General features: G+C 40.4%; 1 protein-coding gene across 1 annotated transcript; it reads left to right on the top strand.

Annotated features, from left to right (window-relative positions):
- Positions 1–4,491: 4,491 nt before the first annotated feature.
- CPZ (carboxypeptidase Z) lies at positions 4,492–42,386 on the top strand. The gene is made up of 11 exons (XM_027723672.2): positions 4,492–4,588; positions 17,136–17,159; positions 19,412–19,786; positions 20,560–20,772; positions 22,899–23,095; positions 24,037–24,198; positions 30,365–30,523; positions 34,983–35,118; positions 36,171–36,310; positions 40,046–40,145; positions 41,835–42,386. The coding sequence occupies exons 1-11, from the start codon at positions 4,501–4,503 to the stop codon at positions 42,188–42,190; spliced, it is 1,950 nt and encodes a 649-aa protein (XP_027579473.2). The 5' UTR covers positions 4,492–4,500; the 3' UTR covers positions 42,191–42,386.
- Positions 42,387–72,089: the final 29,703 nt, after the last annotated feature.

The raw sequence follows: 72,089 nt of genomic DNA on the forward strand, positions 1-72,089 counted from the left end.
TGTGCTGCCAAACACCATCCTGCCAGCTTTACTACCTAGTAGAGGAGGGAATAAAAAGCCATGAAGTAGCATTTTCATCTGGTATCTTTCTGTTTGTCCTTCGGAATAGTTATCTAGACAGCACTGCTTCTATTTATTGTTCAACCTCCTATCAGCTCCTATCAGAGTCAAAATAAAAAAAGAACCAGGTAACGAAACCCAGTCTGAGTCTAGTATACCCCTCTGCTAAATTTCTCTGACAATAGTAAGAATCATGAGAATGCAACCAAGTTAAATGTACTGTATTTAATCCCACTTTGAGTACCTGCCAGGGACATGAAGCAGTTTTGGTATTTAGTCCTGAAGAGGATTTCTGTATTGCTTCTGTGCTGCAGACTGTAGGCTAACAGAAAGGTCAGATCAGGAAAGACATAGTCAGCAACAAGAGCTAGTGAAATCCTTTAAATTTATTGTAGTAATTCAAGTGCAAATGATGAAACCCAGGTTACCACTGCTTAACACTCTGTGATTTCTTTGTTCATTTTTAGGATTCTTTTAGAACTGGAATGAAAATATAATATTTAAACCTAAGCCAGAACTTGTTGTCAACTCCCTGGAAAGACTAGAAGATTTACTAAAACCCAGAAATAAAAATAGAGAGGTTGAGAAATCCCTCTATTCCCAACCATCCCTTCCCTAGCTGCTTTTAATACTTCTAGGTTTGGTCATGCAACTGTGCAATACCTGCTAGTAGTCCCATTTGATATAGTTAGTGTTAATACACACCAAAAATATGAGAAGGGCAAGTGATATGCACAAAGTGCTAATAATGGGCTGAAAAATAGTCAAACAAGGTAGAAATGCTGGATGGCTGGAAATAGTGTATGAGTGAGAAGAGCAGTAGCTGAACTACTGTTCCCCTAAGAAAGGTGTAAGTCTGCAGGAGAACCCAGAGATGGCAACCGTGCCCAACCTTCACAGAAAGACACGCTGTAAAGCCTGGGATCAAATCCCTTGGGAAGGAGGAAAAGAGCAGGCAATCAAAGCTAAGAGTAAGTGAAATAACCCTTCCAGACCTTCTGTTCTCCATGCTTTGTGGCATGCAAGCATGGAAAAAAATCATAGGTGGTGGTGACGCACTGATAAATTTACCTTTGCTGCTAATTATCTTAATATCATTCTTAGCCCCCCATCTGTCCTACTTATATAGTAAATTTTTTTATTCTGGTACCAAATAGACATCCTGATTGAATGTAAAAGGTCTGTGGAGGCTAAGAAACAAAGAAACTTGGAGCTTTCCAGCTACTGAGGGTTTTATTTAGTTGGTACAGTGGAGTTTGTTAAGGATGTGATGTTTGTGGGTGTCAGATCCATGCAATCAGGACCTGTGGGTGCAGCTGTGACTACTCCCAATTGCAGGTTCAGACGGCAGTAAGGATGAGTCCCACAGTGGCACAAACACACGTGTCAACACATGCACGATTCCAGAAGAGCTGGTTTACCACCAGCACTTACACAAGCCTAAGTACAGAGAGCTCATTTCTATTGCTCCTCTCTGGCTGTTCAGGATTGAGGTTCACTGGTGACAACACACATGCTCCCACTCTCTGTGTTCACATGTATGCTCACATTCCCAGATTCCTCAAATATCAGCACAAGCTCTCAGGTCATATCTTCAGCCTAGGCCCTTTACCCAGCCAGTGATTCACATGTTGAGTTTTTCCAGAGAAGTCTTCTATTTGCCTGCTAATCCAGACTGGAGTTTGCTAGCAAACTACACATGTACACACATGGACACAGGATTATATTCACTGGAGAAACCTTAACACGTCCATGTCTCTCCAGTGGCTGACACTTTGACTTTGCAGTTCACATTTGGTCTCTCTGGTTGCTGGCACATTGACCTTTCAGCATGCACACCTAGGTCAGAGAGGGAGATTACACAGTAGGAAAAAAAAAAGGATTTAGTATGAAAATAGTCCTGTGACCAGGCACAGGACTATGTCAGAAAAGCATACAGCCTGCCAGCCTACCTACCTGCTGCCACTCCCTTTATTCCCCTCCTCTCTGATTTTCCTACAGTTGAGACTCCCTGATCTATTGTGGTCCTTTCCTTTGCTCTTTTCCCTGACCAGGCCATCATAAGTTTTCCATGGTCCCTGAAGTCACTTCTTATTTTCTATAATACTAAAGATAATCACATTTTATGTTTCTTATCAGTGACAAAGTTCAGCCTGACCTTATTCAAGGCTGTGACCAAAGTGTTCCTTTAACAGCCCATCATCAGGCAGTGACCAACACATTCTGGTCCCTGTTAATGTCTCCTTCATCACCTGCTTCTTAGTTCCTGAGTGCCTGTGGGTTTAATTTATCACTTTCCTCATTACTTGTTTATTCTGTTGTACTGAATAGTCCTTACACTGTCTCCATTTGATTCTGTCGAATATGATACAATGACCCGAAGGCTGATTGAGCTGGGGTGTGTGTGGGAATCGATGCATAGACAAACTACAAATAATATTAGATGGATACAATAATCTTGAGAACAAGAAATGATATAAAGTGTGCCACAATCTTTTAATTCAGGGAAATAACAAATTAACATTTCCAAATGACACCAAATCAGTATTCCCAGTGCGATGTGACTTTGTCTCATTAATAATTGAGACTAAATATGGAGCACAGTATGAATGTGGAGTATCACAGTAGGGCTAATAGTGCTGATAAAAGCAGGTGTCAGTGGTTTGCAAAATGTTTTGGGCAATCTTGGTAAAGGGGACATATATTTGCTGTGTTTTAAGATATGTGGTCCCAAAGTACGTGGCTGCAGAAAACTACAATACAGATATCATTTCCAAGGGCTGAGGGTCAGCATCTGTTTATAGGTATTATCTCCATAGCCTTTTTTTACTGTAAAGAGTGTATCCATATCACTTTGGTTAGATCTGGGCAGCCTGGTTTTTTTCCCTGTAACACTGAGTGCACAGCCTGGGCATGCAGCAAGCCTTGAGCTCGGATGCACTGTCAGCTGTAAATAGTATTTTGTCCTTGTAAGTTTGTTCTTTGAACCCTCATAGGCTTTACTACTGTTTACTCCCAGGACAGACTCTGCAGTCTCCAGATCTAGAAGGAAATCCTGGAGACAAACTCCCCCCTTCCTCGCAGAGCCTGGAAGCAGAGGACATACTTTACTGCTGAGCTTCCCAATGCACCTCTTCCAAATGAGATGAAACATAAATTGATTTTTGAGGTGTATACAGCTTTCTCCTGCCCTGTCAACCTCTTTAGTGGTTTCCCTATGGGGGGCTTATTTGATTACATTGTCATATAGCACCATACCTCGTTACTGATCTTCGATACTGATCAGCAGGAACCAGAGTGCTCTGTCTGCAAGGACAGATTCTCTATTCTCATGTGTAAGCAGGTATCTGTCCTCAAAGGAACATGCACTACCTGAAAAGATAGGAAGTTTTGGTCTGTTTTGGTCTAGATTTTTGAAGAAAAATTCCTTTTTTTTTTTTTTTTCTGTGATACAGGATATTTTTTGATGTATAGGTAAGAAATGAGGATTTCACATCCTACCGAAGGGAAGCTTCTCCACCTGTTGCGTAGAAATAAAAACATACAATGCATATTTCTCAAAAAAAAAAAAACAAAAAAAACAAACCAACAGAACCCCCCCAAACAAGCAAGATAATAAAAAAATCAATTTACAAACAATTTACTATAGATTTACCATCCAGTTAAAGCTTATAATGTTTTTCTGGAATCTCATCTACATTTTTGTGAAGTTATTCTTTTTTAAGAATAGAGAGAAAATACTGGCATCCCTCCAAGGTTGCTTCTGTAAACTGAATCTTATCTTAAGTAAAATGCTCAGGAGGAGCACATAGAGAGAGATCCTGGTAGCTATTCTGTGGATTCTCAATCTTGCTGTGCTGGAGGGGATGCAGTTTAGGGTCCCTTTGTTGTCATGTTATGTTTTAAACTTGCAGTTGTATGATGAAATACCATTCTTTGGGAGGAAAGTTGCTTTCAATTGTTTGCTTTTCTCTCTCTCTTTTCTCCCTGCTCTCTTCAGGCAGTTGCTCTTGGCTTCAGTGAGACACGCTTTCATGAAACTCCTCTTGTCCCTTAGGAAAACTGCTGCACGAAGACCAAAGACATCAAACCCGCAGCTGAGGAGCAGCCGGGCACAACCCTGCAGGGACCCCCCTTTGCTCAAACTGTTTATGAAATTGTAAACCAAGCTGCAAGAGGGAGACGGTCTGGAGGCAGAGGGGAGGGGGAGCTCACTCCTCCTCCCTCTCTGTCTCAAAGCCTTTTGCTTTCCAAGCTCAAACGCTAGCTGAAATCTGACGCCTGGACTGCACACACTGTGAGACGTGGGCATGCCCTTGCAGTGCACTGATTTCCTCTGCAGCTTGGAGAGCCAGAGGCGCGCTGAGGCTCCAAGCGAGGAACCACTCCATCGGGCAGTGAGTGCCACATCACTGTGCTGCTTGCCTAAGGGGCTCCAGCATGGTTCTGAGGCTCCTGCTCCTCCTCGGCGCACTGCTTAGGGCCACCAAGCCAGCTCCCCACTGTGAAACTGGCCAGGAGACCCTAGGTAAGATTTATCACCCCAAAAGTCCCTCTTCTTCTCTTCTTCCTTCTCCTGGAGATGAGCAGAGTAAAGGGTTCCAGCTTCAAGGAGGGGGAGACAGGAGTTGTCACTCTAGAGACAAGGGGGATGAGCTTTTTGGAAACCTGCACACTGCTAGTGATGAAACTGGGGTTGTGTTTGGGAAGTGTGGATGGGAAGGCAGGAGGTGTGTGACTCTGCAACAGAAAAACAAGGCTGTGATGCAAGGGAACATAATGATTCCCCATTACTGTCTTTAGGGCTGTCTGTAGATGTGTCTTTCTGTCACTTTATGGACTTCCCAACTGTTAGGACCCCCCTCACTCTCATGGGGAATGCAGAAGATTTGCCTCATCTCTGGCCTTGCCTTCTAGGAATGTGGTAATCAGATTGTGAGAAGGTGAACTTTTGACCTTCTGTATGCTTTTCGGCTTAAGAAAAAAAGCTTTTCCTTACATTTAGCTTTAGGTCACTTATTTCAAGTCCAAAATATGAGATTTATTAGGATCTGACAGCTTTAAGGGTGTGTTTTAACTTGCTATAAGCAATATGGAATTTGTACGAGTTGATTGGCTGGAAAAGTAAATTTACCCTTTAGAATAAAGGTTAAATAGGAATATGCTGCTAAATTGATTGAAAGCTTTTGATTCAGTAACTATCGACTAATAAAAAATATTAACAATGTCTTTTAAAAATCTGTGGTTTTTATCAAGTGTATTTAATTAAAATGTCATTTATGTGTACATGATGGAGGTATGAATTTCAGTGTAGTGACAAGGTCTATTCCAGGAAAACTATTTTCAGAGGGTCTAAACTTAAAATGAGTCAGAAAAATATTTATTTTATGGGATTACAGAAAGATATAAATTAACCTGAAAGTGATCTTAATGTTGCCCAAAGAAATTCAGCTATATTTCAGTGTTTAAATATAAGCCAAAGACTGTCACTGGCATTGAACTGCTACACAATGCAGTCCATGTGCCATGTACTGCATATAATTTGAGAGTGCTGTTCCCATGAACATCAAGGTCTACCGCAGCCTAAAGGGATTTTATTTTTGGACAAAGCTGCACAAAGAGAAGTGTTGTAGACTATTTACAGCCAGTTACAGGAAGAGGCAGTGTGGTTTGCAGCATGCCCTTTCTCTGTGAGGTATGATTCTACTCCAGTTCCAACTGATCAGTTTTGCCATGGGATATTAATCCTAGCAGCCACAAATCTATGGATCATTGAGGGGTAACTGCTGTGGTAGAGTGTTTTGTGTGTGTTGGCAACTGCGCTGTCTTTAGGGGAGAGCTTGCAGAAGGGCAAGCAGTGGAAAAATACCTTGGATCTGGTGGGACTGGAGAGATGAATATGGTGCTAGAGGGATGGGTAAAGGTAGGGAAAGGGAGCTGTCAACATCACCACATTGTGTGCCACATGAGGATGGGGTACACTTCACACTGGAGGACTGTTGAATCAGACAATAAAGTAGCAGCTTGGACATTCAGAGACCTGCCAGATTTCTCAAGGGTCTTTCTTTTCTAAAAGGGGGGTAAGGTCATGTCGGGCCACATGAAAAGAAAGGGCACTGCAGCAATGTTCACAAACAGACCTGGCAGGGGTCTCCTCTCCATGGTCAGGGCAGTAGGTTATGTCTTCAGCTGTAGCAGTGGGATTTTCTCCCCTGTTTTAGGATTCCTTGCGTGGGTCCTGATGCATCTCAGTGGTCAGACCTGCAGTGCCCTGCAAGAGGAGACCAACCTGGAGCTGCTCTTGTAGGAGAGGAGAGCAGGAACCAGTTCCACTGTCTGACTCCCAGCGAGGCTGGAGCTGCTTTCTTCAGGCTGTCTGGTCTTCTCAGTGATATTTGTTCTGCAGTGACTCATTTTGCCTTATTTTTAATAAGAAGCCAAAGTGAAACATGATTTACAATACCAAAATCCTTTCAAAATGCTTTTTGCTTTTCTGTTTAGAAAAATAAGGAAATGATTACTTATAATCCAGCTCTACAATATGATACAGGCATCATACACCGTGTGTGGAGCTTTTTGAGCAGCAGTTGGGAACTGTGGCACCAAGAGAGGCAAATCCCTTCTCCTTAGCTGTGTGCTGTATCCCTTGGGAGTCAGTAAGCCACTGTCTACTCCAGTGACAGGATGCTACATTGTCCCCTTGCGAGGCAGCATTTCCAGACCCTGATGAGTTTAACTGGCCTCTTAACCTACAGTTTGGGTGAGAAAAGCACAGCTTAGCATGTTTCCCCCAAGAGGTGACCAACCTTTAGCAGAGGGAGCTGGTAGCACAGGTTCCTCTTTTATCCAAGTCATGTGTGTCTCTGCTGCTGACTGATGTATTCCTGTGGTAATTAAACGAAGTACTTTATCATAACTGACAACGAAACCAAAATCCACAGAAAAGCAGGCTGAAGTCACTTGCCTTCAAATTGGTGACTTTCCTTGCAGCTGGGGCCAACTGTGCGGTTGCAATGCCACCAGGGTCAGGCTAAGGCTGAATAGAACCATAGAATAATAGAATCATAGAATGGTTTGGGTTGGAAAGGACCTTAAAGGTCATCTAGTTCCAACTCCCTTGCAGGGGCAGGGTCACCTTCCACTAGACCAGGTTGTTCCAAGACGCATCCAGCTTGGCCTTGAATGTTTCCAGGGATGGGGCACAACAGCGATAAAACCTTTAATAATACCAATAAAGCCTTTCCTTTCCTGGTCAGTTGTATTCAGGCAGAGTTTATTGCGGAGTTCTGGGGCAGGGGCACACCGGTGCTCCAGTGGGAGCCCCCAGGGCTTACAGGGTGCGCGGGGAGGCAACGTCCGAGGTTCGCCCTGGCCTGGGACCTCCCCAGGCGCCGGGTGTCAGAGGGCCCCTGGTGGCCCCGGGTGGCCTCTGGCCCCGGGCAGCGCCTTCACCACCGTCCGGGGCCGCGCCGCCGTCTGTGGTGCCACCGTGTGGGCTCCTCGGCTCGTACAGGCTCCGGGCAGGCACCGGAGCTGGGCTGGGGTTAAACGCAGCAGGGATGCCCGAGCCTTTTGCCAGGCTCCCGATCCTTGCCCGAGCATTTCAAGGGTGTTTCGGGCACATGGCACAGCCTGGCAGAGGATAGAATCATGGAATAGTTACGGCTGGAAAAGACCGCTGAGATCGTCGAGTTCAATCATTAGCCCAGCACGACTGTGTTCAGCGCTAAACCATGTCCCTAAGTACCACATCTGCAGGTGTTTTAAATACCTCCAGGGATGATGATCAATCCCTTCCCTGGGCAGCCTGTTCCAATGCTTGAAAACCTTTTCTGTGAAGAAATTTTTCCTGAAATCCAACCTAAACCTCCCCTGGCACAACTTGAGGTCGTTTCCTCTTGTTCTTTTACTTGTTATCTGGGAGGAGAGCTACCTTACCTTGTTACAACCTCCTTTCAGGTAGTTGTAGAGAGTGATAAGCTCCCCCCCTCGAGCCTCCTGTTCTCCAGGCGGGAGTCCAGAGGGCTGGAGCTGTTTGACCTGAAGCTGTGGAGGTAGGAGAGCAGCCTGAGTGCTGCTCCCAGAATTGCCCGCGTTGGCCCACCCACCACTTTTGGGTCTCCTCCTCTCAAAAGTTTCTTGGCGTTTCCCATTATTTTGGCTTGTTCCAGTCCTGAGTCAGACATTGCCCCATCCTGGGGGTCTCTGACCTTAACTGCTAGAGATGGGAGGGAGTGGGGAGGTAAAAGGAAGAGAGATGAGGAGTAACAAACCGCCAGGGTGGGAGGCAGGGGACTGGTATGGTATTTTTTCTGGAGCCCGGAACAGATTCTGTGACACTGGCTCCTCTCTAAGCCATGGCATTGAGTAAGGCTGATTGTCTTCTGGGAAGTCAGACTGGCAGAAAAAGTGGCTTCCAATATAAATGTTATACCTTTCCACTCTTCTCTGCAGTTCCCAACTCCACAGTGTGCCATGGTTTTTGCTAAGTGAAAAGGGAAAAGCTATTTCCTTTCATGATCTTCACACTGGCCCCAGCTTCATGGGACCTGAGCATACTTGTTCACTTGCTGTGGATGTTTCTAACACCAGTTTCCTGGTAAAACTTGTATCTGTGCACACACACAGACAGAGCCTCTCCAGGTGCTGCTGCTCCTGTGTGTGTGATTGCACTGAATTACCTGCAGTGGGCTGGGGTCTGCTCTCTGCCCCAGGCCAGTGGTGCCAGCTGGGTCCCTCATCCTGCTGTGGCTGGCACAGGCAGGTGCTCACATGGAGCATGACCACAGGACTGTGCTGCCACATGTGGGAAAGCCCAAGCCCTAGGAATCTTGCCTGCTGGACCCAAGATGGATGTGTCCAAGTCTTGCCAAAACACAAAAATGCAGAACTAGCATTGACATCATGCTCACTCACAAGATGAGAAATTCCAGCTCTTGTAAAGCCGGTTGTCATCACTGAATCATGTGAGCTGCTCTGGATTCCCGCCATTGGCTCTAGTATTTCTGCACAATTATTATTTTAACAACACTGACCTTCAGCTACATTTAACATGGGAAATGGGATCAGAAACAGCCACTTATGTGGGGAAAGTAAGTTTATATTGAAAATATAATACACAGGTATATCCTTTTACTGCTGAAATGGTTTACGCATAATTTTAGTCTGAAGGCAAAGTTTTTTCAGGATACTTGTTGAGAGATCTATAAATCGTAGGGGTGTGAACACATGGAAGTCAAAACTTGAACAAAACCCCGCTGCCCTAAAGAACACCTAGGCTTTTAGCAAGACTCTAATACTAATTTTTGATCCCCTGTAATATTTATGGGCATTGCCTTTCCCTTCACACAGTCACAGGGTTTGAGGATTTTGGCTGGCTGATAGATACCATGGTCCCCTTTGGGCTGCTGACATCATGTGAGAGCCATTCCCTTCTGAAGCCTAGAGCAAATGTTGGATAAATGTCACAGGTATCATTGCTTGAGATAGGGCTGAGCATGGAGGTACCATGCAGAAGTCACCTATCATGTTGTGAGCATAGTGTTTGAGGCTGGTGGGCCATGTCTTGGTCTCTTTGCTGGGCTTTTATGACTGCTGAATCTTGTTTGGACAGAATCACTCTCCCATTTTGATGCAGCTGTCACAGATTAATGGATTTTAGGGACTTAGGGTCACTTTGCCCACTGTAGAAATAAAAATGAAATTTCGATCCCTTAATTTATCCTGCTGTACCTCAATTGATTTGTAACTCCCTATAAAACACCTGAGTTTTACAGGGTTATAACAGGACACCTTTATCTAGGAGACAATATGAGATTAAGATGTTGATTTAAGTCAAGGTTGTTGAATTAACCGTCAATCTTTTGTAACATAAAACCACCACATTTGGTTAAAACTCACAGGAGAATCAAATGTGATGTTAATTACAATAATTTTCATCCATCTAAACTAAAGAATAGACAGAGTTGTTCTAGGGGGCTGCATAGACTGTTTAAAGAGGATGGAATGATATTTTGGCAAATGTTTTGGAAAGGTTGTAGTAGAACAGATAAACTCCTCAGTTTTTTCAGACATAATCCTTTGTGTCTGAAAAGAGTGTGTGATCACAAAGTACAGCTGTGGAGGCATCCCAGCTCCCAACTCCACATTACCAGATTAATAAGTGTTTTCATCCTTTTCCAGGCACCCTGGCAAAAAATGTGATCCTTTAGATGATAGTTGTTGAGATTTCCTGACTTATTGCACCTTCTCACCACAGCTGTTGTTTAAACAGCATTATCCCCCGCATCTGAGCTGATTTCTCCCTCCTTCACTGACCAGATACTGAGGGATGATCTCCATATGTCTCCAGATCATCCTGGTACACAGGAAATGCTTGTTCAGCAGCAGCCTAGCCACACATGCAGCTCAGTAAACCTTCAGCCAATTTGGCAACACATTTTGTTGTCATTGTCTCTGTTGCATTTTGTTTTCCCAATGGGTAATTTTTCCCTCACAACTTGGAAAAGATCTCAACTGAGGCCAGGAAAGGACATTTAGTATATTTTGTTTTGAGAATTATGTTTCTGTTCAGGATTTTCAGCTCCTGAAGGACTCCCTGGAGCAGCACTTACCAGCCAGATACACAGCTGAGGTGACACAGGGAGGGGGTCTGGTCACCAGAGGCACCAAGGCAGGTGGTGGGGACAGACAGGCAGACAGAAATATTATTCATCCATTCTTTTAGGTTCCTATCACTGAAGACATGTCTGAGTTGCATCTGAGCAACTAGAAACAAGGGGGAATTGCTGGCCCCCACTGAGGCTGTCTTTGTGCCCTTGCCATATGACAAGTCTTGTTATGCATTTGCACAGATTTGGACCTGTCACCTGCAGGTTGTGAGCTCCCATTATCCATGGAAAAACTTCAGCACCTTCTCACTGGCCCCAGAGCAATTCTGTGGGAGAAACAACCCAGGAAAAGCTGATTGCAGTGTCATTGCTGTGGGAATTCAGTAATTCAATAAAAATGGGTGTTTAACTGAATGCCAGGCAGCAGGTGGGTTAGAAAGAAGTGTGATTAGTAACAAATACTGGCCTGAGCCTCCCTGCTGTGATCTCGCTCTGCAAAGTAAAAGCAGATGAGGCATTAATCTCTTTCAGGTGCTTTCAGGCTTCTTCATGTGAGGGAGCAGGGCTAAAGCAGGGCTGTATGTTGTTCCTGCTTGCTGCTTCTGCCTGTTGCAAACACATCCCTCCTCCAGGCAGTTGCTGCAATTGCCAGAGTGGAAGATTAATGACAGGAATTCAGTCCTCTACTCACAAAAACTTTGATGTATCCAGAAAATTGAGTTAACCACGTGGCTGCTTTTTGCAAGCGCTCCTCTCTTCTCCGGTTTTCCTGGAATTCCTTTTCTGTGGCTGTGGATCTTCTCCAGTTCTGCCCTTGCATGTATGCCTTAGAGGTGTAGCCGCTTTCTCTTTTGGGCTTTCTGTTTGACCGTTTTCCCCCTGTCCAAGCTACTCATCTCTCTCACTCCTCTGCCACTAGTCCTCTCACATATTCACTCCTCCTTCACCCTCCTCCTCATGATTCTGGTCCATTTTACAATTATATAATGGATCTTGTCCTGTTCTTGTCCTCATGCTGTAACTGGGAGCTGGCTCCCGAAGCAGGCTGTGCTTTGCCATTTGAAGGTGCTGTTCCAGTGTTTTGCAAAATCGTAGAAACAGCATTTGCATCTTACCACTGATATTAAGTTTTGTCTCTTTAGTGTTACAAGGCAGATTATCATTGAAAGACTGACTCAATGAGCCATGTAGAACAACAATATAATATAATAATAAATACTAATATAACAAGGAACTGAAATGCTTTGTGTGGAAGAGTGGGGGTTTTTACTATAAACAGACTAAAATGAATACATATGTCTTCCAGTTTAAGAAAAGTATTGTAAGAAGCCTAGAAAGCTGGTAATGGGTGTGCTGGACTGCACAGATCAATGATGAGATAATTTATGTTGTAAAGACCTGCACACCCCCTACCAGTCTGCCTCACTGAATGATTTAGATATTTTAGATTTAAGAATGGCCTTTGGGTTTATTCCATATCATCAATTGCACGAGTCTCCTGTTACCTTTGCTCTTGAAATGGCAAGTGGCCAGGCCATGGTACTGGAAGTAGCTGTTGATCTCTGTTGTCTGGGTTAGGGTTAATCACAGCAGCTTGCTTCCTTCAGTGCTGAATCATCAAGGGAAAAAATGTAAGCTTGGCAGTAAAATATGTATGTGCTGCATTGTAGATTTTCAAGCTTGCCTTTGCAAATTGAAACCATAAGCGTATATTATAGAGAGGGCTCAGAAAGCTTGAAATGGCTTTTCTCCTCTTCAATAAGTTATTTTATCCATAATCTTAAATAGAAACTGTGCTACTGAAAGGACTTTTGTAGCTCTGATGGAATAGCTAGAGTACAAAAATAAACATAAAAAATTGAAAAGGCTGTTCTGGGTCAGGAAGAAAAAGGTCTCTCTGTACCAACCTATCCATGGATGTGACTTTGAGAGTGGGCAACACTGTCTTCCTTTGAGACCAGGGGAGCCTCTGCCCAAAAAATAGAAGAGGTTTAGACTCTTTCAAGCACAGAAGAAGCAGCAACTGAAGCCTGCCAAGTGAACCAGGAACTCTTTGTATATCATCACCTGTCATTTCTCTTATGAAAATGAGGAGTGGCTGAATTCTTCTGGCATTGCCAGAGCTTAGAGAAAATGAGCTATAATGGGTGGGGATGGGGATTTGCTGGTGACTTCTGTGTGCAGACCTAGGACTCTGGATGCAGGGCTGCAGGAACAGAGAGTACAGCTGCAACTTGGGAGCTGGCCTTGGAGAGTTTCCTGCCACTGGCTCTCCAGACAGGCAGGCAGGCAGGCTCTGGCCCAGCTACGTGTATTCACACTTATTTATATAAGCACACATACTAGAGAATTATCTTTGGCCCTTGCAGAGCTTCACACTCCAAAACATATGTAAGCATTGGCATTAGAAAACATTGGGAAAGTCCAAACACCACATCAGCACACATACATGTTTAAGACTGGTTATAAAGCAAGGTTTGGTATAAACCAGACCTTTTCTCTCTTGGTTTTATGTACATTGGCTCCTGATAACCTGAAATCTCAAGCTATTTCACTCCTGGGTGTTTACAAGACAGAGCTGTGTCTGATGTATGGGTCATATGATAGCTTCCATGATGGGGAGAGGTAGTACAGTATGGGCAGAGCTGGCCTCTGACAGCAGAAAAAATTGCATAGATAGAGAGAAAACAGCATAATATGCTGCAAAACTGTGAGGCTTAGATCTAATTTTAGACTTAGATCTAGGTGTAGGACCCAGGAGCAAGGAGTCAGTTTTGCTAGTGAATGAGTAAATATTGATAATCGATTTTGTAAGGGGCATCCTGGGTCACAAGTAGTGGAAAAGCTTTATCCACTAAGCAGGGGATATTGCATATTCACCCCTGCTTATCACATACTGAGATGAATAACTTCAGTTGCCATGGAAAAGATTTATATGGATTTGGGTTCCTCATCTAAAAAATAGATTTATCCTCTTCAGTCAGCATCTTTGTTAATGAGTAATAGCCATGTTGTTTAATAGATTGCCTCTCCCTCTGTAAGAATGGTTAAAACGTGCAAGTGCAGAAGCCAGGTAGCAGACAGTATGAAACCAGAGCTGCTTTTACCTCTTCTGTGTTAACATCTCCTGCTCACAAAAGGATCCAGTCCTCTGATGAACCCAGGGTCAGCTATGACTTAGTGAAATTTCATGTCTCTTCCATCGGCTATCCATTTCTCCCCGATGCCTTCCTTCTGGCCAGCTGGGCAGAAAGAGGCATCTGCTAAATGCAGCAAGTCTGCTGCTGTTCAGAGAGCTGGAGCAGGGACAAGCAGCAGCACCTTGTCCAGACCCCGACTGCTGCATTTCCTCTTCGGTTTCCTCTGCTTGTTCCAGCGTGTTCCCAGAACACCTTTTTGCTCCAGCTGAATAAGCAGAATCCTGAGACACCATTGAGAATGGGCTTGTGCCACACTGATGGCTATAACACTCCTGTACAGCAAAAGAAGTCAGGGAGATTGCATGCACCTCAGTTTTGATATTTGATCATTGCATATCAGAGATAGAAACAAAAGGGACATTTGTAGCCTGGTCCCAGAGCCAGCAGAGGGCAAAATGCCTCTTACCTTTGAGGAAATGTGAGCAGATGTAGAAAGACCATTCATACTCCCCAAATGCCCCATGAAGAGCTGTGCTCAACACACAGGACCCTCTAGACTAAAATAATAGCTATAGTATATTCATTTTCTACTCAGGAGAGAAAAAAAAAAGGTGTCAAATATTTCTCATCCACCTTCAAAGTAATGAAGGGGATTCATTGCTAATGATGCAGATGACAAACAGAGATAGCGACACTGTGCTTGTTGGGACGTGGCTGAACTCAAGCCAGTCCCATCCACACCATGTTTTCCCCTCTGTATGGAACATTTGACTGGCTCCAGACTTGTGTCCAAGGCCTCTGAAACGTGGGTGTGATGGCATTAGGATATAAGACTATCCAGATTCAGGAGGTAGTGGTATCCAATTTTATCAGCAAGATTAATTGCTGGAGCTCTTACTAACAAGAGATCACTCTTTCCCAGATAGTGTTATACAAAATGCTATTCCTTGATTATACCCAGATGTAACACTGCATGCAGTATCTGGCTGAGATGAAGCTTTATTAGAAATGTCTTGACCTTAATAACTAACTCACAGAGGGGATTGTGCCTAGCTAGGGGAAACACTGAAATCCTATAACGGAAGGCACTGTTGATGAACCAGGTATTATTTAATGCAATTAGCATAATGTACTGAGCCAGGAAAGCAGTACGTATGGATATAATTTTTTCCAGCTTGCTGCTTACCAGAACTTGTTGGTGTTGGAGGTGCACTGTTTCTGCTAGTTCTGATGCCTCATTTATTTTATGAGGTAATGTGGCTCAATTACAAGTCATAATATAGAACCAGACTAATTTCCAATTCAGTGTCCCCCTCCAAGATAAAACCCCAGGGTTAATTTGGTTCTCATTACAATGACTTTATTTTGGCTAAAGAACGATCAGCTCATTAGCAACACATATGCAGATGATTACAGTTAAACAAATATGCCAGGAGTAGAAGTTTAAGCTCTCTTTAGCAGCAAAAAAAGAAAACATAATGAATTTGGTCTTATGAGGACAAATACCTGATTCAAAGATGAACAAGAAACTAGATGCCTGTCCCCCCAGTGAAAGCTAGGAGAAATAGCAGCAGAGCTAGATTCCCAGTACATCATAAGGAAAGTTAACCTGTTGGTGCTGAAAAATCTTGCAGTTACTGGCTTAGCTCCTATGAGGCACTGGTGAAAAAAACTCCAATACTTTGGTAGCAGTATTTTTCTTTAGTTGCCAGTATTGGAGAAGGACAATATAAAATCATTGGTTACTGGGAGAAGAAGAGGCCTCTCCTGAGTCATCAAACCATGTTCCTTCAGAATCAAGAGAGCTTCATTTATTTGACCTAGTAAACAGAAAGCTGAGGAGATCTGATTGCTCTTTGCAAGCAGGGGGTGAAGGAATGTACCAGGGAACACAGAGAGCTATTTAAGCTGAAGGACAATGCTGGCACAACACCACATGGACATAAACTGGCCACAAATACTTTCAAACAGGAAATTAAAAGGCAATTTCTAGCCATTAGAAGAGTGAGCTTTTGGAGAGGGAAATAATTAGTTTTAAGATGTTATTAAAGGATGATAAAATGCAGTTGCTAGAGATAGGATGAAGTAGGATGGGGAAGAAACAAAGTCCCCTCATATCTACCAAAGGCTGAGTTACTTTACAAGAAAGTCACAGATGACATCATTTAGGATCAACATATTTTTTAGTGGAGATCGATAAGACATCTTGTATGGAAGGACTTGTATGTATGGAAGGACTCCTATGGAGTTTTAGACTAAACAGATTGATCAGGACCTACATTTTGATTAGTGAAATTTCCTAGGCACCGAAGTTACAGTTTTTAGGCATGTCTAGAAATATTGATCAGTTGTCAGGGCTGGGCTCAACACCTTTGTCAAGCACAGGCCTGATTTCTTATGAAACCACATTTCAGATACATTGTCAAGTCCTCCCTTTTTAAAGTGGATCAAGGACTGGCTGGTCAGTGGATTTGCCTGCCATGCCCTGTACCTGATCCCTGCAGTCTTTCCTGTCTTCTTATTAAACTCCATTTCCAACTCTTTGCCTCGGTGAGGGTATCGCTTTTTGTGCATGTGGATGGGGGTGTATGAGGTTCCTCATGCCAGCAACTGGCGTGAGACAATGGGTCGGTGGGGCTTGTGTGCCCAGGGCTCAGCATTTGAAGGGATCATAGTGTGTGTACCTTGTGTGTGTTTGTCAGTGTGTGCCATTGCTAGCAAACACCAAGCTGGACTAGCAGTGGATAGGACAAAATATACGGGAGATGAATATTTGAGGGACTGTAATCCTGGGCTAGATACTGACAAGACCAGAGGGTCTCATTGGATACTTGAGGAATCAGGAGGTCCAAGACAGCTCTTAGGAAGACCAAAGTGTCTGGGGCCTGGCTAACAGTGAGACCCTTGGTCTGGACCAGCTGCCAGAGGGACTAATGTGTGTGTCAGCACATGAGGCAACCAGTAGGTCAGTGTATTCAGGGACCAGCTACTGGGAAACAGCCCAGTTACTCAGGTTCCGGTGTGTCTGTGCTGAGCAACTGGAGGGAGTCACCTGTACTTCTTTTTCATCAATGGTATTTCATCCTGTTTAACCAGAAAGGGGAACAGGATGATGCTTTGTGTTTGCCTGTACTGCATTTTCTCTTTGTGTATACATGTCATACATGCCTGCTGGGAATATGTGCTTGTCCCTGGTATGTCTGGACCTCAGGACACAGAGCTTCAGCAGCCTCTGTGGGGATACCAGATTGGACAATTTGTAACACCAGGGAGGTACTATGTACACCTGCCCTGTAATGATTTTTCTTTTCCTCTTTATTTGCAGGTCAATGCCAAACAGTACGGAAAGGTATGATGTGTCTTTGCTCGCTCTTTGTGGAGAAGCTCAAAACCTTAAGTATTTCTTCATTATTTCTTTGCAAGTATTCTAATATTGGTGCTCTGGTAGGTCTTGTTACAAGAGAAATGTACTTTTTCACGCAATGTAGGATTTTGCTGCTGTGACAATGGCATTTGTTACCAATCAGAGCCATTATCAAGAGAAGGAGGCTCAAATATAGACCAATTACTATAATAGCCAGTAATTTTATGAAGAAATGTCTTTCTATTACTCCCTTTTCACCTCTGAGTTGGCTGAAGGTGTTACCAGCACTTAGCCTTCTCAAGACCTCCTAACCTGATTTCTTAAAAAGTAATCACATTTATGGGTCTGCTTGTCTGTGAGTTAAGTCCCAGAATAACTTTTGATCCTTTTGGGCAATTTCAATCAAACTTCACAGAGGGCCTGCAGTTTCAGAGATATTAAACTCTACAAATTTTGTGGGCCCAAGCAGAGAAGACAGATATCTTACTGGTACATTCCTTGCTAAAAAAAATAAATCTATATGATCTCACACCTCATCAGTGAATCCATATGATAAGGGAAGAGAGTGATATCACAAGTACACTTTCTTTCAGGAATCTGAGTTTTTCTCATGTTAGACAACAGCAAATTTACACCTCAACAGAGGTTTTTTCTCTCAGGAGTTTAATAAACTCAAATTGTATTTGTAATTTAAATCAAATAAGATTTAATTGGAAATTAAATTGGAGAGACATGGATTTCATGGGTGTACCACTCAGTGGATAAGGAATTGGATGGATGTTCACACTCAGAGGTGCAGTCAATGGCTTGATGTTCAGGTGGAGAGCAGTGATGAGTGATTTTCCTCAGGGGTCGGTACTGGGACTGGTGTTGTTTAATATCTTTGTTGACAACATGGGCAGTGGGATGAAGTGCATCCACAGCAAGTTTGCCAATGACATCAAACTGTGTGGTGAGGTCCACGCACTGGAGAGAAGGGATGCCATCCAGAGGGAACTTGACAGGCTTGAGAGGCAGGTCTGAGCAAACCTCATGAAGTTGAACAAGTGTAAAATCCTGCACCTGGGTCGGGGCAATCCCAAGTCAAATGCAGGCTGAGTGGAGAATGGATTGAGAGCAATCTTGAGAAGGATTTGGGGGTGGTGGTTGACGGGAAGCTCAACATGACCAAGCAATATGCACTTGCAGTTCAGAAAGCCAAAAGTATCCTGGGCTGCATAAAATGCAGGTCAAGAGAGGTGATTCTGATACTGTACTCAGTTCTTGTGAGACCCTACCTAAAGTACTACATTCAGCTCTGGTGCTCTTAACACAAAAAGGACATGAATCTGTTGGAGCAAGTCCAGAGGAGGGGCCACAAGAGGCCTGGAGCACCTCTCCTATGAAAATAGGCTGAGACAGTTGGAGTTGTTCATCCTGGAGAAGAGAAGGCCCCAGGGAGACCTTAAAGCATTCTGCCAGCACCAGGGGGCCTCTAAGAGGTCTAGAGAGGGACTTGGGAGAATGGCTTTAAGCTGAAAGGAGTCAGATTCTACATTAGGAAGAAATTCTCACTATGAAAGTGGTTAGGCACTGGACCAAGCTGCACAGAGAACTTGTGACTGATCCACTCCTGGAATTGTTCAAGGCCAGTCTGGATGGGGCTCTGAGCATCCTGGTCTAGTGGATGTGTCCCTGCCCCTGGCAGGGGAGTTGGGACTACATGACACTTAAGGTTCCTTTCTATTCCAACTACAATTCTATGAGTATATGTCAGCCTTTCATTCGGAAACTAGACTTTATTAATTTTGGTTGTTTTCTAATTTCAGTGGTTTTCAAACTATGTTTCAGATGAACTCCCACATGGGGTCAGTACTCCAGTGTTTTCTGGGCAGGGATTTGTCCTTTTTTTTTTTTCAGGTATTGAATTAACAAAATGCATCTAATTTAGAAACAGTGGTTATCAATCAGATAAGCCCTGATGCCCCATAAATTTACAGATACCATTTGAATTCTGAAGGACATCTAAATGCATTAAAGCATTTGCAATCAATCTCTAGACCACGCATGCTTCTCATCATCTTTCTATATGTTGTTTTAGACATGAAAGTCATTTGAGAGTACTGCAAACTGCTTCCAGCCTATCTGAGAACAAAAGGAATAAGTTCATTGAACGTGGTATTTGTTATGTTGTCTTTGAACTATTCAGAATGTCTGTGAAGTAAGTTATTTTTTCTCTGTTCGTCTCCCTTTTATAGCAAAATGTGTGGATATTGCTTTAAGTTCTTGTACTGATGTTGCCTATACTCAAATGGTGTATCCCAATTTTCTGGATCAGAAGTCTCGAGAAGTGATTGAGTACAGCTCTGAGTACCTGCTCATCAGTGTGCTGCACAACTTGCTCCAGGGAGAATGTAATCCTGACCTGAGGCTCCTGGGCTGCTCAGTGCTGGCCCCACAGTGTGAAAAGGACAAAGTTATAAAGCCCTGCAGGCATGTCTGTGAAAACCTAAAAAAAAATTGCCTCCCTGCCTTTGATGCAATAGACATGGCTTGGCCCTACTTCTTAGACTGCGACCGCTTTTTCGCTGGGGAAGAAGAGGGATGTTTTGACCCACTGGCAAAGCTGCGAGGTGAGGAAGGAAGCTCTGCCAACAGATCTTGTCTACATGGGAAGGGCCTCATCTCACTTTTCTTGACATATCTATGGCACAAAACCTCTTTGCTTGTCATCTCAGCTTGTTGCCTTTAGAGACACCTGTGTGATTCATTTTGTTCCACCTGTTTTAAACACCTAATTAAACTGTGCTCAAGAAATATCTGTTTCTCTCTTCATTTACAAAGAGATCAAGACAGGCAGCTCAGAGCAAGATGTTTGGATGCATTTAGATAAGCCCTGTCCTGTGTGATAGCTGTCTATATATTTGAAATATTTTATTTTAAAACTGAAACTTTAATACACTCATGATTTTTTGACTGCTTGACAAGCTTAACAGCTGATTAAAGTGTTCTCATTAATGATTGTCACAGATTTTTGTTTGGATGAAGAAAATCCAGATAGCTGAAGACAGATGAATCTCATAAAAAAATAAATTTGATCAATCAAATTCAAAAGGAAAAATCTGTACAATTTGTGACTAAAATCTGCCAGCATGACAAAGGCCAAATTAAAACTGGAGGTTTCACAAAATATTTGTCAATGTGCATATGCATTAGTAGGATTTTGAAAACAAAATATGCCACAATAAACAGTGTAAGATGTACTACATACATTTAAGGTTTTGATTGTGTCTGTATTTTCTATAATTCTTCTACTTATAAAGGTATTTTGCAAAAAAGTGCAGGCTTTCATGCAATCCTCTGAGCACTATGGTCTTAAACACTGTGTTACAATTTTTCTTTGCAGGAGAAGTAGATGTTGAGGAAGATTTGCCTTCAAACTTGCCAGCAACTTTTATTCAGTTCAAACACCATTCATATTCCCAAATGGTGAGCACGTTGAAGAAGACTGCTTCTAAGTGCTCCCAGATTGCAACAACTTACAGCATAGGTCGCAGTTTTGAAGGGAAGGATCTTTTTGTGATTGAGTTTTCAACCAAGCCTGGACACCATGAACTGCGTGAGTTACATCAGTGTTGATCAGGTCGCCTGAGGGGAGACCATTCTATCCAAGTGAAAACTAGTTCTTTTAATTGGATAACACTAAAACTGTAAAAAGCTTTTGTTCAAAAACATTTCTTCTCTCTTGTATTTCTGAATTACAGTGATACCCAATGATTCACTGTAGCAACTACAATCCAGTAGCCCAGTAGCAATTTCTAACTGTTATGACCTCTGTGTATGACCCTGGTTAGTATTCCTTGCTCCTAGATGCATGTTACTTGGTTGTAGGGGAGTTAATTGGCTGTTATTTTTTTGTGCCCAGTGTACAAACAAGTTGGGATAGTCTTCTGTTACTGACTTGCCCTTCCTATCATCTACCACTTCCTCAGTCTCCCTTTATTTATCACTGTACCATGAAACCCCCTCACTCTTCCTACGAGCAAGGCCTGTCCCTAGTCTAAACACGGTCCTTCACATCCCAAAATACTTACATCTTCTGAGAAGGCCTCAGATACAGAAGGACATTGATATCAAAAAAGGACAATCCAGCACCAAAAAACACTGCTCCTGAACAGAGATTCAGGTCAGTGCAATACCTGTCAGTGTAACAGGAGGATCATACCAGGAATTTATGACATCATAGCACCTGAACAGATGCTGTTATACTGTATATAGGTGCTAATATATATTAGGATATGAATCCCTGAAGAGGGGAACAGTGATGATCTCTATTTTGTGGATTCATCACTGAGACAGTAAGGGCCAGATTTTTAAATGTTCTAAATTCTTCAAAATTTGGATAATTTTCTTAGGGAGCATTAGGTATTGTTTTCCAACTACCAGCTCCCAGCTCAAAAACCATACCTGACTAAATCTGGTGGATTGCTATGAGCACTGCTGCATACTAAGAGCCTCAGGTTGTTTTTCATCAGAAGAGCTCCAGCATCAACAGAGCCTCAGCAGTGTGGCAGAACTAAACTACATCTGACTTAATACTTTATTGAGATTATCATCTCAGGTCAGGCTACTCTGTCCTCGGTGTGCTGTGCTGCAGGGGATGCAGAGACAGCAAAGACTGGTATCTTTTTTTACTCTTGCTGCCTTGCCTGGTGTAGAGGTGTTTTGAGGTGCCTTTAGACTTGGTCAGTTCCTGGTAGATGTCTTTAACAGAACAAAGATCTGCATTACATTTTTCTGGCCTATCATGCTTCCTCTCTTTTTTAAAGAAAAGAAGTTGCAGGTGTCTTTTTAAGCTTATACTCCATTTGCCAGGAAACACAAAGTCTATGAATCAGGCTTTTAAATGAAAACTGTGGTATGGCATGATAAAAGATGGTACTTAGCCATTACATCCATTACATTACCCAGCATTTTTCTTCTAAATCTCTTGCTTAATGCTGCTCGGGACAGCCTGAAAGGAGGTGGAAATAGCTCCAGAGCTGAAGATTTTGCCAGCCTGAGCAACTGGCATAATAGCTCTGTGCCAGGCTCCCTCCAGTGTCTAGTGCTCAAGGCTGGCCAGGATCAAAGGCAAATATGAAGGGGTAGACAGGAAAGAGTGTCTCCAAAGTGCAACTCTTTTCTACTTTCCATTAGTCTCTAAGGAAGGATGGAAATTGAGAGAATAACTGCAGGGAATTGTGAAATTACGTGTTTCTAATAGTCTCATTCAAGGGCTATTTAGCCTGAAAGCCACTTTTTATGCACGACTCAATTTCTGTTCCAAATAGAGGGGTGATATATTACACATCTGCAGGTCATTTGTAGGATCTGTGACAAAATTGAAGCCATCCAAGGTAAGCGAGAGTGCCAGGGGTATATTTTGTTCCTTCCCAGCCATGGCATTCTTGTTTACAATTAATGATGAGTCCAGCAAAAGCTGAGAGCAATGATTGCCTCTTATGGTTTGGGATACTGATAGATTGGACTTAACTTTATTTTGCACTTTTTAAACTGTTGCTGAACTGATGTGTAATAGAGAGAAGTCCACCTGGAACTGATGTGCTGTTTACAGGATAGTGTGCATGAAATTAGTGTAAATAAAAGTTTCTGGTTCATAAGTAAACTATTTGGGTTACTCTGTTTTTGGAAGCCACCCAGGTATAATCAAATTAAAGCATCTCATTGCTTCATGTTCCACAGTCAAGCCAGAATTTAAGTACATTGGCAATATGCATGGAAATGAAGTTGTGGGGAAGGAACTTCTAATATACCTTGCACAATATCTGTGTTCGGAGTATCTTCTTGGGAACCCTCGCATCCAGACCCTGATTAATAACACCAGAATTCATCTCCTGCCTTCACTCAACCCTGATGGGTATGAACTAGCTGCAGAAGAGGTAAAAGGTTTTGTATAAGGAAGTGTTCAGGTCTTCATGTTTCTAGAATTCCCCATGGGAAAGGACAAACTGGGAGGGGAGTGTCACACAAAGGAGGGAACGTTAAAATTGGCAGCCAGAATCCCAGCTGGGTTTGGTGGTGGGTTGCTTTCCAAAGATGATGAGAACAGAAATAAAAGGAAATCACAGCCATATTTGTCATTTTTGCTGCCTGCATGGGATGATGTGGGAATGACTGTGTTACTTTTTCACACATTTAGCACCCTGCAATCAGTTCTAGAACAAAATGCCTTCTGACTCACTGTAATGACTTAAATTGTTTTATAAGGAAATGTAGCTTAATACCATGGAATAGATGTTCCCCCTGTTTTAGAAGTACAGGTATTATGAACTGTGAATATTTTCTGTACTGTCCCAGTTTCATAATGGATGGCAGTTTTCAGAGATCAACTAATTTCTGAAGGAAACCTGTGAAAAAAATTATGTTATATGTTACCTGACGCTCTTATTTTTTTCATCTCACTGTTTTCATTACCACCATAAGCATGAAACTAGACTTTTCTTTTTCTGCTTGCTCATTTAGTGAAAGTCTGGGGTTATTGCACTCTGCCTGATCCTGTCTTGGGGCATCACCTGTATTTTCTTTTTCTCCTCCTCTAACCCACTCTGCATGCTGCTCTGTGCTGAGCAAGAAGATGCTGTGTTCCTCTTGTGAGTCACATCACTGGTGAGTGAAATGCTTCTTGAATGCTAGTTAGTGCATTAATATTCATGTGGACAAAAAGTGATTAATAAGTGTGATTTTTTTAACGATACAGACATTTTCAGTTTACTTCTTTTAAAACTTCCCTTTGACTAAAATGGCATTTTCAACAATTTCCATAAAGTGCTACTTCGAGACAGGAAGTTAATCTGAGGTTGGCTTCTGTGTTACAAATTAGGGAGCTGGTTACAATGGATGGGTCATTGGACGACAGACAGCTCAGAACTTGGACCTGAACAGAAATTTCCCAGATTTGACATCTGAGGCTTACAGAAGAGCTGGCATTCGTGGAGCCCGTCTGGACCACATCCCCATTCCACAGTCCTACTGGTGGGGTAAGGTATGAATTACAGATTTTACAAATCATATATACTACAGAGCAACTCAGAAAATAAGCAGCTAAGAATGCTTGGTCTGAAGTTCCTTGCTGGTAATCTATAAAATGCTGATTTTATAAGTACTACTAAACTGGACAGGTTCAGAATTGGCATGAAAATCATGGTGTAGGTCTGGACAAAGAGGCAGGTCTCACAAATAATTCATAAAATTTGTGGATAATTTGAATTTTGTTATTTTAGATTAAGAATAATAACTGTTATGAGGGGGCCACAAGTGTGTGATGACTCATTATTAGTGATTTAAACTGTGGTGCACATGTTAAGACTTTATGGATTTGGCTGTCATTGCAATAAGCTCTACGCAGGTTTGATGCAATAGTGGTTTCTGCCTTGGAAAATGTACAAAGGCTTCATGCAAAGTTGTGTGGCATCAGAATCCATAAAAAAAGGATGTTTATAGATGAGTGTAACCAGATAGACCAACAGAAACAGCCTGTCAGGCTGAGATGGTGCTGGAAGTGAAACTTCCTACTGCAGGATAAAAGTGGGATGGAGGCAGTTCTACAGGGCCTTCCACTCATCATCACTAAGCTCTATTTCATGTTATGTCTAGGAATATAAAACTCAATTCTACCTGTGTCTCTGGCAGCCCCTAACACTAGCAACTCTCAATAGAACTTAGTTCCCCTTGAAAGCAGAATCACAGGAAGTTAAATCAGTAGTTCTGGTATTGAGAGCTCTGCTTTCCTTCTGCTTTTAAACCCATTTTATTCTAATTCAATTTTATATTGCTAGCACAAAGCCTCAGTCAGGTGGTGAACAGGATTGTTCAGCAGGTGGTGTGTTAGCAGAAGATTTGAGAGACCATACTTCAGGTTCCTACTGTGCTGCAGGTGGTCTTGTGTAAAGCCATGTCTAAATCCCAAAGGCATCCTTGATGCTGCCACAGAGTTTTGGCACCATTTCACAGTAGTGAAATCTGAATAAAAGCATATCACTTCCTCAGGATAATGTGCATATGAGGATGCAAAGCTTGAGAGGCTCGGTATGGCATAGAGTATTAGATCACTGATTTTTTACATAACTAAGCTCAAAAAGTTTATTCTGTTTTATGCATGTAGTCACACAGATCCCAGCTCATGTCACTGGGTTTCTGCATGAGTGTAAGGTCACAAACTTGAAAGTTTTCAACTTTTGACTGAATAATGACAGATAACTGTGAGCTGGGAAATGCAAGTGGGGTACAGAGTCTCAGATGGGAAAGAAGGATTGAGAACTGTGGAGCAGAGCCTGAGATCAGCTCCACAGATAAAAAATGAAAACAGACAAAAAAACAAAAAGAGGATTTTTGGAGAAAAGTCAGAGATTTTGATTCACCTCTGTGGTGAATCACTTCTCCCTAGCTGGATGTCAAGTGCCCACCGAAGCCACTCTATCACTCCCCTCCTCAGCTGGACAGGGGAGAGGAAATATAACTAAAAGCTCATGGGTCATGATAAAGACGGGGAAACATCACTCAGCAATTACCATCATGGGCAAAACAGTATCAGCTTGGGGAATTATTTATATTTCTTCTATTTATTATGAATCAAATCAGAGTAGAGTAATGAGAAATCTTAGAAACACTTTCCCCCTACCTCTCCATTCTTCCAAGGCTCAATTTTACACCTGAATTCTATATGCCTCCTTCCCCTCACTGGTGCAGGGGGACTGGGAATGGTGGCTGTGGTTAGTTCATAGCATGTTATCTCTGATGCTCCTTCCTCCTCAGCAGGAGGACTCCTCACACTCTTCCCCTACTCCAGCATGGCAAGTAAAGATGGATAGCTCCCTCCATCCATGTATTCACTCTCTCTCTCTGTCCAGAGGTGCACGATTGAAGACCCGAGCAACACAGAATAAGGACAAACATATCTTTGCCCCCCTTCTTGCCACTGCCCAGTGCAAACTGTGAGTTTGTCTCACACTGTGCAGAGTTCCTGTAATTCTCTGGATTTTCTGGTTCCAACCTCCTCCCTCCCTTTCCAAGTCCTGCTTCTGCCCTGGTTCCTTTTGCTGACCTGTGAGATGGACAGCGGTAGGCAGCCACTTGCAGAAGTCATCTTTATAACCATGTATTTAGCTTTTCTAGACACTGTGTAACATTGCAGTTTCTAGAGGGATGGATGGAAACAGCCTAACAGTGCTATCACATTTAGAGCTACAGCTCTGCCCCAGCTGCAGTGTGCTGGTCATCCTGGCTTATGTGTCACCAGAGACAAAGGGCCAGGGAGCCTTGGCACACCACACCCCTTGCCTGAGCTCTGCCTCAGTGGATGCAGACCTGGGATTATAAATGTTTTGCTTCTCCTGCAAATCTTTTCTCACTTTTAAAGAATAAATAGGGTGATCATCCAAGGATTCACTCCTCAGAGCACCAAAGCTCAGGGAATTTCTAGGTGCTCTCCTGACCCCAGAGTTGGTCCTGGCCTTAACAACACTCAAAGCATCTCCAAATCCGTATGCTTTGCAGAACAAGTGAGGAAACCAATTTGCCTGTGGCCTTGATGGCACCACAAAATCTTCCTGCTGACTGCCTTTTCATATGGTTCATAAATCTGGCAGTAAGTGGTCTCGCAACCTCCTGTCCCTCTCCTCTGCTGGTGGTATCACAGGACAGCCAAATCAGCTCTCCCGTGATGAGCCTCAATTTTGTCAGGCAGATGAACCCATGGCTCTCACAGTAGTTGGCTTTGTGCATGCAGGAGCATTAGATTGAATGTTTCAATACCAGCCTCTCAGCTTTCATTTACTTAATAGTGTTTGTTACCTACCTTATTAAAGTAATTATCTGAATATTGCAGGGCATTGCATAAAGATCAGAAAACAGAAAGCAAGCTCTCAGCCAATCCCCTAAGCTCAGGAGAGCTCCTGCTCCCCATAACCCTTGCTGTACAGGATGTTTTGTTCCCCACTATTATGAATTATTGTAATAAGTGGTCTGAGGGCTCAGACTGAGGTACTTCAGGCTTCATTTGAAATAAAGTCAGTTCAGTTGGCTTGATTCAAACAGAATTTGGAAGTCTGTGCCAGTGGAGGCTGGCATAGTCTTTAAGAAAATAAGTCTGGCTGTCTCTAAAAGGGAAAAAAGAAATCTTTGAAAGCCATGGAGACAGTGACTAATTGCAGTATAATCGACAGAAATGAGATTCAGGTTTAAAAAGGGTAGTGGCTGTTCTCTATACTTATGTAGAAATGATTTATCTGTTTTCTAATTGTTCCCTGAATTGTTCTTGTGAAATGGATACTTCAAAATTGATCTCATATAACTTAAAAGCAAGAGCCCTGGTGAAAAAAAGAATCAAAACCCACAAAACCCACATTAAAGGAAAAGTCTATGAATAGTCAAAGGCCAGAGTGACATAGCACCTGCTATCATCTGGTGAAGCTGAACCAGGATGTGCACATTTCAAAGCCATAATCGTTCTGTACATCATGTCACTGAAATGCTATTAGGATAAAAATAGTGACATTGAAACTCCTGATTTACCACAACATTCACTTCAAGAAGACATTGGCTCTGTGAGATGGCACTGTCTCAGGGCTTATGCAGGTATCTACTAAGTGAGTTGGCTAATTAGGATGAAGGACTGAAATTAGGAGCTCTCAAATAAAACTGTGCATTTCACACTTGCCTGATGAATTGCAGAAGCAACTTTAAATCTTCTTATCAAGACCCAAGAGTGCTGTTTGAAAGCAGGGCTGATGCTGTGTCAGGTATGCCCTCTCTGGCTGGGCAGCGGGAAGTGGGGTAGCTGCAGAAGGGTAGGGAGCTGATGAGATTTTGGGGCAGCATCCTCCTTGGGAGTGCTGCTGCTGTGGGGCTTGTAGGGTGTGAGCTTGGTGGCAGGTGCTCAGCCACTCCAAGAACTCCTAAACAGGGATCCACAGGGCAGACAGTGACACTTATAGTCCCTTACTAGCCACCTGGGGTCTTCTGCTCTTCAGAGGAGATGGGCTCAAAGGAAGAATGAAGCCCTTCCGGGATTAGGGTAGGAGTGGCTGATTCAGTCCCTAATTCTCTTGGAACAAAGATCATCATCAGATCATCCCAGAGCAAGGTACAAAGACCAGAAGAACAAATACTTTGCTGCAGATAGCATTCTTTGGACACTGCCAGGTTCATTGTCAGGAAGCCTTTGCGCTGTTTTCTTCTCCTGCCTCTGTGTTGTGTGAGTGGGTGTGTCAGACTGCAAAAAGTGCAGAACATTTGTCCTTTCCTTTTGGAAGCCCTTTATCTGCCTTTTAAAAAATGGGGGGGTTTGTGTCATTCTCTTCCTGGGAACTCTGTGTTTAATCATCCCAATTATGCAAAAAACCTTGGTTGTTTCTGGTGTGCCAAGTGCATTCTGTGTGTTTCTGAGTTGATAAGCCTTTACCTATTACACCTCATTTTTTAAGTTGCCTCTTTATAATGCCAAAGTTGAAAGGGTTGTGACACAGAGATTCAGAAACTACCACTATGTTGATAAATAAAATGAACCTGTCCTGTTTCTCCTGAGGATGAGTGGCACAAACTGGCTCGTGTCCATGTGCTAACCACAAACTCCTGCTTTAATGATTCATCTTACAGCAGTGGGAACACTCAGATTCCGATTTCTTCCCAAGTATGAGGTCCAGCCTTTCACAGATGCACTGGCTAGAGGTACTAGAGTTCAGCTCATCAGCTGCAGAATGGCATTTTAAGGAAATCTGAAAAATAGAAGGATTCAATTAATAACTGTGGCATCTGAAGGAAGGTAGTCTCCTGCTTCAGTTGGGAAGGGGTGTGGTGATATCTTCTTAAATCATTCTAGGCAAAACTATATTTAGACATAGCTTTTTCCTTTACTTTCTGCTTCATTACTGGAACTATAATACATCCATGGTGCACCTTGGCTTCACAATGTTTTTCGTGGATCCACACCTGGGTTTGTGCTATCCGCTGCATCCTCAAAGCTGTGATTTACCAACAGCAGGTTAGGGACTGATCCAAAGAAAACAGGAATTACTATTATTGCAACACTAATGTGTAGGTCTTTAGGGGTTTTATTCAGTTGGGTTTTACTTGTTTGTTTGCTTTGTGTGGGGTTTTTTCTTGCACATTGTTGACTTGATTCACTGTTACCAGTTCTGAGGCACTCTGGAGCCCTGGCTCCCTGGTTTTCTGACAGCTGATGGAATGAAAGCAGAGGGTCACAGGCAATGTTAGCAGCCCTAAATAGGTGCTGGATTAAGTCCATCATAACGGATCTTTTTCATTTTTATAAAACCTGCATATCTGCATTTGTGCAGACTTCGGATGAGCAGCCTCTGCTCTCACCTGCTTTTCCTCTGGTAACTTCACTCAGCTGCAAGGAAAAGAGCCTCAACTCTCCAGGGGCGCTGGCGTGAATCTGGGCTTGCAGGGACCGACCACCAGATGACACTGTTATCCCTAAGAATGAACTAACATGGGAGCAAGGCCCTGAAATTACTCCTCAGAAACAGGGGGTGAAGGAGCCTCCTGCGTTCCGGGGAAAGCATGGGTGCCTGAGCGTCTTCTGCAATTCCCTTGACCTGTGTTTCTGAGGAGGGAATGTCAAGAAAAAAAAAAAAAGGAAACTTATTTGATTCAGTTCATTGCAGGTAAACTGCAGACATTGCTGTGCTTTATTATATGCATTAGTTTTCATTTATTTGCAGATGAACCTGGACCAAAGGATAGTAAATGTATTTTCAACAAGTGATGAGAATTACAAATTGATCCCCCTATTCCAGTTTATCCATCCACAGTCAATCCTGCTGATTCAGAAATGAAATTAGATAAGGAGTTTGATTTGCTAGTAGTGGTAAAACACTACAAATTTTTCAGCCTAAAAAGCTGTCATCATCACTTTGAACTGCTGAAAATGTCACTGTAATTAAAAGTTATTCTTCTGTCAAGGTTTCTCTTTTATTTTTTCCCCACAGTTTTTCCACAGTGAACAACATGTCTCATCTGTTTCTTGGAGTGAACTGACTTTCTCCCCTTATTAACCTTTCGGATGGAAAAGCCAAAGAGCCTCAATGTTCTTTTTGGCACACTCTCTTCTCCACTGACCTTTATGCTGCCCAAATCCCTTTGGAGCTGCATGGCTAGTACAGCTTTTCTTTTCTTCTGGATTTCAGGTGGCCCCTGAGACAAAAGCAGTCATGAAGTGGTTGAGGTCTATCCCATTCGTGCTCTCTGCCAGCCTCCATGGGGGTGAGCTGGTTGTGACCTATCCTTATGACTATTCAAGGCATCCTATGGAAGAAAAAATGTTCTCCCCTACACCTGATGAGAAGGTAAGATTGTTTTTGCAGTAAGAGCAAACTCCTGTGGTTTCCATGTGGAAATGTTTTCTTTTAACAAATAACAAACTTTGATTTATTTAGGTTGTGTAGGTGTGTCTCTCTGTATATGCATGTATATGTTAAATATGTAATAAATCACGTTTATATACATAATGCAAGTGTATATATAATATGAGATTAGCGTACATATAATATGAAATTACCTCAGTTGGTTAGAATATGGTGCTAATAATGTCAGGATTTCAGGTTTCATTCTCATATGGCCCATTTTTTTAAGAGCTGGAATTGATGAGATCGTGGGTTCCTTCCAACTCTGAATTTCATGAGATTCTGATTTATAGATTTACTTAATGTGCTTTAAAACATAGGATCATTTACACACTATCAGCATGGTCTGGAAAGATTTAGCCATCTTTTGTGAGGCCAAATATGATTTCATAAAGCACAGCCTAGGAAAATCCAGGCTTTTAATTTTTAAGGGGACTAGGCTGTGATATTTTTACCAGTGATTTCCAGAAGAAAAGGAACAAGCCTGACCAACAGCATTATTTTCTGCTGAAATCTATAGAGGGGAAAAAAAACAAGACTGGCTACCATATGGTGGCAGCCTTGTAACATTTATTCCAGGTCAGTTGAACCAGAAAGGTTTCCCCCTCTCGTCCCTGGAAAGCTCCCCATTTGGGACACACTGTAAATCTTCTGTGAAATTTTTTGCCATCTTTCCTATTTCCCTTTGGTTTCCTCAATCTAGTATTCATTGCCTACATGCCCACTAGGAGAACAGCTAGATTATCAGCCTTCTAGAGTATGCTAAAAATGTCCCTGACCTCCTAAGAAAAGTGGTTCCTTATATAACGAACAGCAGTTGAAAATAGTTAGAAGTTGATCTTTGACTTGAAGCATCTGTTATCTTTGAGCATATCTCTGGTCTGACTTCTAAAACGACAGTTCTCACTACCACACGTTAAATATTTAATAATAAATTAATAAATGCTAAACATTTGTATATCAATCCATCTCTTCTGAGCTTTACAATACCTACTTACTATGCACATATGGAAATGACTTAGCAGTAAAATTAACCGGGCACTCCACAGTAAAAAACCTATGTAAGAAATATCTAGTGGATGCTAATGAAAGCTACAGAAGCTCTTGGTGAGGACTAGGGGAAATCATAAACATGTTCATTTATATCCCATTGCCTGGGCTAGGGTTATCCTTGTTTAAGAATACATGGTGAAGGAATATGGCCATGTGTGCCTTATAAAGCAGTTCACCTGGGGAATGGAAGGACAGCAGTCCCTCTATCATCTCCACTCAAGGACAGCATGTGTATTTTGAGTGAAGTGGTACAGTCACACAGACAAAGGGCTCCATCCCAGAGCAGTGCACCACTGGACAAGCCCTGAAGGATCCCTGGTTTGCAACACTGTAAGACAGGGAGCCTTATACTGGTGGCTGCTGCGTAGTCAGTGGCTACAAAGTCTGGGAAGTTGGCTGCAAATGTGGAAGTTTAAAACATATGTGGCAGGGGGATAGGGGTGTGCTCAATGAAACCAAATTTTTCAAATGACTCAACACAGGAATCTTAACAGCATTATCAGTACCACTTCAAGTTTTGCACAGAAAGTTACAAAACCTGTGTCTGTGAAGTGACTTGCATTTAAGCAACGTCATCTGCAGATGCTGCTGGCAGAGAACCTCCATCCCAAAATAAAGCAGTTTGGTTTAGCTGCCATACATTAGCCATAACCTTTTTCCTGACTGCTGACCTTTCCCATTTGCTGTGCAAGAGGAAACTTTCAGCCCAGGGTGAAATGCTGCAGTGCAGATAATGGCCAAACATTAAAAAGTCAAATTCTGACAAATATATTCAAACCAGGTTGCCCTGTTTGAAAATCTATATGGGTGCTGCCACCTCCCCACACTCTGTCATGGTGTGTGTGTGGTAGCACAAGGATCCTCTTGGCACTTGCTCCAAGACACTGCAGATTTCAAGCCTCTTTATCCTGTATCACAGCCTGGGCTGGTACCTGCGGAGACCAAGGAGTCTCGAAGCTGAACCACGTCCTTACACTCACATTCTTGCATCTGGTTCAGCCCACCTATTCAAAACTTTCCCATGTTTTGACTTCTGGGGAGGCAGATGTTTTTAGCAGGCACTCACTTTGTGTTACACAATAAGTTCCATCGATGCTTCTGCTCACCAGAGCAGAAAGGTCCACAACAAGTCAAATCCACTCCTTTTGGTGAGTTGAAACACTCCCTTTCATCCCCCTGAAAACCCAACCTGAGACAATTAGTGGGGTAAAAGTGCTGACCAAGGTAACGGCACTGACCTCATTTTATGAAATAAAGCATCATACTACCAAAGACACAAGGATTCCTCTGTGTTTTTTCCCATTTTGTTCCACAGTATTACACCTAAACATTTAAGTTTTTTTTGAGGTCCATGATTAGTCATACATTAGCTGCTAAGTAATAACAAATGTATTGTTATCCAGGAACTTTTAATTTTTTTTGAAAAAAAAGTATAATTTTTTTTTTAAACCTATATAACTTGCTTTTGGAATTCTCACTTTCTCTTCTCACTACCACTTGCACTAGTGACCAGGCAAAAGCCTTATGCCCCTTGCTGTGAAACAAGAGAAGACTTGGTCACTGAAAATAGCACATCTGCAGATGTCATTGTAAAAGCTGAGGAACATACTCCTAAGTCACATTGGCACATTCAAAACTTTTAGCAAATACCTTTCACAGGATGTTCAGAAGTGGTACCCAAATTGGTGGTAGAAATTGAAGATATTGAGTCTGGCACTGAACTATTGGCAGTGAAAGTTCTCCTTAATTTAATTAACATCCACTTCTTTTCAGCAGAACTTTGAAGGATACTTAATTTTCTGTGCTGGACAATACTTAGACACATAGAAACTCAAGGGAGCTGCAGAAATGTTTTATATTAAGTCAGAATTTTTAGTGTCTGGTTATCAGAAGTATTTTGGTAAATTGTCTTCACACTTATATTACACTCTCTGTCCACCTTTCCCTGGTAACCTATCTGATCCCATAATTGACTCAGCTTTGTGATTATTAGAAACAACCATAAATATTAATCAATGTTGTGTGATTGGTCATTTTGACATCAAGGATAAAGTTTTAGGATTACTTCTAAAACTAGTATTTTAGTCACCCAACTCCTTGCACACATTATCTTAAGCAATATGCAATGAAACCCTTGATGATGAATAGTAGGATCAAATAGCATCTGATAACTGCTGTAATTTCAATCTTGAACTCTGAAAGCATAGCCTTTGCAGATGAAGTTCAAATAAACAAAAAGGAGAGGGGGGATTTTTGTACGAAGTTGGAATAAATACTGGAAAAGAAGGGCAGGAACATGATTCAAATAAATGGTTTCTGCAGATCACTGCCATTTCTGTCACTGTCACTGTTTCTTTCTGTGTAGTGACTGCTCTGCTCTTCATCAATATCAACACTCTTAGGAAATCAGTGGTGACATCCTACATCACCACATCCTTTCATTCACTTTTTAGGAATGGTTTCTGCCCCACAAAGAAGCAACTGTCATTGAGATCAAACCGTCAGGTTTGCCTGTGTGACTGATAAGTGCAAAGCAAATTGGCACTGTCTATCTTAAACAGCAGCAGTCAGTGTGAAAATCTAGTTGGACTGAAGGTGATATAAGTATTTTTTAAAGGGTAAAAATAGCAAAAGATAAAACGCAACCTAAAGGAGGTCTACCAGAAAGACGCAGAGGGACTTTTTTATGAGGGCGTGTAGTGATAGGACAAAGGGGAACGGCTTTAAACTGAAAGAGGGTAGATTTAGATTACATATAAGGAAGAAATTTTTCACTGTGAGAGTGGTGAGACACTGGAACAGGTTTCCTAGAAAAATTGTGGATGCCCCACCCCTGGAACTGTTCAAGGTCAGTTTGGATGTGGTTTTGAGCAACCTGATCTAGTGGGAGGTGTCCCTTCCCATGGCAAGGGGGTCGGAACAAGATGATCTTGATGATCTTTAATGACTTTTCTAACCCAATCCATTCTAGGATTCTACAATAACAGGGAGAGATAATTTCAACTTTAAAATCTGGGACCTGAAGCACAACCAATCAAGCCTTCTGCTCCTGTCCCAGATGATAGATAGAAGCCAAGTATCACAAAATCCACTGGTAATCAAAACGTTGTCTCTGGCTAAATATATTGGATTGCAGAGAAGAACCTTAGAGAAGAAGAAAAACGAAAACTTCCTAGCAAAAAATGAAAACTTCCTTGCACAGCAGTTCATTGCTTCCATCAGTCTCAAGGGGGCTCAGGGTCTGGGTGGGTGGCTCATTGTCTGGGCTTGCAACAGCACTAGTTACTAGCAGCAATGACAATGTTTAGAGTTTGTAAAAGCAAATGTATTTCAAAACTGTTTGTTACAGGTATTTAAAATGCTGGCTAAAGCCTATGCAGATGCACACCCCGTCATCTCGGACCGATCGGAACTACGTTGTGGTGGAAACTTTGTAAAACGTGGAGGTATCATAAATGGTGCTGAGTGGTACAGCTTCACTGGAGGTAAAACCACTTTACTGTCATATCAAGTGAGGTAAAACCTCTATGTGACCTTTATAAGACACAAGGGTTTGAACAAAGTAATTTTATTCATTTCAATTTGCTTAAGGTCATACACCTGCAAAACGTAGCTTGTAGGGGATTTAAGTAGCAAAATGTATGTGGGTAACATTTGTATTCAGATGACATGGGATGTATTCAGCCCCATTGTGACTTGAGGAAAGTTAATTAGTTATGCTTTAGTACAATATAATTTTGTTTTTCAAATCTGAAATGTAGAAATAAATGCTTAATGGTATGTTCTTATTCCTTAGCAGCACGAGTTTGAACCCATTTTGCAAGTGCTGATTTTTCAATCTGTTTAAATAATTTTTTTTTTCCAGGGAAAATTACAAACATCCCATTCATTTGTGCTTTTGTTGTTAATTTGATTTCTCCAATAATAGTATTGTGTTTTCTTTAGGATTCCTGCAATACTGGCATGGATGAAATATCAGTGTTCATAAATTTTCAGCAGTGGTTCAGTTATGTTTTCAAATAGGACTCAGCTTGATCCCCAAATAATTATGTTGAAACTAGGTATCGAGAATGCTTTGGGGCATGGGTGAGAATTAGGTTTAAGTATCTTTGGCTTACATTCTTCTCAAAAATATATCCAATGTCTTTTGTACAGAAACAGTTTTGAACATAATAATGGCAAAAGGTCATTTCTGTTCTGGTGACCCTTGGCAATCACCTTTGATACAGCCGATTATCCAATTACCGTGATTAACCAATCCTCATCGCTCTACCGCTACTTCTTGGTCAGGAGAATAATAATTTAAAATTACGCTTTTTTGCCTCAAAGAAGTGTCATTGTCATTAGTTAATTCGTAGTTGAAACAAGTTGTTGAATTCTGATTTTGTTGAATACTTTTTATATATTAGCATATACTCTTTGCAATATAATAATCTACACCCACTGGGATGGCATTCAGCTGATTGCAGCAGCAAAGCTGCAGTTAAAGGCTACATTGCTTGTTCATGAGCTCATCTTTTTCTTTTTAAATCTGTAGGTATGGCAGATTTTAATTACCTTCACACAAATTGCTTTGAAATTACCGTGGAGGTAGGATGCGAAAAGTTTCCTTTGGAGGAAGAACTGTTTACAATCTGGCATGAAAACAAAGGTGCCCTTCTGAATTACATGGAAATGGTATGGCTCTGCTTTTACAGACCTTTGTGTTCACAGTTTAACTTTTTCATTGCAAGTATCAGTTTTTTTACTGTTCCCCTAGTTAGTTGTCAAGATAGGGCTGAATCAATCATGGCACTCCACCAGGGTTCTCAGTGCCTCAGTCTGTCTAGCAGTACCCACAGAAAATATTCTGCCTGTACTGCAGGAAAAGTTGAGATTGAGGACTGTAAAGGCCTTGAAAACACTGAGAAAGGGCATTATCTCTGAATACTTTGGGCAACATTATACATCATGTGTCCAAAATTTAACACTATAGAAAACCCACATATTCAGAAAAGTATAAGTCAAACTTTCTCTTGAAGATTAAAGCAACAAGATCAGCTCTCCAGAGACCTTCCTGAAACTTTTTCCTTTCCACATTCTGTGTTTGTGTCCCAAATCCTACCGTCCCACAGCAAGATTTAGATTAAGCTAAAATCTTGCTAGAAATGCCATTTACACACTTTCCATCTTGATTTCTTTATGGAAGTAATTTTTAAAGGTCTGAAGCCAGATCTTCCAAAGGAACAACTGTGTGTCTCTGAGCATTAAAATGCCATTTAAAAGTAATTTTCAATAATAAGTTTAAGCTCAGCAAAAACAAATATCTCACTGACAATAAGTAAGTGAGCACAGAAACAGAAGTTGCTCATCTTTCTCTCAGCCATTAGTAGATTAGCTTTCTGTCATGCCTTATTTTGATAGAGTACGCAGTAATTTAAAATTGTTAGGAGTGTTTTTATGGCCTTTCTGAGCAACCTCTTGCTACTTGTGGTAAGTATTATCATTCAATAAAGTCTACAGTACAGACCACCAAACTCATTTCGTTTTACAGCTGTCTGATGAAAATGAGTTTTAGTGAATCCAAATGGAGCTGGGTTAAATCCATATATATTGCAATTGAAGTCTTCAAGATGTAAAGATTTTATAGTGCGAGATACTGTAGAAGTCTGTGCTGGAAAAGCTTTTTGAGTAAATGCAGGACAGTAAGCAAAACTACTTTGTAGATAAGGATGACTGAATTACTCCCGATAAGGATTAAGTCTGCCATAACCAATTCAAACTTTTCTTATTCTGATACGTACCAGGCTGTTTGGTGTGTGTACAAGTCCACTTGGTTTAACGCACAGAAGCAGAATTCATTTTCCTAAATGCCTATCCCTTCTCCCCATGAGAATTAATATCAAAACACTCTCCCAAACTCATATGGCACGGAGTTGAGGAAAAATGAAAAATAGTTCATTTACTAAAGGAAACCAAAACAACATTGTTAAAGAAATTTCAGTTTTGTCATTTTTATCCTGTTATGTTGTAATTGCAAAATTATTATTGAAGTTGAATGAGGTCATACTTGTTTGAGTATGTCTACACTGCAAATTAAATTTGGGTCCAAGATGACTCTTCTGACCAGATTTATCCACTATCCATAACATAAATCCTCAAGCCCATGCTGAAAAACAAATTGCAATGCTTCATCATAAGGGCCAGTTTTCAAGTCCTTATACTGAGCTGTTCCTAAATCTTCCTGTGAATAGCTCCACTCAGTACAGAATGACCTTTTAACAAGAGCAGTGACAACACAGTCTCACCTTAAATAAAAAACTGCTGTCACTAGACCAGGCATTTTATTTTCAGCTTTTTATTATGAATTTCTGTAAAGTTGGATATTTTAATGTTTATTTTTAAATGTCTTTATACTCCAACAGAAAAGCAAATATATTTTTCCCATTGTTTTGATGCTTTGTGCTTTTTTTTCTATTCTTTTGTGACAAAGGATACTGGGGAGGGGAAAATGAGAGGAAAATAAGAAGGTGGGAAAGTGAAGTAAAGAACAGCTCAAGCTGATCATAACAGTTCAGACAAAAAATCAAAATGGAATTATTTTTCACTTAAAAAGGTCATATAGACTTCCCAATATAAAATACTGTAGTGGGTTGACCCTGGCCAGATACCAGGTAACCACTAAAGCCACTCACTCTCTTCCTCTGCAACTAGACAGAGGAGAGAGAAAAAAAAACAGCTAAGAATTCATGAGTAGAGATAAGAGCTGGGAGAGGTCAGTGACTGATTACCTTCACGGGCAAAATAAGACTCAAAGTGGGGATAATACTTATATTTATTACTAACAGGATAAGAGCCAAAGAGTGAGAAATAAAACAATCTTAAAAACACCTTTCCCCCACCCCTCCTTCCTTCCATGTTCTCCCTCTTCCCCCCCAGTGGTGCAGGGGGACGGGGGTTGTGGTCAGTTGTTCTTTCTGCCGCTGCTCAGGGAGAGGAGTCCTTCCCCTGCTCCCGTGGGGTCCCTCCCATGGGAGACAGTCCCTGATGGACCTCTCCGGTGTAAGTCCATCCCTCGGGCAGCAGTTCTTCCCAGACTGCTGTCCCGTGTGTCACTCCTCCATGGGGTGCAGTCCTTCATGAATGAGCTGTACTGACGTGGGTCCCCCACAGGGGCCAAAAGTCCTACCCAGGAAAAACCTGCTCCAGCGGGGGCTTCCTTCTCCATGGGCTGCAGGTCTCCAGCAGGACATCCCACCATCCTGGGCCTCCCACGGGGTCACAGCCTCCTTCATGCATCCACCTGCTCCAGCATGGGTTCCTCCATGGGCTTCAGGGGGTTCTCTGCACCCCAATGGTCCTCCATGGGCTGCAGGGGCACAGCTGCCCCACCATGGGCTGCACCACGGGCTGCAGGGCCTCAGCTCCGGTGCCTGGAGCACCTCCTGCCCCTCCTTCTGCACTGACCTTGGTGTCTACATTGTTATTCCCATGTTCTCACTCCACTCTTCCCTGGCTGGAATTTATTCTGTGCAACAATCTTTTGTTTTTAAATATGTTATCTTGGAGGTGTTACTGTTGCTCCTGATTGGCTCAGCCTTGGCCAGCGGCAGGAAGTCTGTCCTGGAGCCGTCTGGCATTGGCTCCACAGGACAGGAGAAGCTTCTAACAGAAGCCACCTCTGTAGCCCCCCCCGCTACCAAAACCCAGCCACAGAAAACCACAACAAATATTTTCATTTTGGAACATTGTAAAAAGAGAACCATAAGAGATTTAGTTTTTAAATACTTGGATTTTTTGTTTTGTTTTGTTTTATTTTATTGAGTTTCAAGTACAGTGAGCTTTTTGTGCACCTCCTTGTATGACAGAATTCACATTGCTCTTTAGATTGTCACCAAGCACGTTTCTCAACAGCTTGAGCAGTTCAGTTCTGTGCTCATAGAGAAGGTGAAAGGATATCATACACTGCTGTCATTACATTCTGACAGGTAGTGAAGCGTAGGCAGCAGAGCGATGATGAGTCCCAAGCACCTAAAGTGATGCCTTCTCATTGTGTACAGAGCCTTGGATTGGTTTTTAAAGCCTTAACTTTTCGTTTCTTTCTGGTTCTGGGTCTAGGGCAGACATTCAGAAGCAGTCTTTACATACCGTGGTCAGATCATGAGGTGCCAGTGATTTGTGCACAGAAGGGTCTCTCAATGAGGAGCCACATTCCTCACCCCAAAAAAAGCTCTGATTTCATTATCCCTTTCTCATAGCCCCCCTGTAGCTCCCTAGATAGGGAATGTCATCTGAAGGGGCATTAGCACCTGAGACCCTCTATAACAGGTTGAACCTTTTGACAGTTTCCTCTCTGCAGGGGTTTTCTTGTAGAAGCTGAGGAAGTGGTACTGTAACAAGTGACTGCCATCTAACTTCGCTTTGCTTTACCAGGTTCATCGGGGGATAAAAGGAATTGTGTCTGATAAGTTTGGCAACCCAATAAAAAATGCTCGTATTTCAGTCAGGGGCATTCAACATGATGTCACCACAGGTAATATTTTCAGTCTAAGATCTTTTCTGGGACAGAGGGAAAGTACTGAGAGCTGAATCTGCAAAAGTCTTGTCATATTTGATAGAAATGGCACCTTAACGGAGAACTGAAGGCTCAGCTGTGTCTTTGCTTCTAGAATAACAAGAAAGAAGACATGTCAAGCTGGCTGTTGAGTTTGACATGTCTCTGGCATGACAGAGTTCTTCTGTGAAAAATTTTACCTGAGTTGTCTGCTGTCCACCAAAGCCAATGTTTGGGGAAATAGGGCAATAGCTCTGCTCAGGGGCTATAATCAGTGTGGAGCACTGATGGAATAAGTTAGCTGAGATATTGTGAGCATGTTGTAGATAGTAGATTAGGATCTACTCTGATTTTAACAACTAGAACAATTGCAGTAATTGAAAGGTCCGCAACTTTTGTTATTCATGTGGAAATGCATAAACACATGCAATTTTTGTACAATAGTTATATCAAATGCAAAAAAACTAGAACATTGAATTATTATACCTACCACCAACTGGTAAACATGTACTGAGGGGCATGTAACTGCTAATTTTCACAGTCATAAAGTTCTGAGCTTTTAGGCTGTCACTGAAATCAATGCTCTGTTTTTATTATTGATTTCAGTGAGAACAGGGTAGGCCATAGGAGTGCAAAACAGAAGACATGAATGGTAACATTTTGCTCTAATGGCAGTTGTTGAATCAATTTGGAAAGCCAGAATGGCTTATAATGTAATGGATGCTTTCCAGCTTCCAAAAAAACTAGCATTAGAGGGGATACAATAGTGGAGATGATGCAGATCGTTTTGGCTGGTGGGAGACTCTGGCATGAATTAGGGTCTTTTTCAAACTTCTTCCTAGACAATGGCTTCTCATTGGCAGTGAACCTTTAAAGGATTAAGAATTAAATAAAAATGTGTTTATATTGAAGGAAAGAGGAGTGTTTGTTCTTTAGTTAGATGGGGTTAAGAATGTTATATGATTAAAAAGTTTTTGATTTCAGTGTTAAAAAAAAGAAATTCCACAAGAAAATAGCATTAACATAACATTTACTTAGCTAAGAGACTTACTATTCAAAATAAAGGAAATATAAAATGGAGAATAATTTTTTCTGTTTTAAAATTCCCTGATTTTTCCTGCAGGCTCTAACCTTCAGCTGGAGGGAATTTACACCCATTTTACACTAATGGCAATTTATACCAGCTGCAGCTCTGACTCCATAGTCTTATGTGCTAGAATGTCTGCAAAGTAATTGAATGTAATTTAATAAAAGCAGGGATTTCTTAGCTCCTTAGACATACTAAATATATATATTGCAGCCTGGATTCTGATTTCACTTTCTTAAGTTTCACATAGCTTTAAATTAATTTCTCTGGGAGTTATTCTCTGTACCCTTGGGAAAGCAGAACGAAGAAAAGTTTCTTTTCCCTGTGATACAGGAACAGCAGTTGCTGACATTTTGTATGTGAATTTTACTCCATTAGCTCCAAAAGGCCAAGTTTTCACAGGCAAAGTCTCTTTTTGTCATCTACAGTTTGCATTCAAACAGTTTTCAGAGCGTGAGATCCTTTCACAGCCTGCCCCCTAAATGCTTGTGCTATCTGTGTGCGCACGGGTATGTGACTGTGTAACTTTAAAGGGTGCGAGACTAAAAATCAAGTTTTATTGTGCTTTTACCTTTCCTAAGCTGCTGATGGAGACTACTGGCGACTCCTGCCTCCAGGGACATACATAATCAGCGCCCAAGCGCCGGGATACAGCCGGGTGATGAAGAGGGTCACCATTCCTGCCAAGATGAAACAGGCTGGGCGAGTCGATTTTGTGCTGCGACCCGCTGAGGCCTGGCCCAACAAGCTCCTCCGCCGCTCCATGGAAAACACGTACGACCCGTACGACCCACTGGAACTTTTTGACCCTCATGCCCAACACAGGCAGCCCGAGGCCCGAGGTGGGTCATCACCAGGCAGGGAGAAGCCCTGGTGGTGGTCTTACTTCAGCTCTCTAGACCTGCACAAACCCCTGTGGCTGCTCAAGCAGCGCTGAAGGGCACCACAGTGCTCTGCTCAGCTCCCTCTGCTGCCCTTCCACCGGGTTCCAGACACTCTCACTGCTCTTGGCAATATTTAAATGTTTCATTTGAAAATACAATGTTAATTCAAGCGCGCTTACTTCTTTTGTTTTCTCTTCACACACAACTGAGCATATTCAAGTGGGTTCTTTGTATATTAAAAAAAAATGGTGCACATACAATCAAAGGCCAGATTTTATGCAGTTTTTTTCTTGGTAATGCTCTGTACTTCTGCCCATGTAGTTAATCATCACATCCATTATTTATTAGGTCCTAAGTACCTGCAGGAAAATATTCCTGATCCTTTAATGCATTTTTGTACACATTTTAATGCATTAATGATTATATACTAAAAACAACTTGCAGAAACATTCAGAAAACTCTTTTCTCTTTTTTATATTAGCATATTAATTTCAGTTCATTACTTCTTCTAATATCAGCTAAAAATCTTGGGAGGTTTTTTAATTTTAAAAAGGTTTTTTTAATTTAAAAATAGGTTTTTAATGTATTTCAGCAAAATACTGAAAAATGTCTTTACTGCTGGAAATAAATCCTATGACATAGAAAAACACATGAGATAATTTGTGAGGAATTCAGGATAAAGTGTGCCATATTACACTAAGGTTGTAAACATCATGCATTATTCTGAGCCAATGTACTTGTTAATGGAACTTGTAGACATCAAACAAAACACAAACTTCTTTTCAAGATAGTTGAGTAAAACCTCAGTGAATAGCGATCTTGCAAGATGTTGTTCTCTCTCAAATATTAGATGCAATTTATTTTTTAGGGTCATTTAAAAAAAAAAGTCCCTAATTTTGATGAAACACATAGGCCCACACTTCCTTTTGGCTTGAAGGGTTAATGAACTCTGTGTACAGACCGTATTTCCCCATCTAAATGCCACAGGGTGTGAACTGGGTGATTGTTGGAGCTGATGTACTTTCTGCAGGAGCTGCTGGATGACCTGTGTGGATTGCCCTTCAATTTGTGAAAACTTTTTTGCTCGTCTTAGGTAAAGCAGCCCACATTGCATGAACCCCATAATCCATGTGCACATATCATACTAAAATTGCCTAAGAAGACCCAAGAGATGAATGATCTTAATTCTGCAACCAGATGCTGCACATGGCTAAGTACCTTATTCCCAGTTGTAGTCTGGTTGAAGTTAGGAGACTGTTATTCATGTACGTGAATGTCTGCAGGACTGGAGACTATGTTAAAATGAAAGAAAATGATTTCATAGCATTAACAAGTATTTATAATGTAATTATGTGGGAGTGAATGTACTGCATGCACATGGATAAGTGTTCCTTGCCCAGGCTTGCCAAGTTAAAGGAACTCTGGACCCTAAATATGCCAAGGAAAATTGAGCAAGAGATAGACTTCCGGAGTTTATTTCCAGTAGTAGATATTACTACTGTTTTCTGTGGTCACTTTTTTTGGGGGAGGGTCAGAGAGAAAAGAAAAGAAAAGAAAAGAAAAGAAAAGAAAAGAAAAGAAAAGAAAAGAAAAGAAAAGAAAAGAAAAGAAAAGAAAAGAAAAGAAAAGAAAATAAAAGAAAAGAAAAGAAAAGAAAAGAAAAGAAAAGAAAAGAAAAGAAAAGAAAAGAAAAGAAAAGAAAAGAAAAGAAAAGAAAAGAAAAGAAAAGAAAAGAAAAGAAAAGAAAATAAAAGAAAAGAAAAGAAAAGAAAAGAAAAGAAAAGAAAAGAAAAGAAAAGAAAAGAAAAGAAAAGAAAAGAAAAGAAAAGAAAAGAGAAAAAAGAAAAATTGGTCAAAACAAGACAAATAACATTGCAACCAAAATTAGTATTGCCTTTCCATTTTTTTTTTTGAGATTAATATAGACTTAGTTCTATATATATCTGGGAGAGAAAGTAATAGCTTGGATTTGTATCCTGAACTGGATTACATAATCTTCTTCAGTATTTATTTAAATCAAGCAATGTGTGTTTAATATCAGATAGTTTTGTTTAAAAAAAAAAAAGAAAAAAAGAGATATAAGAGATACAACCCACAACAACCCACCCCACAACTATAAGATGGTTGAAAGGATTGTAAGTGGTGATAAAATTTAAGCAGCTGTGGGCAGCACTATAATTAATACATGAAAATTAACACAGTGATGAGCTCTTTTATACACCTCTCTGGAAGATGCTTATGTGCAGATTTCAATGGAACATAAAGTTAGGAGCATATTAAATACTTTCTGAATAGGAAGAGAGATTAAAATGCTTCAGTGGAACATGCCCTCCTACAGCTGAAGTAATATAGGAAAGAAGTGAGAAGTAACCAAAATTCTCTGGCAGACTCCATCGTGCTTAAACCCTGCCTTAGAGACTGGGCTTGGCCTTTTTCCAGTGCTACTTTGGATCGTGACAGGTTCAGCAGCCAGACATTGCCATCAGAAATTATAGTGTGTGTTCATCAGACTCTCCTTTTAAGTCAGAGTCTACATAATTTTTTTCAATTACCTTCCAACCACATATTGAACCGTATTGATGTATGTTTTTGCAACATCCTCCTTAATAATTTATTTCCCAGTCTTCACATTTGTTTCAGAGGGATCTTCTCTACCATGGAGCCAAACTTCTTCTGCACAATCACACTAATAGATGTTCTGACCTGCCAACTGTCCAGACCTCATTGCTCTGCCAGCAATGAATCTTCCCAACAAGTCAAAGCATGCAAATCTAACTAGCAGCACTACAAAGAGCAAAGAGAAAGCTCTCCTTAAGTCATACGTGCAATTTCTCTTTCATTCATTTGGCAGAAAAAAGCCAAGAACACACAGAACAAATATCAGCAGTTAAATCACAGGCTCTGTGCATGTCATACAAAAGAAGATTTGAGTCTGTTTGTTCCATTCATAAAAAATTTTTAGATCAAAAATAGCAATAATAAACAAAGGCATAAAAGTTTGCAACCATTGACATCTTTATCTCCTGTAACAAAATGATGTTCCAGTCTTGGGCCACACACATATAGGAAGGAAGAAGACAAAAGAAAATAAAAGAAAGGTGTTTGCTGAAAACAAAATTTTAAGTGTCAAAATCACTGGCTAATAGAAGCTCTTCCTGCTATCATTTTTCACAGTATTTATGCAGTTTTTCTCCCTTTTATGCCTCAGTTTATCAGCTAAAGGGAAGTACTCCAAAACAATATTGTAGTCTGTTTCAAAGTCCTGTGAACCAGCTGTCGAACAGAGTTTGCCAAGCCAGTGCCATTTCTTTGTGACCATCACTCTAGTTCTGCACTGCAATTCAAAAACAAGCCGGAAATGTCTTTAGCAGTTACAAAAGCAGCCATCAAAGTGAGACAAGCCTGTACGTCTCTGTGGTGATGCCTGCAGACAGACTGGGAGATGTCTGTGATGGGTGGGCATTCCCCCTGCAGCAGTGAAGCACTGGAGACTCAGCCTTTAGGAGATGAAGAACAGCAGGGATCGGAGCTGTTTGACTGTCTTGGATGGAAATGTGAGCTGAAGCTGATACACCTCTTTACAAAGCTCCTGTCAGGGGTATTCTCATGCTGTTTTGCTTCGCTGGGTAAGATCTGCCTTTTGAAGCTTCCACAGTGTAAAAGGAGTGGATGGGGAGGTTGCAGTTTGCTTCCCCTGCTGTCTTTGTCTGCACAGCATCTTGGATGAGAGATCCCCTTTGACATTCATCTTTCCTAATGTCGTGTAGTCTCAAGCTGTGCTGTCAAAGGGCTTCACAACTTGACTTCCTTGGTGGGGCAGCCAGACCTCTGTGAGGAGATGAGCTGCCTCTAATGCTCCATTGTGCTTAGGGGATGCCAGAAGGGCTTCTCTGTAGAGACTTTTTGGTGGTCATGCTGTTCCTGGGTGCAGATCTGCTTAAACGAGAGTGGGGTGAATGGGGGATTCCCCAAATCTGGCAGCTCCTCCTGGCTCCCAGGGGCCACCATTGTCATACTGGTGCAGCAGCACTAGTGTCAGTGTGGCCATGGTGGTGTAAGAGGTTGAGCACCTCTGCAGCACACTGTCAGCAAGTACCTCTTAGTAATACCAGGACTGGCACTTATTACATTTATGGGCAGAGCTTGGAAGTGTAACACCACTTACCCATCCTGTTCAGAGATGTTAACAGTACAAGGCCAGCTGGCAGGGTGTGGTCATGTCTCTGAACAGGAAAGTAAATAATTTTTTTAATACAGAACTTTTCAGCAGGTGCTTGTATTGCAGTCTGTGGGGAACTGGATTATGGAAAAGGATGTAGCATTTTTAAAATACTTTTTTTAAATTTACACGTATATATTTATATCTTCGAAATACATATAATTTCAGTATATAGGTCCTAACTTCAAAAGAAGGCAAGAACAACAAGAACAAAAAACCATCAGTATACATCTGTAACTAATCTTTTTTATCAGAGATTACTTTAAATTATGGGAGAAGAGGCTTGGAAGTTAAATATTATTCTAAGGGACCATATCACCTAACAATAGAGTTAAAAGAATAGTGGTAGTGGATGCTGATATTGGTTTAAATTTCCTTCTTTCAAAATAGTATTTAAATATTTTTGTGCAGTAACTAATGTAATGCACATACACCTTTTTCAATTTTCTCCTTCTCCAACAAGATACATATTCTTTATTTTCATGCAATTAGTACTGACATTGCTCTATGCTGAATCTGAGTAAGCATTTTTAGGATTTTTTTGTTTGTTTAAAAAATAATAATTCAATTAAATTGACAAGAAAAAGACAATGGAAAATTCCTTTCTGATGAAGTCAGGATATTTACTTTTTCATTATTCACACAGAAGCACAATTCGTAAATATCTGTGTCCTACTGGATTGAAACTTCATTTTACAGTTTGCAATACATTACATTTTAAGGAAGATCTTTCTAATTTCTATTCTTTCCCTTTTAGGAACCGTGATTTAGTGTGTGAAAAAACAGGCTTGTTCTTCTTTTCTACCTCCTCATTAGTAATTTTGAATAGTTAGCTACTTTGAGTAATGGGATAAAAGTCTTAAAGTACGGTATTTTACAGCAAAAGCTGTTAATTTCTCATTAAAAATTCACTGAGCAATCTCAGACTATTCAATGTAGTATGTGCTATGCACTATATGCTGGGTGTCACCACTTAGAGCTACATGTATAGAAATACCAGCAGTGTTGCAAATTATTAGAAATTAAACCTTGAACAGTTTAAGTGGTAAATTTACTGGAAACTTTAGAAATATAATTCTAACTTTTATACCCAGGCTCTACACCACACTACCTTCGCAGGGCAGTGGCTGCCCACGGTCAGGGGACTCCTTTACACCACGGACTTCAAAGAGAGCTCTACAGAGGAGTGTCCCAGCTCCTGCTTCTTGTCTTCAAATCTGTCCCCTGATTTTAATGCTATTCCTGACTGCTTGCTGTCAATGCCTTTCTGATAACATTTTTAAGAAAGGGTAAAAAATGTGCAGCAGCTGGGAGGGACATGAGTGAGTATTATGTGAAAGGATCAGCCATGAAGACACCAAGGTCAGTGCAGAAGGAGGGGTACCAACAATACATGGTTAACAATGAGTAGACTGGAGAAAACCATATAAGTTAGATTAATGAAAAACTACTTCAGAATTCACTGCTTTAATCATATTTAACAGGAATAAAGATGATGTTTGTCATCAGAAAATAAAGCTTCCTAGATAAAAATCACAGACAAGTACCCATCAACAGAAAAGAAGATACTGTTAACTGAAACAAAAATAAGACAGCATAGCTCTTACACTGACATTACGTAGTTTTTATGTCTGTAATAACATCTTAGTTAAACATATATTTGATCTTTACAACCCACTATTAAAATGAACATCATTGTCATACTTTAGTTGTCTCAGTCGACCTTAATGTCAGTAACAAATGTAGTTATGAAGTAGATCGTAAATCTACTAAAAAACCAAACTGCCTTTACCATGTAGAAGGAGTAAATATCTAGAAGATAGATCACGTACATGTTCAAAGACAGGAATACTGGCAACACATTTTTGTATATGAACATAACCAAGGGAAAAGGTGACGTGTAAAAACTACAGCTTATATACTGGAGGACTCAGTGATCTAATGATAAGGATTATAAAAATCTATAAAAAAAGATAAAATGGCAGAACATTATACATGGTTACTTTCCCTGTTTTCGGGGTTTGCTCACCATTATTAAAGTGTATTGAATACACTTATCAGACCGGACATGTGAAGAGATGGAATACCTGTTGAGGGCATCAAATCACCAGACTTTAATGTAAATATACACAACTGAGATATTAGCTCTATGCTCAGTTTATAGTTAATGCAGGTAATGATGCACTACTTTAGATGCAAATATTTTCATACCAACTGCATCTGGGTCTCAAGTTTCCAACACAGGTGTAATTTGTGGCACAATTCTTGGCACATGCAGAGACATCTATGTAGGTAACCAAAGAAATTTACTGACAAAAAATTAATAAATCTCTAGTCTTTAAATACTCCAAGGTTAGGCAAATTTTGAGGATCACATCCTTTAAAGGATACTGGCAAATTCTACCAAGGACCATTTCAAGTCTGTTTTATATTGCTTTATCATGTAGGAATATATGTTTCTGTATAAAACCTCTACCAAACCCCAGTTGCCAGTATGAAGGACGTACGCACTGGTAAGACAGAACAGCTCCATCTGGTTTATGTTCAGTTAAAAAGAGAAGGAAGAGAACGGGCTAAGTCTCTATGACTTACCATGATGTTTTTTTGACTGGAACTTAGTCTGAATCCAGAAAATTTTAAAAATCAGGGGGCATGTTTTCAAATTTCTTATGAAGACTCTACAGAATTGTTTGGAAAAGCATTTGACAGGTAGAAATATTCAGAAGACATGGGGAAGTAGCCACAAACCCCAATATTTTCAATTGCGTTACTGGTATTTTTACAACCAACTTTTCTTTTAGCAGAGGTACAGTGGCTGCTGTTTTTGCAGTTATTCTCTGACATCTTGAAGATGCGTAGCTTTCTTCACACAGATATGATCATTGTAGACTGAAAAATCAGATATATTAGTGAATCTGTTAGGTACAGAGGCAATCATCTGACCTAAAATATCTGTTCTACAGAAGATCTTAGCCTTTAAGTTTTGTGTATTATCACAAACACCTATGTAACTTTCTATATAATCCAGAAGAGAATTCAAATTTCAAGTTTGTCTTAGTACTGCTTGAATATGTTTAAGGTAGGAGAGGAGATTTCCTTAAAGGTTGATGTCCAGTAATACCACCCATACATGCTCCCAGGCAGGTCCAAACTGCTTGGTAGTGCTTTCCCTGCTTCTCCTCCCTCCACCTTCCTCTTATGCAGACTCTGCATACTTCATTGGTGGGGAACAGCAACATGATAGGGTACATTCATTTCTCTGAAAGACCTCTTTGCTCAGGGATTTCTCAGAAATTCTCCATTATGGGAAGAAATGCAGTAAAGCGTAGTGATGGAAATCTTAGGGCATACAGTCCTGAAACATAAAAAAACAGTATCTCCTTAAAAATAACCTCTCAAGATATTATATAGTTGTGGATGTCTTCATGGTCTATTTAATGTCAATCCTCATGTTAAACTTTTGTCAAATACTTTTCTTCAATTCTACTCTGAGAGAGTGATTATCATAGTTTGCAGACATTTTAATGTTCTTAGCTCTATTCAGATGATGTCGTAATTTAGTGCCTAAATAAAGCTAAGCCCCACTGCTGAGACTAGAGAACAGCTTTCAGAAACTGTGATGCAGAAATCTCTCTCGTGGGAATTGGCCCCTTTCCCCTCATTGAATGTCAGTTTGAATGCTTCCTTGAGTAGGAATGGGCTATTGGATTTGGGCAAAGGGTGGACATGAAGCAGATACAGCATATTAGCCCCTAGACTCTGAGAAAGTTTTTCAGGCTACACCAGATTGTGTGATAACTTTGTCTTGTATTTCTTCAAAGACACATCTTGAGTAAAGGTCAAGGATTCTTCTGCTTTCTTCCTTCTGCTTCTGCAAAACTGAGAAACCTATGGCATGTCAAAAAAGTGAGGGAGAACAGAAGCTTTGAAGATCGCAATGCAGTTATGGCTAGACAATTTCCAGTGGTCACATGTCACATGTACATGGTTTAAAGGTAACTTGGGTAACTTATTACTACAACTAAACACAGTAGTTGGAGTATAGCTATCCCATTAAATACATCCTCTACCCTTAACTATGATAATCTATTTGAATGGGGAGGTAAATGCAGACATTTGAAACTGGCACAACACAAGACAGTTTTCATCTATTTAATCCATGTTAAAAATGCAAAAGGGTGGTGCAGGCATGCCCTTGACAGTTTGGTTTATAAAAATAAATGTTGTGGTTAAGTGAGTGGGAAATACAATAAGGAGCTGAGGACCAAATGGGAAATGTCTCCAAGATTGCAAAAATGCTTTTGCAATCTTGATTTTCTATGTGTAAAGCTAACCTTGCAGCGTGCAGACTAAGAGAAGAGACCACACAACCCTTTGGAGCATATGGGAGTAGTCATTATGAGGACTCAGAAGTATTGGCTAAGATGCCCTAATAATTGAACGAAGTAGCTAAACTGTCTTATCTTGCTGGAGAACAGATTGGCTTCTTACGCCAATTACAGAAACAACGTTGAACAGTTTTTTTATTCTTATCATTTAGATTTAAATTCCTCCAGTCGTCATCACCTTATGTATTTCATTCCTCTGTTGACAATTCCACATAGCTAAACTCTGGAATATTAAAAAATATTGTACACATTTCCCTGGAGCTTTTCAAGTATCTGACTGTCTACATCAACATTGCCCTTGGAGTGGTGGGTCAGAGAGTTGGCTCAGTTCTTATTTCCTTAGACTGCGGTGGGGAGACTGGAATTTCTACACTTTCTCAACGTTGTAGGATATGTTGCACTAGCAAAGGCAATCAAATGTGAATTATCTTAGCTTAACTAGCAATATCAGTAGGAATAAGCCAACAGAGCTTCTGCTCTAAAGCTTTGTTGTGAAAAAACACTTTTCAGGAGCAACTCTACCCCACCACAACTGTACAAATACCACTGATCTGACTTGTCTTTAAAAGTGATATAGCTCTAACTGTGGAGTCTGGTTCAAAGGAGGTTTTCTTTGAAATTGCCATCTTCTTTAATGACTGCAAAATGACTCCCAGATCAGCATGAGCAAAGCAAATATCCTGGTGGCAGCAGAAAGTTGTAACAGCACAGAGGAGCAGTGGTGAGTATACATAAATCTGTGAGCATATGAACCAAGATGTCTGGTTTCCTATTGACTTGTGTCTCAAGTTAGAGTTTCCAAGAAGATCCCCCTTGTCCAAGCAGGGCTAAACTCACTGTAAAGTCACCTTCTCAGTGGGAGCCTTAGTGGAATTTCTTTCTTTTGAGATCATTCTCCCTCTCTCAAATTTTGATTGCAATTGACCAAAATTCAGTGGCAAGTACAGATAGTCACTTGAGCATGCACACACACACACAAACTCCCCAAAATCCATCTGTATCAAGGTGTTTTTCTGCAGAAACCAGCCTAATACTCTTGCAAATGCAAACATATCTGCCCCAGATGAGTGGGGTGGAGTGATGTTCCCTCCTTGGTGCAAGGGTGCTCAGTTGCTGAACACCCATCGACAAGTGATGAACTCAAGTGCTTTAAACTGCATTGCCAGGGATACAAATAAAAAGCCAGAATGAGTTCCTTCACTTTACAAGCAGTGATAAATGCAGTAGAAGCCACTTAATTAGTCTATGATAAATTGCATGCCCAATTAATTGTGATGACTGCCTAGGGGGCAAAACCCAACTCGAGGCAGTCTGATGACTCCAGAGTAATGGTACACTTTAGTGAACGTTGGAGAGTCTCTTCCCATGCCCTTTCTGCAGTTTTTGGTAGCTGAATCACAACAGTTAACTGCCAGGGATGTATTTCTTTGATCTAGCTTTGACCCAATTTGACCTTTTCTTCATTTTATTCTCGTTAAAAGAATCAATATTATCATAATACAGTGTTTCCTTTTGTCTTCCCAGTAGCAGTGCCTAGTTATACTGTGGACTTAAAATGCAATTAATGAAATATTAAGTGAGTGCAATGGGCTTCCTTATCCCTCAGAGCAGTAGGTGGGAACAGGGAGGAAACACATTAAAGGTGAAGGAGTTACCTGAATGTTAAATCAACGTAGCCGTGCTTCAAAAATATATGCACAGAACCTGTGGAGTATGACCATTACAAGCAGGATTGTACCTGTTTGAGCAAAATGGTAGTTTTAAAATGTTTTTTTCTAAACTAGTGACAAGGACCATGCAGACGTTGCTCTGTCAGTTTTTAAACAGTAAATGACTTCACAGGGCAGAGTCAGGTCCCAAATGTGCCATCTGCCTGGTTGCGGTTTGTTTACTTTATACATGATTGAGTGTAGTGCTCATCTTGTTTCCTTTTACATAATGATGTTATGATAACCACATAATTAATGTTTCTAGTATTTAGCAGATAATGAGATGCAAAAAGAGAGAGGGAAATACCTGATACTTAAGTAGAAATTCTTCTGAAATGCCCAGTATAAATCCATATTTATTCTATGATATCTAACCTATAATTTAATATATATGATATTTAGAATTAGCTTACATTAATAATAAAAGTTGTTATTGGACATTTCCTGGGATGTTCATGAGTAGATGAAACAGACCCTCTTGACTATTTTTTTTCCTCACATATTTTTTTTCTCCCCCATGTTAATTTCCCAAACTTCCCAAAATTTCAGCAGGAAGCAGAATAAAGTGACACTTAATCAAGATAGGCAAAAGTATTTCACTTTATTTCAGGAGCTGAAGAATTTCCTGAAAATCTTGTGAAAAGTGTATTCTGGAAAACATATCTGGGTTTTTTTTCAGACCTTTTACTCCCGCAAGCATTTGAATGCTTATACTCTTGCCCCTTATTTCTTATACAAATGTGGATCTTATACTCTTGCCCCTTCTTATTTGGAAAGTTAACCTCTCTGTAAATGGAACTAGAGTTTGAGCAGAAACATATGGAAAAAATACGTGTTGTTCTTCTGGTTGTTCTTCCATGAAAAGTTATGAAGTGGAGGTGAAGAATGTGAGCTTAGTGGGGGAAGAGGAGGTCAATGAGAAATTTGTCCCTGTTTCAAATATTTTCTCATCATAGACTACATTGGGCAATGTTTTTCCCAGGTCAGGATCATGGAAATGTGTCTCCAATGATTTGAGTTTAGCCTCTCTCGGGATGGATTTCTGTTGGGAATTCTCATATTTCTTAGTGATGTTTTAAATTGCAAATGTTCAGATAAAGAACTCCATACATTCACAAAAACCAAGTTCTACTGACTCCTGCAGCAATGCACAAAGCTGATGTCTGCTATTAAGAAAGTTCTTTACAGGAATAATTCTGAAGTGGCGTTATGCATTATTAATGGAGACAGATCTGACGGTGAAGCAAACCACATTTGGCAGCAAGAACATTTACTAAAAATGTCATTAAAGAATTTAGGCTGTACGTTACCAAGTATTTTGTAACTCCCTTCGTTGACTTCTTGGCCTCTCTTTTTCTTTCATGTCTGGTAAGTAGCTTGAGGTGGTTGATGAACATTGGAACTGAGGAAGTCTGGCTTCTCGCTGCTGTTTGTCTAAAGGTTTTTGGCTTTGACACCTAAGAAGAAGGAAGTTCTAACCCAGTCCGTGCCTCATTTTATGCATTTAGAATTTTCCTAAGGCTTCTCTTTCATGTAGGTTTTATGGTGTCAAGAAAAAAATAGGGTTTTTACCATAACCAATTCCTCAGTGGATGTAAATTTACAATTTTTTTCTAATAATGTGGGCCTATTTCCAAAATTTAGAAAATTTGAGATGTCTTCCAAGATACCCCTGACAAATTTACATCAATACAAGTAGATAAATTTTTGATAAAATCTTCCACTAAATGATAAAGAAAAATAGAAAATCCAGTAGGTTTTCATATTCACTTAGAGTGATACCACAGGACTCATTTCTTAGAAATGCCACCTAAAAAGGGATTTGTTGTTGGCCTCATCTAAACCCTCCTGGAGCTGGCTGAATCTGCTACATTCAATACCCCCCTGTCCTTGGGGAGGCTTCATAGGGATGTGAAGTAGTGGATGAAACTTATGTCTGAGAGTCTTCCTGAGGAATGGTTCAGTTTGATCTACTTTTCATCAAAGTACTTTAACTGTTATGGCAGAGGGAGATCTAAGGAACGTGGCATTGCTCAAGTAAGGACAATCAAACTGGGACCAGCTCCAGGGACTGTCCACCTTTACTGGGCAACCCTAGTTACTGGTGAGTGTTTGCAGGGAAATGACACCTGCACCCACACCTTGCAGAGTCCTGGCTGATGTTCTCCATCCAACCAGGGCAGCCAGACCCTCACCCTGAGTAGAGGTGCTCTGGGGGGTTGGGCAGGAGCAGAACTGATGGGGCATTAGGCATGTTGACAGAATGCAAATGTTTCCAGTGGCAGATGAAAAGAGGTTTGTGGTTTTGAGGAGTGAAATTTGAGCAAATGCACTCCAAGCCTACGGTCTATTCAGGGGTTTAAATCCCTCTGTGGATATTGGCCTATATAGAGAGCCGCTGGACTGTGCTTTTACATAAGATCCTAAGTGAGTTTGTAAGCCTTCAAGCACTTCCAAATCCTTCACTTTCAATAACAGCGCTCTTTGTACTAAAAATTTAGTATATAAAGCCATATCATAGACTGGGGTTTGAATATACTCAGGAAAGTTCCACATAATGGCATCTTAATGCCTAGACAAATGCAAAATTAATATACTGAAAATCTCTGGTAGCAGCAAAAGTAAAAGCAGTACAATTTTTTAATGTTTTGTTGGGTTTTTTTTAATAGCAAGCTCTACTTCTGAGACAGGCAGAGGAAAATCTTCTCAAGCTGTAAGCTCAGCGTCCCCAGAGTGAATAGGGTTCAATGTAGCATGGATAATTTGTTTGCTTTGCAATTATTTTCCGTCAGTGGAGACAAATTGATTTGTACAATAAAATTGACGGTCACTGCAAGGCAGCTGGCTTTCTAAACTGTAAAAGAATTTGACTAGGTTAAGTGAGTACGAAATTTTTTGGAGTACTGGGATGTCCTTTCGTGCTGGTAAAACTTGCAACAATTTTAGGGCTTGCCAGTGATTGCTATGTGAAATTCAATATCAGAAAATGCCAGAATAGTTATTCTTAACACCACTGTGAGCAGGATCGTTGCCAGTTTATTAGTGGCCTGCTTTGAAAATTATTTCCACCAAAAGAGAAATCAAAATGCAGGAAAAGAAACTGATAGTAGAGCAGATGAACAGGTAGGAAGGAAATAGCAGTAATTGCCTCCAAACTGCCATCTTAATTATTAAGGGAAATGAGATATTTAACATGATCCAGAGTCAGGGATGCTAGGCAACAATGGAGTTTCTGGCAGAGAAAAACAAGTGACACAATTCTATCTGGAACATACGAGCATGATCAGACAGTGAGATGTATTTCCAGAAAATGCTGGTAGTGGAAGTATAGAAGAAATTACCAATATGTGCTGCAACTGGAATATTTGGATGTTTGTCCAAATAAAATTATTTAAAGCTCATAATAATGAAAAAGCTATTGACATCCATTCTTTCACTTTTCAAAAAACAAAGATTTGGTTTGGCCTCTCTAAAGGCCTTGCAAAAATTTATTGCATGCATGATGAAATGCTAAGTGTGATTAAGAATGCTGTAGTACCTGGTAGCTGCCTGAAACGGGGCTTTGATTCTACTTTTCACAACAGTGGGCTAATCAGGACATTCTGTCATATTCAATCTAAAAGCTGAATATACCCCAGAAAAATGTTGAACCTAAAAGCTCAGTAAATTGCTTCAGTTAAACTTTACTTGGATGTTTCAAGTGTTAAACCTCATTGCAGACATCAGGATTAGATTAGTGATACTGTCAGTTTTGCAAAAGCCCAAGATCAGCACTAAGTAAAGTAGAAGTTTGCTAAGACGGGCCAGTTTCTCTTTGCTCAGACTTAAAGGACCTGGGAAAAATTGATACTGTACAGTTCAAGGACATTTGATTGGGCTCAACACATAAAGTACACAAAGTGCTCCGAGCACCGATCAAAGTGCAGTTCTGGAGGCCAGTGACATGATCTTTAGGTGTGAGAAAAAAAAGTTTTGAGGAGGAAGGTCACATGTTTGAAGGTCCAGACAATCAGGCTTTGGCTTGACCTCTCTGCCTATCTTGGAGCAGCTCCCCCCAGCTACTCATGTGAGTGGGGTTCAGAGGTTACCAATTACTTAGAGGGGCTGAGAAAGTTGTATGGAGCTGCTCTCAGCTGCCATTTCACATTAGCTTCAGGCCACTTGCAGGTAGGCCGTGGTGCTTAATGCTTCACTGCCGGTCACTGATGTTTTTCAGTTCTCTCATCAGCAATACACCATCTCCCTGTCCTGCCAAGCAGCTCCTCGTGCCTGCCCTACGGCACAGCACTCCAGCTCCCCATCCCCACACATTTGTGCATCACACAGATGCAGCCCCCACTAAATGGAGGTTGTTTTAATTGCTTAACTGCTGACCAGGTAACATTTTTCTCCCCTTTTTCCTTTTTTTTCCCCTCTCTGAATGTTTCAAAGACATCAATAGAAATGAGCGAAATGCTTTAATTGGTTGCAGGTATTGAGATGATTAGAGTGATTTCTGACAATTTTTCTTACAAATCTTAAAATAATATATGTGTCTGCACACACGTCATTACTAGCAAATTAAGCAAGGGTGACTTATAACCTTATGATTGCAGAAGTATACAAAAATACCTTCAGTAAGTCTTGCAAGTTATAGTAAAAATTTTGAATCTTATACAAAAGCTCTTAATTTAAGAGCTTATGTAATTTTCCAACTTTAGAAGCTAGAATTACCCTTAGAAGTTATCTGGGCGTGGATAGATTGTATGAAACGTGCTCCCTGGGAGAGTTCTCATGCTTTCTTCTGAGTCTGCTCTCTTGGGTAGTGACAAACAGGATATTGAACTATCCAGGACTCTGGTTTGATCCAGTATGGAAAGTCCTATTCTTTCCATTTCACGAATAGGATTTGGGAGTTTGAAGTTTTTGCTTTGTGGAAATCACAAAATTGAGTATGATCACACTTCCCTAATGGAAGGCATATTTTCAGTCTAAAAACAAGCCACTTTCCTTTCAGAAATAAGTCTGGGTTTTATTACACATCCTTTAACTTTCCCTGAAAAATGAATACATTTCTACTTAAAAATATTCACATAAGTGAAGAAATTTTCTAGGAAATTAAGTAAGCCACGTTGAGTTTACAGTGAAATGCAAGAGCAGCCCAGCCTTAGTTTGTGAATGTCCAATTTCACATGTATGGCTGTCATGTATATTCAGATTTGCTGTGGGATTTTGTTGTTTTGTTTTTGTTTTCTCTTCCTCTTAGGAGTTAATTTAGCTTTCGGGTGAAATGTGATATGTGCTAATGGTTCACAAAGCAAATATGTGGTGCCCATAACTTCTTGTGTGTCATGTACAGCTATGTGCTTACCGGAAGTCTACTTTCCATACAGCAAACAGGCAAGAATAAGGAGTAATACTTTCAATATCTGGACAATAGGGTTGGAATGTCATGCTACCTGGCACAGATATTGACATATTTAGGGAAATGTTTGCTACATCCTAGGCTTTTTTCAAAGGCCATGGAAAATACTTACCATAAATAAACTTTGCATGGCATAATAACTACCTTTCAGTGTTTTGATGAGGCTTAGTAGATGGTGAAATACTCTGTTGAAAACACTGTGCTGTAGACGGCGCAGATGTCACGTAGTGTGGCCTGGTTTAAATAGGCATCACAGAAACACAATTCCAGGTTGTTGTCACGTGGATGGAGACTTTCTAGGTTAGCTTGAGAATTCTTCATACTTGTCTGTAAGTAACAGTAATGAAAGGAGACTTTTTTCCTTTTTGAGTTGACTCTTCATATTAGCCTTGCACTTCCCAAAGTTAATGCTTTTTAGTTAAACAAAGAAGCCAGGAGGTAAGAAGCTCAGGGATGGGCTTTAGCTGAATTTAAGACTTCATACCTCATGTTTCCTGTTGGATGACTGTCATCTTTCAGAGATATTCAACTGATAGAGACTCAGGTGATATTTACTCCCGATGAGTGTGAGTATTTGGTCTGTGTTTGTATTTTTTTCCATATTTACCATTAACTGAGACCTCTCTCAGAGTCTGAACAGTGTGATCATATAGCAGTTTAAAGAACTGAAGTGTTTTGGATTCCAAGACATAGTTTATCTAAAGACTGTGAGCCCAACTGGTGTATTTGTATTACATGCTGTTCTGAGTTTAAACGTTATCACTGCTGATTAGCATGAGAATGCTCTGGCTGCATCTTGTCTTTCTTTGATACTGACATTCGTTCCCCAATAAAAAAAACTTTCCTTCCTTGTAGGCTTTTTTCTTAATATCATTTTATTTTTCCATCCTTTTACATTTGCCTTTCATTTGCCACCATGTCTGAAAATCGTCATTCTCTTTTGCCAGCAAGTACTGTTTCCGTGGCTCCAAAATTTGCAGATAGACCTTTTGATATGCTTTACAACCTTATCTCATTGGTATAGAACGAGAATTACAGCAGAGTATCTAAGACTGATGTGAAAAAATACTGAAAATCAACTGAAACAAATGAATAACCTACTAATGACAGCTTGTAGGCAAGGCTGAAGGCAATCTTAGAGGCTGAATCTGTTTCTGCTACATGTAACTGGGGTTTTCCCACCAGTATTAATGATATTAGACCAGATCCCAGGTTTGCAATGACATTATTATGCAACAAGAATCTGTGAAACTTGCAAATGCATCTTTTATTATGAAATTAATCAAGGACATTGTTTTTCTTTTAAAACACTAAATATGAACTGAAATCCTGGCTCTGACTTATGTCACTACAGAGGCTCCTTTTTAATATACAGATACGTTAGAAGTGTTCCAGTTTGTTCTGCTTTGGCATTTTTGTTACCACTTACCAAGTGAGGATAAATAGGATAGCAATTATTTTTCATTTAACTTTTGAGTATTAATTTTCTCCCCCCCTCAAAATTCCACTATTAAGAAAACCATAACTGGATAACCTTTTTGAGAATTTAATGCTGTCACTGCGAGTTTAATAAAAAAAGTGTTATGCCCCAGTCCACTCAGTGTTTTTAGGGGAAGGTTGTTTTATTCACTCTGGGCAGTGCACAGGCGGAATAACAAAATTTTCAAGAGGTTCAATAACAAACATTTACTTGCAAATTTTAGAACATGAAGGTAGAATAAGGTACTTGGCACATTTTAAAACAACATCCAGACAAAGTAAGGCACTTCATAAAATTTAACTTAGCAAATTTAAACTTAGCCAACTTTAACTTATCCAGACACAACAAGGCACTTACTTGGTCATTGAATGCAATTTTTTAGTCTGCTTTATATTTCAAGAAGAAGTAGTGAAGAAAGAAAGAAAAGAAAGAAAGAAAAGAAAGAAAGAAAGAAAGAAAGAAAGAAAGAAAGAAAGAAAGAAAGAAAGAAAGAAAGAAAGAAAAAGAAAGAAAGAAAGAAAGAAGGAAAGAAAGAAAGAAAGAAGGAAAGAAAGAAGGAAAGAAAGAAAGAAGGAAAGAAAGAAAGAAAGAAGGAAAGAAAGAAAGAAGGAAAGAAAGAAGGAAAGAAAGAAAGAAAGAAAGAAAGAAAGAAAGAAAGAAAGAAAGAAAGAAAGAAAAAGAAAGAGAGTAGAAAGATATCACCATGTGTGGAGCCAGCACTGAGACTTGATCGTTGCAATTTATATGTTTGTTATCAAAGTGATGGTGGCAGTCTTGATCCATCAAGGGTGGAAGAGGCCCATGAAACACAAAGTTCAATGGGTTAATATATGTTCAGGTTCAGGTTCAGCCCAGGTACCTCTGCTGAGGGAGGAGATTTACAGTCTCTGTTGCAACACTGTGGATCAGGTGCAGTCCTCTGGTGGAAGGTCACAGAAATGAGTCTGGGGGCTCTTTGGGGATCTTTGATGGTTTATGACCCCTTCTAAGACCTGACAGCTGCCTCTCACATCAGCGTAGTTGAGCCAATTATTCCCCATCAGAAGAGATGAACAATGTGAATGTCCAGATACCTTCCCGGGGGAGAGTTTTACAACTGAGCCAGTTGCATAAGGGAGGACATCAGCATGATAAAAAACACTGTCCTACTTCTCAGGGTCTGATTCTTATTGGCCTCTTCCCTTTCCTGGCTCAAACACCAGTTTCTTGCTAAACAAAGATTGATTTGTCGTGGTCACACTGTGGTGCTCACACCCTCTGCACTTGGGCTGTTACCTTGCACATCCTCAGCAGAGCATCCACTTGCAAATGTCCAATTGTTTGAGCCACTGCCCATTAACATTCCAGTCTCTCACAAGGAGTGAGTTTATAACTTGATATAAATGGAATTGTAGCCTCTTACATTGTTTGTGGTTAGGAAAAATCACTTTCACAGAAAGAAAGACCAAGCACAGGTAATACTCAGAAAGGTGAGGGTATGCCATTCAGTGGAGTTTTTAGGGATGGTGGATTTGTAATTATCCAAATTGCAATGTCTATAGCTATTATATAGTATAATGTAATAGGTATCTTCTAATAGGGTTATCAATAAAAGAAGAAGGAAATTTCTGAAGCATTTTGACCCCATTTTATGCAGATTTGTCCCTCTTTGGAAATATTTTTGAATTTCAATCTGCACTATCAAAAGGCAATTCAAAACATTGCATAAATTTCAGGAAGAAGACTGCAGAGAATACTAGGGAGTAGAATAGCCAGGAAAAGATTCCTGGAAAATGAAGGGCTTGCAAAGGAGATTTTACAGCTCATTATTCACTTGAGTTAAAGTAAGAGCAGACAGATTGCTGCAAAGAAGGAGAATGGGTGAGAATTGGCTGAAAATGCAGAGAAAAAGACTGGAGGATTTGATGCAGGAGGAAGAAAGCTACAGGAAGAAACGAGAAAATACGTGAAACTTGAGATGTGTTTTTGAGAAGCTTTAGAGGCACAGACCCTAAAATACAACAAGTAGAGATCCAAATTAAATGCTTGACAAAAAAGACAAAACATTACTTCTATCTGTTTTACATTACCCTCTGTTAAACAAAACATTTATTACGTTACATACCCTGTTATGCATGAATTCAATATTGAAAGTAATACTACTGTAAAATATTCTTCTGCGTTTAATATATAACTTTATTTAAAGTTATTCCATATAAAAGAGAGAAATTGCAATCCAGGCTTTTGTGAGTAGTATTTGGAAAACCAAATCAAACCAACCAAACCAAACAAAAGTGTGACATTCGAAATGCTTTAACGTATAAGTTTAACACCACTATCATTAACTTGATGGAAAACCCTCTTATGCCCTGTGTGAAATTTGGTGTGTTTTTAAGAATATGCTTTAAAGAAACTTCGGTCAAAAATCCCAGTGCAGCACAGAAGCAGACACATGTTGCAGAAAGAAATGTTTCTAGCATTGTCAGAAGTAGCTATTAAGGGAAGATTTGGAATTTTAGACTGATACAGGTGAGAGGGACTTCATGAATGTAGTTACTTATCAATGAAAAAAGCCTGAATATACAAGGAATTTTAAACTATCACATGTAAATGTAAATACTAGACCCACTTTGGTGATCTTACAGAGATTCTGCAGCGATGTTCTAGATGGCTGAAGAAAAGCCATTAGAGTATTAGGGAGAACAGAGGAGTACATTTTTGCCATGTGTATTGAGAAGTTTTCTTTTTATTAGTGAAAATTACATAGCTGAGCAATGCCAAAATTATATTAATTGTTAAAATTTTTTTAATTATTATTAATACTACTTTTGAAATATACCTATTGAAATGTCTACTGTACCCCTTCTTTTCATTAATATCCTCACCACGTCATCTGATCCTGGTTAAACTAATGCAAGTAAAAAAAATAATCACAGTGGGCAAAGCACAGCCAAAAAGGTCGAAGTAGCGCAGACTCCTGAATGATGCCCTGTCTTGGATCGGTGGCTGAATCGTGTTGGGAGAGCCAGGGAAGGTTTTATTTGATTTATCAGAGTGAGAAATTTGGATGGCATCAAGCTTCAGACCAAATGGAGTCTTTGAAATATAAGCTCTACCAAATTTGTTGCACCTCACTGAGACACGCTGATAGCAGCCAGACCGCATAAAATTGCATTTCAATAGAAATTGGCTCATTTTAAAATATCCCAGTGAACCACAGGAAGAGAACAGTGGGGGAAAATGGAGAAAGGTTGAGCAGACTGAAACTCTGATCTAACCTCATGTCATGTGTAGATGGGGAGAAAAATGGTACCATGAACACCCTGGGCTTTTCAGTCACACTGGCACACAGAAAACATGAATGGAGTGTAATATCCTCTGTGAATCTGAAGGTCAACACATCAATAACTTCAGAGAAACTTCCAGCTCCTGAACAACATCACATAGATCTGATTTCTGTTATTTCTCAGGAGCATTATGATGACAGGAAAACTTATTAAACGGGATAAACAGATGCAAAATAAAGCATATGCTTCCATCATGAGATTTGAAATCAAGACATCTGGGTTCAGCTCCCAAGCCTGCTGTAATACTGAATGCATTACAAAGAAGTAAATGTATCAAATACTCATCCATCCAAGTGGCTAGTGCTCCATCACTGCCTTTTTTTTGTCAATTGTCTTTTAACTAAAATATTTTTGTCTACTGTAAGATCTTTAGCAGAGTTGTTCTATTTAATTGCAATGCTATATTATATAAAATAAGTTTTAAAAGAGCAATATCTTAATTTTTTTTTTCTGTATTTTGAACATATGTAAAGATAAACCCCTACCTTAGTAATTAACATGATCAAAGGTAACATCAGATTCTTCTACATGCTTCACCACTGTAAATAAAGGTTAAGAATCATTCAGGTGAATAGTACCCCTCCTCATGATGCAAAATATAAGCTTGCCTATTTAAAGCAGTCATAAAAGTATATTTTTTCCTTGACTAAGTTTGTATTTCATCAAAGTATTCACTGTTTTGTTAAGAGAGCATTTTGCAAGGGGGGGCTGATTTCAGCAAGAATCTTGCTTCCTTTTGCCATGTGCAGTCTCTATCTTGTGTTTCAAGCAGCTTTTATTGTTTTTTTTGTTGGTTTTCACTGGTAGTAACCAGCTAAGCTGAAACAGACTGTGATGACAGTAATATGTTACAGTGGGTACTACAGAAGGTGGAAAAGAGTCACAAGGAAGGCAAGTGGGGAAGGGGGAAGTGGGCAGATACAGCCAAACTGCTCTTTTCTGAAGCATTCCCAGGTTCAGAACAGTGTAATGGGATCCATCCCAGGATATTTTAGCTCCTTTCTTGGCAGGAAGAAACCATTTACATATAGTCTTATAGTTCCTGAATGCACAAAAGATGTAACTATTTTCAGCAGTCTCAGCAAGGACCTGTGGATGTCAGCAGTAACACACAGGGTTTAAGAGCTTTTTTTTTAATGAATGTTTGCTCTGGTGTAGAGGCTTATGCCTGTTCAACCATTTCACTTTTCCTCTATTTGTTCTACTTTGGCATTTTTTCCTACCTTCTTCTCCTCTGGAAGAATTCTCATCCCTTGTTCCTCATTCATGTCTTCTGCTAGATGTGACCTGGGTTGAATTCAGAGGATCAGATAGATTGGGATGCTCAGATTACTTTCGAGAGGCAAAGATGACATTGTATACTGGAAAATCTAGCTTTGTTCAGTTTTAATAGCAGTGATTGCTACAACTCTGCCATTTGAGAGGCTACTGTCTGTAGCTGCATGTCATGGACATCTTTCTGGATATCACTGTCCTCCCAGTGCCAGCTGAGCATCCCCTGTTATCACTGCATCTTCTTCCACAGCTAAGAAGTCAAGACTCTTCTTCCACAGCTAAGAAGTCAAGACTCCAAAACTGGCCAGGAAACCCTATTTTAGCATATACCAGCCATAGCTTTCTCTGTCTCTGTAGTTCTCCAGCATGTTCCTTCTGCAGCTCAGTCTGGCTTTTGGCTTCCCTCATCTCTCCTCAACAGTCACCCCCTGCCTCGCTCTCCTCCTGATGGCAGTGGTTATACCCTATAGCAGAGATTTTTAAGGATTATCCTCTACCCCTGCTGGCTAGGCCAGACAGGAGGGCAATTGCTGGGAGTAGCTGTCTCCTTCCCAGCTGATGCATTGTACTTACTTTCTCTTTTATGTGTGCTGGCATGACTTGCAATGTGTTACTTCAGTTGCAGTCGTGACTAAGGTTAATAAAATGCTATTATGATTAATTATATTCACTGGTGAGGCACTTAAACTTTACATGAAATGGCATCCCAGTAGGCTTGAGTTTTCATAACACATGGCAGTTGGAATGGAAATGTTTTAAAAACCATGTAATTTCATTAGAGTAACAAGACAACCACTTGAGTATTTTTTTTATGACATGCTTAATGGTGCCATGATCTGGATGGCTTGTAAACAAACAAACAAAAAAACCTGATAGAAGTCTAGATGATGTGAGGGACACGTACATCTGGCAGAGGATATCCCAGCATGCTTCAAGCACTTGCACTTTTAATAAGCACTTCTCAACACCTTGTGCTTATGAAAAGGTGCAGTGAGGCAGTGTTCATTCATGCCCATTTTCAGAACTGACTTTGATTTAAAATTTAAAAAAAAAAAAAAAAGAGAGGTGTGTGAGGCTATTATAAGTCCTCTTCAAGCCATTGGAATGTCCTGTTGTATACCAGGAGTTCTTCTCTCTGACATTGTTGACTAGAAGAAATTTATTCCATAGTGGTCTCAATGCTGCTGCTTTCCAAGCTAGCTCCAGTTTTGTGGAGGTGACCTCTCCCACCTTTTGGGTACCTTGGAAAATTATTTTGGGACACCATGTTATTAATGAGATGCCCTCATGTTAACCTACTGTAGTTAGCTTGAGCCTAGTTAAGAGTATTTATTTATGAAATACAAAAGAGTTTTACAAAGGTTTACAGAGATGCAGATGACTGTAAATAAAATTCATTTCTCTACAAGATCAAGTCAGGGAGACCTGGCTCCCTCTCCATACCTACTGCATAGGAGTAGGTGCCCCTGTAGCCCATAGCACTGGGGATTTTGGTTGTGCACGTTTCAGAGGGCATTTACAGGAAAGACTCTTCAGTTTATGATGTGGACAAGCTTCTACTCTGCTTTACCTGAAGTTTGTTAGAGGGTTTATGAGTGATCACATTTTATCCCTTATCAGTTTTTATTCCTCAGATTATTTGACCTCAGTTTGAAAGATAGTTCTGAACTGCCAGGCTGATAATTTTTCTCAATGTTTTGGAAATAATCACTGTGTCTTTGGCAAACTCAAGATTTGACAATAATTCTGGCAGATCTTTACCTGTAGAAAAGCTAATTTCCCTGATAAAGTAATTTTTAAGTATCAGACAAGCTGTCCCTGTTCTCCAGAACATACAGCTCACGTTAACATCCAACTAGAAATGTATTTTACAGAAGGCAGACTGCTACTGACTTCTGGCTGAAATTATACATGATGATAAATAACCACTACAAAGTGTTAATCTCCAGCATGGCATGTCTCCATCACACCATCTGGATTCTTTGGATATACTGTAATAAATGCTCTTAAACACTGTTCCAGTGGAATTTATGTCATTTGTCCAATATAACCTGTTAAACACTTTTTGTTGTCAGAGCTTTGAGTGGTTCCAAGCAGGTCTGTCAATCGGGACTGCTCAACAGATATGCACAGAAAACAAGGAGAAGAATTAATAGGAGAATTAAATCCTGTGGATAGGATTGCTTTTGTAGGGAATATGGAAGCACAGGGTTAGGCAAATACATATGTGAAGTGGAGGAAAGCTGTAGGTGTTCTCCATGGGCACTGGGAGATAGGGAAGGCAGACACTGAAATAGCCAGGTGAAACAGGTTAGTGGAGTGAAATTTGAAGAAGGAAATTAGCAGAAGGGCAGGAAAAGCAGACTGAAGGGGAAAGGGAAGTAAAAGCCCCTCCCCTGCTAATACAGCAGAAGAGGTAAGGGTGGGAAGGACCAAGAGCAGGAGAAGAGTTATGGACACTGGCAGCTTGGAGACCTCAGAAGCACTGAGATAGTCATCAGAAGAAGATGAATTTGTGGTGAATCATCACAAAGTAAGAAATCAGAAACGTCTATTCATTGCAGAATAAAGGAAAGCTGTCTTACTTTTAGTTTCCCTAAGCTACATTTTGCCCTTTTAAAGGGTGACTTCAGGGCTTATTAAAAAGCAAAACCAGTAACACCAACTTGAGGAACACAAAATGTGAGCAGTTGTTATCCAATCTCTCGTGTGTCATTCTGTCCCAGTACCTGCCATGTCTGATGTGACCTATAATAAGAACACCTCTGAACTTTCACTTCTGAGCTCCTTTTTAACCACAGACTGCGGCAGTTTGGGTCTGTGTGATGACTTTGTGATGTTGACAACTGGAGACCAAGATTAAACTGCTAAATTCCTTTTAATAACAACCAAACATAGGATACAAAGTGTCTAGAGGCAACCTAACTTTCCAATTCTGCTTTTAAAAATATTATTTGCTAAGAAGCAATTCACAATTTACATATCTATTTTCTTTTACACTTCTTTAAAACAAAAAAGTACTAAATCTTGGCAGATGTTTTTGGATAAAATGCAGAAAATATATTATGAACAGATTTTTACAGGACGTTTCCATGTTATTTTTGCTATGTACTCCAGACCTATGCAATATATAAAATAATATATTTCCCCTTTATGTATGGAAAATAGTCATCAACTTTATGCTTTCATTAAAGCCAGAGGAAAAAAATTTCCAGCAGAGTTCAGGATAGTAGTTCCAAGTGAAGAAATGGTTCAGTCTTGGTACTGTGAAGGTGGTGTTGCCCAAGACTGACCTTCACAGTATAAACAAGCTTAACAAATTGAATCATCCAGATACTCACTCACATTTTCAATATTTTCTAGTTACTTCATTTCCAAAGACCATTTTAACAACTCCAAAGCAAATTTCTTCAAGCAAATGTGCATACTTAAATTCTTTCCTTTCTTTCCACTGCAACCTAAGATCAGTTTTTAAAGTGAGTTTAGGAATGGTGGGTATAAGTTTCTGAAGAACGGTGAGCAAGCGTGGAGCACAGAATATTTTTGAGCCTTTTGAGCATGCTTGTATCTTACAAGCATTCTAGTTTGTGGGTGTTTTCTTTTTCTGTCCTACTGCGTTGTATGCTGCCGCAATTCAGGTGCATGTGGACTATCACATGAATGCTGATAGAAAAATCTTCATTTCAAAAATAAACCAAAAAAGGACGTAAAAAGAGTAAAGATTCTATCCTAACTCACATAGAGGGCAAATTATAGAGGCCAGACAAGGATAATAAAAGTATATGATTGACAGCTGTCAGTATGCCAGCAAAAATGTCTCTCCCCCTTAGGATATTTTTTGATAATCTTTGTCAATTTAATACTTTATGGAACTACAGATTTTTTTTTGTCTGTATGGATATTTTTTGAGAGGTGGGGGTTGCACTTGTCAATTTCATATCAAAATAGGGTGGATAGACAGAGAAATGAAATGTAAACAACAGCTCCAGGTTTGTTTTTCTCTTTGGGCTGTTGGGGGATGTTTTTGTACATGAAGGTTAAAAGAGCGCAATAATAGACTTCATCACTTCTTAAGGACATTTGACCAATGCTCCAGTACAATTCAGGTGACCACAGTGTTACTACCTGGTTTTATATCTTATAGTCAAAAAGGTCTTTTCTGAAGTTTGGGTGCAAGACACCATAATGGGCATACCTTTTTATGATATTTAAAGTCAACATATTTGTCTGGAAATTGTGTATAGTTTCCATTCATGAGTCCATCATTTTGCCACGTTTCTATCCACTTGGTCATTGTTTGCTTTATACACCATAAAGTTTTTGTAAGCATGTCCTGATCTATATGTCACTTGACACCCAAATAGTGAGTGTCCTTGTCATTCTGGGATGACCAGTCCATGGGACTTTGAATGAATGTATTGACCTCAGATTCCACCAGTCCCAACCATCATGACTTCCTATCCCACACCAATGGCACTGCTTTCTTGGAACAGCAGCAGCTGGTCAGACTTAGTGTCCTTATCCCCATTTGTCTTCTGTCTACCCTTTTAGCTCATCAAAGACTTATGACTGGCAAGATGGGTGAAATAATCAAGTTTCCTCTCCTGCAGTTATGCAGTTATGCACCAAAGAACAAAGCATAAACAAAATAAACCTCTACTGTGGAATTTTGCAGATATGACTCCAAATGCACTGAAGAGACAGATCTGTTGAGTCAGTTATGCCTTTTGTAGAAACATAATCAGTTTTCCTGTTGGAATCAGATTTTCAAACAGTTTTTTGTTTTAACTTCAACGGCTCCATCTCAAATGTTCTTATTTTGCAAGTAGAATGTAGTGCTCATCTTGTAAACAAAGACAGCTCTGAATGTTGATACATTTTTTTTCCCACAACATTAATATCAGGAAAGAGGACTCTACAGGCCAAACAGTTTTACTTGTGTAACTACTAATTGCAGATCATAATTTCTGTGACATAGAAGTCCATTGTGTTTGGTAGGATAACACCATTGTTATTGATTGGCACTCAGTGAAAAGTTCTGTAGATGATGATTTGTAAAGTATGTGAGTTTTTTCTACTGAATAAGCTTTGGAATAGGAGAGGGTGGGTGCACATCTTCCCGACTATGGATCTAGCAGGGACTGCCTTGACCCCACCTCTGGTCTATCTACACCAAAGTTGAAGCGGAGTAAGGAGGTAAGTACAGATTCACTCCGAATTGTACCACTCTGATCTCAGTATTTTGATATCAAAAGAGGCCTCTGATAAAAAAAAAAAAATAAATGAACCACTTTCTAATGTTTATAGATATAATGAATCTCAGTAAAAAAGTGCCTTTTGAGTTAGTTTCTTTGAGAAAACAATATGCTGTTAGAAGAATAATGAAAAATTACACTGCACAGTTTCACATCAGATTAATTTATCATGCAGGGGTTTTGGCTTGGATAGCTGAGATGGAGGTAGGTGCTTGAATACACTGCAGACACGTAGTCTTGGAGTTTAATCCTTTAAAAATATGTCCAAGGAGCCTTTCATACAGGCACATTCCCACTGAACGCAGTGAGGTTGCACTTACACGTCTGTGATCTGGTGGTTATTTTCACACAAAACGTGACCTGGGTAGATTCTGACTAATCCAATAGTCTCTGAATTAGGATGTATGAAGTTTTCTTCTCTCTAAAGTACACCATGTACAATTTTTCTATGGATATGTTACTGTATGTCTTGAATCCTTGTAAAGAAAATGTTGTCTCCTTTTGTGCTCTTAGCCCTTTTCTCTCTGCCCTATGCCCATTTCTTTGTGTCTGAGGATGACCCTGTGCCATTTTTCTTTACTTGCTTTATGTAAAGACAAATAATAATACTTGTCAATTTATTTGTGGCTTTCTCAGCTGCATAGCTAATGCTCTTCTGCTTGATAGGACGTCTTTGCTTTCTGTAATTATAGTTCTGCTTATGCCCTTGAGGAAGAACATCTGCTGCTTCCCACTCATGAGCTACATTTCATCCTCTCATTTCCTCAACGCTATTCTGCACCACAGTGATATGGTGGTCTCTGATGCCCTTTGCAGAAATTTTCCCTCCTGATCTGTATAGCAAGGTCCTCAGTCATCCCCTCGCCTTCCTTTTCTTTATGAACCTGTTCTGCTGTTGTGCTCAACGTGAGTGGTGCATTTACTTCTCTTATCCAGCTGGGAGGGAAAGGGCAGAGGTGTGCATGGAACTCCTATGGCAACCTGCCTCAGCTGGGAATAAATGTGGAGCAGAAGCCCAAGGACAACGTGCTGCAATACCCTCCCCAAAACTGTCAGCATAGGCTGTCAGGGCCAGGATACATGACCACCCAGTTAGAACAGAAGATAAGATGAGGAGGAAAAACACCACCTTCTCTTTTTGGACACTTGCCAGTGAAATTCTGCCAACCTGGCATACTTTTCCCACCATATTCGTTGCCTTCAGTGTTCACTGTTGCATATAAATGAGCTGAATGATCTTTTCATTCTTACACATTTATAAATTTCTTTCGAAGTGATTTCTTGATATGAACATAAAAAAATATTGTGTAGTAGGTGAATTTTGAGGGTTAAAATATGTATTTTTCACTCTTGTGTAATGCCTATTTTTATACATAATGCAACATTTAATTAATAATTAATATATGTCTTTACATAGCCAGAATTGGGTGTGGTGAATCCCAACCAAGGAGATTATGTCAAAGAATTCGGGTTTCAACAAGAGCTGGGGAGAATACTTGAATGTTGTGGGCAGTTTTGGTCACTGTGATATAGGAAAGCTATTAAGCCATTAGAGAGCATCCAAAGGAGAGCAACAAAGATGGTGAAAGGCCTTGAGGTGAAACTGTGTGAGGAGCTGCTGAGGGCACTTGGTCTGTTTGTCCTGGGGAAGAGGAGACTAAAGGGAGACCTTACCACAGTTGCAACTTCCTCATGAGGGGAAGAGAAGGGGCAGCCACTGATCTGTTCTCTGTGGTGACCAGTGACAGGACGCAAGGGAATGACCTGAAAGTATGTCAGGGGAAGTTTAGGTTGGATATTAAAAAAAGGTTCTTCACCCAGAGGGTGGTTGGGCACTGGAACAGGCTCTACAGGGAAGTGGTCAACAGCACTAAGCCTGACAAAGTTCAAGAGAAGATGGACAAAACCAGGAATAGTGAGGATCCCTTGAGAGAAATTATGAAAATTATAGATTTAGGAAAGTACAATATAGGAAATTGATGAGAAGTCTATATAGAAGAGTCATACTACAGGAGGAGATAGGCCTGTGAGCAGCATGTACTATTTTTCACTGCCATGAAAACGCAGTTCTTTATATGGGAAGTGGATAACTCAGTACAGATCCCTGAAAATAAGAACAGGTAAGAAAACTCTTCATGAAAGGCAATCCTGAGATAGACTTCACTCTTCATCCTTTGCATTACTGAAATGAAAGCATAGTCCAACAAAATTGAATCTCATTATAGAGACAAAGGAAAAAACAGAGGGCAGCTCTTTTGAAAGCAGAGAATTGCATCTCTTTTATTTCACCCGTGAGGTGACAAGGTATAAATACATCAGTACTGGAATTCCTATTTCAAGAGGAAAAGAAGTTAAAAGGTAGGAAAGGTTGCAAGAACAAAAGAGTAACTGCTGGGACTAGTCACTGTAATTGCAGAAGTGTCATCAGCCAAACTCAGCATCAAATAAATAAGTAAATATTAGGGATTAGGAGAAATGAACTGGGAAGAAAAAATGTGGTTGAGGCATCAAAGTATTTAAGTAAAGGAAAACAGAAGAACAGGAACTGAGGGGTTAAGGGTAGAACGCTCAAAGGGTGATGAAGAAGTGTAAAGAAAACAGAAGGGAAAAAAACATACCAAATGAAATCAAAGGGGATAAAAGAAACAAAAATAGAACAAGACAGTACAAAAACAGATCTATAAACATGGTTTGAAATTAGCAGTGACTTGCTACAGAGCAGTAACGGTGCTGTCTGGAAGCTTTGCTTTTATTGAAGGGAGGAATTGGTATGGTTGGGCTGGTTATCTGGGAGGGAAAAAGGGGGCACTGTGCCATGTGAGCACTAATAGGGTCACCAGCATCTGATGGCATCCAATGACTCCAATGTGTGCAAGAGGGGCCAAGGTCTCTCCTT

The sequence above is a fragment of the Pipra filicauda genome, unplaced genomic scaffold (assembly GCF_003945595.2).
Source record: "Pipra filicauda isolate LSUMZ 115617 unplaced genomic scaffold, ASM394559v2 scaffold393_size659558_pilon, whole genome shotgun sequence".
In the NCBI taxonomy this organism is placed as follows: domain Eukaryota; kingdom Metazoa; phylum Chordata; class Aves; order Passeriformes; family Pipridae; genus Pipra; species Pipra filicauda.

Excerpts from the sequence above, each read along its gene's own strand:
- CPZ (XM_027723672.2), top strand. The coding sequence starts at position 4,501 with ATGGTTCTGAGGCTCCTGCTCCTCCTCGGCGCACTGCTTAGGGCCACC. Across the intron at positions 17,160-19,411 it reads ATGCCAAACAGTACGGAAAG|CAAAATGTGTGGATATTGCT; the intron begins GTATGATGTGTC and ends TCCCTTTTATAG. Across the intron at positions 19,787-20,559 it reads CCCACTGGCAAAGCTGCGAG|GAGAAGTAGATGTTGAGGAA; the intron begins GTGAGGAAGGAA and ends TTTTCTTTGCAG.